We start from the raw sequence: 72,089 nt of genomic DNA, 5'->3' as shown, positions 1-72,089 counted from the left end.
ACCGTTTAAAGTTCTTCAGAGGATTGGGAACCAAGCTTACAAGCTCGAACTAGCTGAAGAACCGAATAGAATTCATAACACTTTTCATGTGTGTTATTTGAGGAAGTTCACGGGGGAAGTTCCCGACATGATTCCACTTTCGGAGTTGAGAATCGATGAGAACAAAAGGTTGATTGAAGAACCAGAGGCAATTGTTGACCGAAAGACTAAGAAATTGCGACGCAAGATGGTTGGGTTAGTGCTTGTCCGATGGAAACACACGAATGGGCCGAATCTCACCTGGGAGACGGAGAGTGACATGATGGGTCGCTATCCGCATTTGTTTGTTGATGTGTGATTCTGGGGACAGAATCATTCTAAGGTGGAGAGAATTGTAATGCCTGTTGTCACACCCCCAAACCAGAATGGCGGAAACATTCGGGGGTGGATGACTTCACGTAGTAGCACAACCATTGAATATTGTAAAGAAAGTAACACAACCATCACATATATAATGAAAACGTATATTGTTATGTTATACATATTAGCAAAAGAATATTACAATGAGATGATAAATGTTTCAATAATAAAACATCCTTAGTGTTCCTTTCTCCAAAAGCTGGTGGTTACCTGTATTACTGATTCCCTGAGAAATACAAGTGGTTTCGAAAAAAGTGTCAACAATTAAGTTGGTGAGTTCATAAGTGTTTTGTATTGAAAAGTATGTCCTTTTTGATAGTAATTCGATGAACGAGGTTTTCAGAAAATCCAATATTTTCTATAAATGATTTGAAAAGCGTTTCCCGTGTTGGAGTGCATTAGAGTTTTCCATGCTCGAATAATAGTGATAAAACTTGTGTTAACAATAAAATGGAAAACTGAAATGCATATATGAATCTCGTAAATGTAACTTGTTTTTATACTTTTATGTGAGTTTTATAACCATGCTATTGACATTGATGGCCTGTAAGAATGTTCTTCAGGCGTTGGAACTGTTATGACATTTGTCACCCCAGGCCTGCCGGCCTAGCAGTAGCTAACGGCTTAGGTGTGGGATTGTCAATCCCGTATAGATCTATACACAAGTATCACGCTCCCCCTACAAGGGATTATGGTATATAATACAAGACTTAATAATGCATACTCGAACGTACGTGAAGCTGTCTCACATTACTTGGTATAAACAGATTTACGATGCTAAAAACTTTACTTCATTTGAAAGTTTTTCATTTGTCAAGATGTATATGTAAAATGTATGAATAACTTGTTAGCTATGCTCGTTATAGCTTCTCAAAAGTATGTTTTCATTTAGGCAGAATAACTTGGTGATATAATAGCCTTCTAAGCATAAAGATGTTTATAAAAATGATATTTCGACTTATAATGTACTTCGACCACGGATGGTTGCGTCGTCGGGCTCTTCGAGGGTCTCTGCAACGTAAATCTTTCATCGAGGCTCGAGTGCGGAAACTAAGGTAAGAAAAGGGTCTCTGGAGCTGGGAGAATGGCTGAGAAATGGTGAAGGTGTGCCTAAACTCGAAGCTTATGCCTTCTATTTATAGGGCTGGAAAACCCCGTATGCGGCGCGTACTTCCGGAGTACGCGGGGTGTAAAATGGCATCATGGATTACGACTCGGGTCTAGCTAGCGTAGCTTGGGCGGGTCGATGGGACTCCTGGGTCTAGCCGAGTGTAGCTTGGGCGGGCCGATGAGACTCGACTCTGGGTCTAGTACGCGGGGCGTACTCCCAGAGTACGCGGGGCGTAATCCCTACTTCCGACTTCTAAATTCCGTAACTTTCGCGTACGAGCTCCGTGTTTCGCGTTCTTTATATCCACGCGTAGGTGAGATTATGCTCTACAACTTTCATTTAGACTCCGTCGGCTAGTTTTGACTTTATTTTTAATGATATATTTTAATAGGCCGGGCCTCCTAAAGTTCGTTAAAAATTCATAGGTTCTTTATTCGACGTCGGTTTTCGTTTGTCTTTTTATTGTTTTATTCCCACTGAGCAGATCTTCAACTTCCGTTTAGGTGGCGATAGCTAAATAACACTCGTTCTTCAATCCGAGTTTTTAGTCCTCTACTACAGTTACGAAACTTTGAAAATTCGTAACTTCTTCATACGAGGTCCAATTTGGGCGATCTTTTTATGTACACTCACCTTTCAACGAGATCTACGACTTTGGTTTAGATACTTAAGCCTAAAATGCATTTTATTGAGATTCTACTTTTTACGTCAAATAATGTTTTAACGTCGTGTCGTAAATATCCGAGTGGTTATAATTTCTTCAATATAATCCGGTTCTGAGCGTTCTTTATGTTTTTGGAAACCTTGGCATGATATCTAATATTTGATGCATCCCAACCTAGATACTTGAACACTTTATTTTCGAGGTTATTTTCGTTGTTTTTAGCTTTCGAGTGTTTACAATGCTTTTGGGAAAATATAGGGTTGTCACATCATCCCCCTGTTAAGGGAATTTCGTCCCGAAATTTAATCTAAGATAGTGTTTACAGTTTTAGGAAAAGATGCCGGTACTTTTGTTTCATCTGATCTTCGCGTTCCCAGGTGTATTCAGGTCCTCGCTTGGCGTTCCAGCGGACCATTACAATGGGTATGCGGCTTTGTTTAGTCCTTTTGATTTCCCGATCCATGATCTCTACTGGTTCCTCCACAAATTGGAGGTTTTCATTTATTGCAATTTCGTCTAGAGGGACGACAAGGGTCTCGTCGGATAAGCACTTCTTCAGAGGTAGTCCAAGTTTGTAAGCCATTGGACCGATCCTGGCAAGGATCTCGAATGGTCCAATGTATCTAGGGTTCAGTTTCCCACGTTTTCCGAAGCGTATTAAACCTTTCCAAGGTGAGACTTTGAGTAGGACATGGTCTCCAACTTGGAATTCCAAGGGTTTGCGTCTCTTATCTGCGTAACTCTTTTGTCTATCCCTTGATGCTTTTAGACGTTCTCGGATTTGAACAATCTTCTCCGTAGTCTCCCTTATGATTTCTGGTCCAGTGAGCGTGTTGTCAGTTGCTTTTCCTTTTGCTAGTTGCATGTCCCCCACTTCGGCCCAACACAATGGTGACCTGCATTTGCGGCCATAGAGGGCTTCGAACAGGGCAGCCTTGATACTGGTGTGGTAGCTATTGTTGTACGAGAACTCGACCAATGGTAGATGTGTGTCCCATGCTTTGCCAAAATCGATTACGCAAGCTCTCAGCATGTCTTCTAGGGTTTGTATAGTTCTCTCGCTCTAACCGTTGGTTTGTGGGTGATAAGTGGTACTCATGTCTAGTCTTGTTCCCAAAGCTTTTTGTAGCGACTGCCAGAACCTTGAGGTGAATCTACTATCTCGGTCCGAGATAATGGATATGGGCACCCCATGTAGTCGTACAATTTCTCGGAGGTATGTCCTTGTTAACTTCTCCAATTTATCCGTCTCTTTGATCGGTAGGAAATGCGCTGATTTTGTTAACCTGTCGACAACTACCTAAATGGTGTCGAGTCTGCTTGCTATTTTGGGTAATTTTTTTATGAAATCCATGGTTATCCGCTCCCACTTCCATTCGGGTATTTCTGGTTGTTGTAATAAACCCGAGGGCTTCTGGTATTCCACCATGACTTTGGCACATGTTAGGCATTTGCTCACGTATGTAGCAATTTCGGCTTTCATGTTTTGCCACTAGTACAACTTCTTGAGATCGAGATACATCTTATCGGAGCCGGGATGTATGGAGTATCGTGTTTTATGGGCTTCGTCCATAACGATTTCTCTGAATCCACCACACTTTGGTATCCAAATTCGATCCATGAAATAACGAATCCAGTTGCTCTTGGTCTGAAGGTTTTTATCCATTCCCCTTAGGGCTTCTCCTGTCACATTTTCGGATTTCAAGGCTTCTATTTGGGCTTCCTTGATTTGCATGAACAGGTGTGACTGGATCGTCATAGTTAGGGATTCTACTCGGTGACCTGAGTACTTCTTCCGACTGAGTGCATCAGCCACTATATTAGCTTTTCCAGGGTGATATCGAATTTCGCACTCGTAATCACTTAGTAGTTCTACCCATCGTCTCTGTCTCTTGTTGAGTTCCTTCTGATTAAGGATATGTTGGAGGCTTTTATGATCAGTGAAGATGGTACATTTTGTGCCGTAGAGATAGTGTCCCCATATCTTCAGAGCGAAGACGACTGCTCCTAGCTCAAGATCATGCGTTGTGTAGTTCACTTCGTGCGTCTTCAGTTGCCTTGAGGCGTAGGCGATGACCTTCCCTCTTTGCATTAAGACACACCCAAGTCCTTGGTTTGATGCATCACAATAGACACGAAGTCCCCCGTTCCCTCTGGCAGGGTTAAGATGGGCGCACTACATAAGGCTCGCTTTAGTGTCTGAAATGCATTGTCTTGTTTTTCTCCCCAGTCGAAGGTCACATTCTTCTGGGTTAGGGTGGTAAGTGGCTTGGCAATCTTTGAAAAGTTCGGTATGAATCTTCGGTAATACCCGGCGAGTCCCAAAAATTGCCGGATTTCGGTAGGGGTTCTTGGAGTAGTCTAACTATCTATTGCCTTTATCTTGGAGGGGTCCACATGTATTCCTTCTTTGCTTACAACATGTCCTAGGAAATCCACTTCCCGAATCCAAAATTCGCATTTGGAAAATTTTGCGTAAAGTTTCTCTGCCCTTAATGTTTCCAGTACTTGGCGGAGATGTTTGCTGTGTTCTTCCTGGCTTCTTGAATAGATGAGTATATCATCTATGAATACGATCACGAATTTATCCAGGAAGGGACGACATACTTGGTTCATCAAGTCCATGAACACTGCTGGAGCATTCGTCAATCCGAAAGGCATTACTACAAATTCGTAGTGACCATAACGTGTTCGGAAAGCCGTTTTGGGGATGTCTCCCTCCAGTACTCGCAGTTGGTGATAACCAGATCTTAGATCGATCTTTGAGAAGTAGCTTGCTCCCTGAAGTTGGTCGAATAGATCGTCTATGCGCGGTAAGGGATATCGGTTCTTGATCGTGAGTTTGTTTAGTTTCCGATAATCGATGCACATGCGAAAGGATCCATCCTTTTTCTTCACAAATAGGACTGGCGCTCCCCATGGTGAGAAGCTCGGTCTGATGAATCCCTTGCTCAGCAGCTCGTTTAATTGACTGGATAGTTCCTGCATCTCGGATGGGGCTAAACGGTAAGGTGACTTTGCTACAGGGGTAGCCCCGGGGATTAAGTCGATTCTAAACTCGACTTGACGTTCCGGTGGAATTCCTGGAAGATCTTCTAGGAAAATATCCGGGAAGTTGCAGACTTCTGCAATGTCTTTAATGTTTTTCGATTCTCGTTTCTTGTCTACTACGTGGGCTAGAAAGGCATGATATTCCTTACGAAGATACGTTTGTGCTTTAATACAGGAAATGATTTGTAAACTTGAACTAGGTTTGTCGCCATAAATGACAAGAGTTTCGCCGTTTGGCAGATTTAGGCGAACAACCCTTTCGTGGCAAAGGATGTCGGCATGGTGAAGGCTCAACCAGTCCATACCGATGATGACATCGAAACTTCTTATGGAAATGGGCATAAGATCGACTCGAAACAAGCGCTCGTTTAAATTTAGTGTGCACCCTACGTACAAATCGTTTGCGTGTTCTGTTTTACCGTTTGCCATTTCTACAGTGAATATTTTATTGAGTGGTTGGGGTTTTTGATTAAGTAGGTGTTTGAATTTATGACTCACAAAACTTCTCTCCGCACCGCAGTCAAAAAGTATGCATGCATAAGTGTTGTTGAGTAGAAACGTACCCGTAACCACCGTGGGGTCCGCTATTGCTTCTCTCTGTCCTACTGCCAGCACTCTCCCCACACTGCCAATATTCCTTTCCTTGGGACAATCCCTCCTGAAGTGTCCAGTCTCTCCGCACCCATAACACGCCCGGCTTACTCCAGTGCCAGAAATTTGAGTGATTGGTCGTGCCGATGCTTTACAGAAACGGGCTGTGTGCCCTTTCCTGTCACAGTTCTTGCAGTACATCTCGCGAAAAATACCATGGTGATGGTAGTTGCACTTGCTGCACTTGGGCAGAATCCCCGCATATGGTTTTGTTGGCGCGGAGGTAGCAGGAGTTGTGGTGGGGGTAGTAGCAGCATGAACCGCAACCATTTGCTTCTTTGAAGGTTCTTGCGAAGTTTGTCCCTTCCTTTTGTTCCAAAGTTTCTTCTTGTTGTTGTTGTTGGCATTGATTTCATTGTTGCTGTTCCCTTTTGTTGGTTCAGCCACAATAGCCGTGACTCCTTGACAGACACCATGATCAACAAGAGATTGCGCTAGTTCTTTGGCGCTGGCGAAATTCAAGGGTCTGGAAGCTAGCACACTTCCTCGAAGTTGGGGTGATAGTCCCCAGATGTATCTTTCGACCTTCTGGCTCTCCAGGGTTAACATTCCTGGGCAAAGTGTTATTAAATCACTGAACCTGTTGGTGTAACCTGCTATATCCGAACCTACCATCGAGAGGTTCCACAGTTCTTGTTCAAGCTTCTGAATCTCGCCTCTTGGGCAGTATTCTCGAAGGAGCATTCTTTTCAGGTTTTCCCAACCCATGGAGTTCGCCACCACCAGGGTCAGTGTCTGGACGTGGCCGTTCCACCACGTCAGGGCGCGTTCAGTGAAAGTAAAAGTGGCAAACTTTACTTTGCTTTCTTCAGGACATGCACAGATTACGAATACAGCTTCTGTTTTCTCTATCCATTGAGATAGAGCCAATACTCCCCCAGTCCCGTAAAAGGGAATAGGTTTTCCGTTGGTGAAGTCTTTATAAGTGCATACCCCTGAACGGCTTTGTCCCTGGCTATTTGTAAAACTGTTTGTTCCTCCCCCCGATCCGTTGTTGCTCATTTGTGCCATTGCTGCAGTTACAGCAGCGGTTATAGCAGTCTGGAACATAACGGTGTCCATAATTGGAGGAGGTGGTGGAGGTGGTGTTGAAGTTGAGTTTTTGCGTGTTGATCTACGAGGAGGCATGTTCTGGTGGAGAAAAATAAGAATGAATACTATAAGTTTCTAATGTTTTGACAATCGAGTGTTAGTTGTATCTTGTAATTTGTTTTGGCTTTAGTTTATGGTTTCAAGGTAGGCATAGAAATTTTTAAACTTGTAATTTTTTAGAGGTATAAGAAATACTTCATATTCATACATATAGGTCACACCTGAGGTGTGTTACGTTACATGTTTTTGGTTTGGAAAATTTTATCCTCCTAGAGATCTACGATTACGGATACAACAGGGAAAACAAGGGAAATAAGGGAAAACTTTTATCCGAAATCCTAATCTATAACAAAATTGTTGGGGTTTGAATAAGTTCTACTTGCGGCGTTTGGAGCTAGATTCGGCATCCGACCATTTGACTCCCATCAGTCGCCTCTCAAGATCTGCTTGTTGTTCCTTCATCTCTCTTATTTTTGCCAGAGCCGTTATCATTTGATTCTGAAGTGTCCCCGTGTAGATTTGGGTATTCTCATGTAGTCCTTCCAAACGGCGGATGTCAGCGGCGTTACCTTGGGTAGCAGCATTGACCTCGCGAACTCTGGCTGCTTGCCTGTCCGTTTCGTAGTTCTGGGTAGCTATAGCGTTCACAATAACAGGAAGTGCTCGATCAGCTGAGCTTCCCCCACTGACATTGTAAAAATCTCGACACATGCCGAAAGGAAGGTGTACACCTTGCTGGCGGCTCCAGTAGTAGAGGTGACTTCCCCACATGGGAATGGGTCCCGGTTGATATGGTCTGATTTCGGGAGGATGAGGGATGGGAGGGTCGTACACTTCTGGCTCGGAGTCTGTCCCGCTAGAAATCTCCTCGATCTCTTTGTCTACTTCGAATTCCTCTCCGACTTCGACTTCGAATTCTCCCTCGATAACCCCTTCGGGTTCTTCCTCGGCCTCTTCTTTGATTTCATCTGGGTCTTCCTCTATCCAACCGCCGTTGTCTTGGTTTGGGTAGTAGGGATCTCCTGCTAAATGGAATCCGGTCATTTGTCTGTACTAGGATGGATGTATGAGAACTTTTATAGGAAAAGAAAATTCGATTTAACGACCTACTATTTTTAACTATAATTTGTACAACTATTAATAATACTCCTATAATATTTCAATATGGCGAAACTAAAGTAATTCGTATTTGGTAAGTTTTTGGCTTGTTGTCCACTACGACCATTCCTCGACGTACGTTGGTCAAATCCAGGATAAATATAGTTGATCAGGCTATATTTATTCTCGACCTGATTACATACCCCGGGGCTCAATCGTAGTGTCGTAACTTGCCTTAATACTTATTAGTAAAACTTGTTATGGTACGAGATTAATGCATGCTTGTAAAAAGGTATATCTTTAAAAGTAGGTATTTTGTTCATGAAAATGTTTCGTCAGAGGGTTTTTGGTCCTCCTTTGCATTTATAGTTTGTATATCGTATGTGGTTCGATATACTTAGTTCACTATAAACAATGCTCTTAAAACCAATCTGTCACACCCCCAAACCAAAATGGCGGAAACATTCGGGGGTGGATGACTTCATGTAGTACCACAACCATTGAATATTGTAAAGAAAGTAACACAACCATCACATATATAATGAAAACGTATATTGTTATGTTATACATATTAGCAAAAGAATATTACAATGAGATGATAAATGTTTCAATAATAAAACATCCTTAGTGTTCCTTTCTCCAAAAGCTGGTGGTTACCTGTATTACTGATTCCCTGAGAAATACAAGTGGTTTTGAAAAAGTGTCAACAATTAAGTTGGTGAGTTCATAAGTGTTTTGCATTGAAAAGTATGTCCTTTTTGATAGTAATTCGATGAACGAGGTTTTCAGAAAATCCAATATTTTCTATAAATGATTTGAAAAGGGTTTCCCGTGTTGGAGTGCATTAGAGTTTTCCATGCTTGAATAATAGTGATAAAACTTGTGTTAACAATAAAATGGAAAACTGAAATGCATATATGAATCTCGTAAATCTAACTTGTTTTTATACTTTTATGTGAGTTTTACAACCATGCTATTGACATTGATGGCCTGTAACAACGTTCTTCAGGCGTTGGAACTATTATGACATTTGTCACCCCAGGCCTGTCGGCCTAGCTGTAGCTAACAGCTTAGGTGTGGGATTGTCAATCCCGTATAGATCTATACACAAGTATCACGCTCCCCCTACAAGGGACTATGGTATATAATACAGGACTTAATAATGCATACTCGAACGTACGTGAAGCTGTCTCACATTACTTGGTATAAACAGATTTACGATGATAAAGACTTTACTTCATTTGAAAGTATTTCATTTGTCAAGATGTATATGTAAAATGTATGAATAACTTGTTAGCTATCCTCGTTATAGCTTCTCAAAAGTATGTTTTCATTTAGTAAGAATAACTTGGTGATATAATAGCCTTCTAAGCATAAAGATGTTTATAAAAATGATATTTCGACTTATAATGTACTTGTATTCCCCCCCTAAAAACATGAAAATAATTGAAAAGTAGGGGTATGAACTCACTCGTTAAGTTTAAAGAGAGAGGCTAGGTTTGAGCAGAACTTCGACCACGGATGGTTGCATCGTCGGGCTCTTCGAGGGTCTCTGCAGCGTAAATCTTTCGTCAGGGCTCGAGTGCGGAAACTAAGGTAAGAAAAGGGTCTCTGGAGCTGGGAGAATGGCTGAGAAATGGTGAAGGTGTGCCTAAACTCGAAGCTTATGCCTTCTATTTATAGGGCTGGAAAACCCCGTACGCGGCACGTACTTCCAGAGTACGCGGGGCATAAAATGGCGTCATGGCTTACAACTCGGGTCTAGCTAGCGTAGCTTGGGCGGGTTGATGGGACTCCTGGGTCTAGCCGAGTGTAGCTTGGGCGGGCCGATGAGACTCGACTCTGGGTCTAGTACGCGGGGCGTACTCCCAGAGTACGCGGGGCGTAATCCCTACTTCCGACTTCTAAATTCCGTAACTTTCGCGTACGAGCTCCGTGTTTCGCGTTCTTTATATCCACGCGTAGGTGAGATTATGCTCTACAACTTTCATTTAGACTCCGTCGGCTAGTTTTGACTTTATTTTTAATGATATATTTTAATAGGCCGGGCCTCCTAAAGTTCGTTAAAAATTCATAGGTTCTTTATTCGACGTCGATTTTCGTTTGTCTTTTTATTGTTTTATTACCACTGAGGAGATCTTCAACTTCCGTTTAGGTGGCGATAGCTAAATAACACTCGTTCTTCAATCCGAGTTTTTAGTCCTCTACTACAGTTACGAAACTTTGAAAATCCGTAACTTCTTCATACGAGGTCCAATTTGGGAGATCTTTTTATGTACACTCACCTTTCAACGAGATCTACGACTTTGGTTTAGATACTTAAGGCTAAAATGCATTTTATTGAGATTCTACTTTTTACGTCAAATAATGTTTTAACATCGTGTCGTAAATATCCGAGTGGTTATAATTTCTTCAATATAATCCGGTTCTGAGCGTTCTTTATGTTTTTGGAAACCTTGGCATGATATCTAATATTTAATGCATCCCAACCTAGATACTTGAACACTTTATTTTCGAGGTTATTTTCGTTGTTTTTAGCTTTCGAGTGTTTACAATGCTTTTGGGAAAATATAGGGTTGTCACACCTTTGTTTCCGGGCTTGCCATTTTTAGCAATGTAATAGTCTAGGTTAACCTTTGTAACCCGTTTTGAAATAATAAGAGTGTATTATTTGAGTATTATGTGTTTTGTGCTTAATTGCTTAATTATGTGGTTTGATTAATTAAGAGTAAATTATAAGCGTCAAAATTTAAGTGTAAAATAAACTTAATATCTTTGGCTAATGTCGTAGTAGTTGAAACAAGGTTTCCGAATATATATAGAACGCCCAAATCTGACTTCGTATGAGGAAGTTATGAATTATCGAAGTTTCGACTTAGCGGTATGCAGCCTGAAATACTCGATTTGAGATCGAGCAGTTTTTAGCCAAAGCAATCTTAACGAGGATCGAAGGTCTCGTTGTTGGTATCGAAGCGATAAAAAGTTAGGCGAGAACGGATGTCAAACGAAGAAGTTATGAATTTATAAGGAAGTTTTTCTGTCGCGGCCTATTAAAAATAAATAATAAAAATAAAGTTAAAATTAGCCGATGGAGTCTAAACAAAAGTTGTAGAGCATAGTCTCACCTACGCGTGGATATAAAGAACATCGAAAACGGAGTTCGTATGGAGAAGATATGAATATCCAAAGTTTATTAAATATTTTGTATTTAAATTAAATCTTTAAATCCGATATTATCCGAAGAGGAGTCAGCGATCCGATCCGAAGTACGCCCCGCGTACACCGAAGATGTCGACACTCGCAGCAAGTGGCTTCGGATAATGCATGCCATGACGTTTCGGACCTGCACGCCCCGCGTACTCCCAGGCTCCAGCCTCCTATAAATAGGATGCGAGGGCAGCCGGCTCTTTTGCTAATTTTCTCTCTTCTCTCTCCCGTTTTGCATCGTTTTGCGTGCCTGAAATACCCCGAAGCCCCGGTATTATTCTCGAGCCCCGAAGCAAGTCCCGAGATCCCGAAGATCCCGAGAAGTGCGGTTCCCAAGCCGAAGCTCTGCCCGCGAGAAGATCGATCTTTGTAGAGATCTTCCAGATCTGCTGAGGATTACTACTTCTGCAAGTCATAGTGCTGTCCGATCATCTTTTGATCAAGTGAGTGTATACTACCTTTCATAAACACGATAATAATACAAGTACAGTTTGAGTGTATTAACTAAATTGTGGGTTATATGTGTGAGGGTGTAGTTATTTTCTTCTAACGCGTAACTATGAAGTATTTTATACGATATACTTGTTATGTGTATATTTTGTGGTTATATGCGTGAATGGATATTCACTTTATTCTATCTCATAGATCTGAATTGTTTTCTATGAAATACGTGTTATGTTGTATGCCTCATCTGTTATGTGGAATATATTGAATGAAAATGATATACAGGTTTTAAACTATGTATGAAAATATATATTCTTATCTACTAATATGTTGGGTAGAACATGGGTAGATAGTTGGTGTGTAATAAACAGATGAGAGGCCTCGATGTTGTTGTTGTTGTTGATCCAGTTATTCAGCGGAGTATGGATAACGACCACGGACTCTTTCTAGACAGTCCAGTGGAACGCTAGCAAGTTCATAACCTATAGGTGTTGTGAACGATGTTTTCACCGGTGTACTCTATCCCCCTCATGGTTTCCTTTACGATATCTATTGTTGAGGAAACCCCTTAGCAATAATGTCCGTCCCGACGAAAATCCTAGATTAGGTCCCTTGAGATAGATGTTGTTTTAGGGACGTAAAGTGAGGATAACGGGAATGGGTAATCGGGATAGTGATTGGTTGGTGAAATTAAATATAACTTATTTATTGTGGGTTGAAAACCATATATGCTCACCAGACTCCCAAGCCTGACCCACTCAGTTTTAATTGTATTACACGTAGTGGCGCGAGGGCATAAGATGGTTGAATCATCAAGTTGTTTTGTTTACAAGTCTGTATATGTATATATTTGTTGAATGACTTGTAATGTTATCGTTTATGCTTTATGGTCTGTATCGGAACATGACATCCCGAGTTTTGATTATCTAATGAAAATGCATCTCTTGATGAAATGCTTTGATAAATATTATTTTATCATGTTTTGTTTTGGGAACAAATTCCGCAACTCTTTCAAATCAAAAGGATTTAATCTGAAATTATTTAAAAGCGTAAATGAAAATTGGTCTTCTCTGGCTGTGATTTTGGGGATGTCACATCTGCTGACGACGGGTATCATTCGGACGAACTCTAAGTTCAGCTAGCTGATGCTCTACCTCAAGTAGGTGTCTGTCGTACACCCTCTGGCGTACTCAGAGTTCTATGACTTCAGCTCTTGTTTTGGCTAGTGCTTGCAACAGGGTTTCATTGTCTCTCCTATGAGCAAGTTCAAGATTGTGAATTCTGTCCGTAATGGAATTTGTGTCAGCTTCCTTCTCCACTTTTTGTTGAATGGCTTCCACATTTAGATCGACATTTCGAGCTATTTAGTGAACCAAAATGGGATGAACTCTGTCAGCAGGTCCTCCTTCACTTACATTGTTGAAGCTTTGATCTCTGCTGTAGGGTAAGGGTTGGCCTTGTACATGGCTCCACCTACCCAAGTACTCAGCCTATATAGGCATCGGGCATTGAATCGTCAGACGAAGTTCACGATTTGGGATTTGAGCTTCCTGAGGTAGATACTCATCTTATGGCTCGGGATCAAGATTCTATGGAAAGTCTTCTGGCATATCATCATCTAAGGGGAGTTCAGGTTCTGCTTCTGGTGCTGCATTTAGCCCTCCTCCATTCTCTTGGCTGGGAAAGTAAGGGTCGTCGGGGAGGTGGAATCTAGCCATTTATCTACACGAGAAATAAGGGTAAGGAATTTATTTAACAATTCGAAAATAAAGTGATAAAAAAATAAGAAGTTTCCATAAAAGAAACTTACCGCTAATCCTAATAAGTTTGTTCTTGAATGAATAGTTCCTAAGACACTCCTATAGTATTTTACTTTACGTTTTGTTCTCATGTTCTTCTGTATATGAATATGTCTGTGGGTAATTTGGTAAATTTTAGGTTTATTACAATACCCCAATAGCTCCTGAACACACGTTCACCATATCTCAAATAAATATAGTTAATCAGGCTATATTCATCCCAGATACGATTACATAACTACCCAGGTTTGATAGTTGTTCCTAACAATTAAATACTTTTGTTATGTTCTAGTATGACACTGTTCCATACTAAGTATGTAGGTAAGTAATTAGGTATACTTTTAGTTAAGTATTTTATTACTTAAAAGTATAAACTGTTGGTCAGAGTATTTTAATCACTATGTGTTTATAGTTTGTATATCTTTTATGGGTTGATATACCTGAGTCACTATAAACAATGCACTGATACCAATCTATCACACCCCAAAACCGGAACAGCGGAAACGTACTGGGGGGGAGGACATCATGTACAGTATCATAACAATGCAAAGTAGTAAACAAGCAACAACATCATCCATTGCATTAATAGTATAATTTCATACACGTGTGTTCTTTGAATGTAATAAGACACCAAAACATGAATCAAAATAAAATACGAGTTTTGAACGTGCTCCGTCTTCTCAAAACCTGGTCGACTGTACCTGTCTACTAATGTGTCACACCCCGAAACCGAAGGCGGAAACGTTCTGGGGCGGATGTGACGTCATGTTGAATATCATAACCAATGTACATAGTAAGCAAAGTAAACAACCATTACATTACATATGAAATTTACAATTGTTTGAAAACCAAGTATTTCAAGTGTTATACATATGTATATATGAACAAAAGCAAGATGGGACTTCAGCTCGATTCGTCTTCTCCAAAAGACCATGGGGTACCTGTCTAATGTGGACCTGAGAATACAAGCAATTTGAAAATCAGCATAAAGCTGGTGAGTTCATTAGTAGTTTAGTTTTTTGAAAATGAACAAGTTTCCTTTGGTTTTTGTACAAGTTATGAATCCAAGAAAATCCCATATTTTCTTTTAAGAAAATTTGAGTTATCCATTCAATACAAAAATGTTGTTATGGAAAGTTCCGTTATCCCAGGGAAAACCCTTATTTTCCTGAAAGTTTGTTTACCGCAAAAGTTATGTTCTGGAAACAAAGTTATCCTTGTAAAGTGTATTAGTTTTAACACGTATATAAAACTAATAAGTAAGTATTAAAGTTTTTATAAATCGAGATTGCGAGCTCCATAACCATACTAAAGACTAGATAAGGCTCGTAACTAGGCCAATATCACAATATGACTTTTGTCACCCTTGAACCTTTCGGTTCGGCTGTAGCTAGCAGCCAGGTGCGGGAAAGTCAGTTCCGTATAGATCTAGAAACTCAAGTCACGTTATCCCTGCGGGAGATTCTGGTTACAGGGGTAGTCCTACACTCTCGTCACGTGTGGGAGTGTTACCAAGGACATGTCTCCAATCATGAGATTAATGAATTTAAAAGTAGTCCTTCACTCTCGTATCTCATTGGAGTGTTACTAAGGATGGGTCCTTCACTCTCGTATCTCGGGGGAGTGTTACCAAGGATGTGTCCTACACTCGTAAGCATCGGGGGAGTGTTACCAAGGATGTGTTCAAGTTCCAAGTTTCAAGTTCGAAGCTCTAGGGTTAATGCTTTTAACTGTTATAATGTGGAAAATCCATTTGTGAAATATAAAACATAGTATTTTATCAAGTATTTCATAAATAATATGATAATAAGTTCTGCAAGTTCAAACGGTTGTTGGTTAAGATTTCCATTGTTAAAAGAATATGTGTCATGAGAACATTTCATAAGAAATAGCAAGTTTTGAGTACAAGTTCCCTTATACTCTTGCTTGTATCCCCCCTGAAAACAATGAAAACACGGAAAAAGGAGTAGGGGTAAGAACTCACTGCTTATCGTAGGGTTCGAGTGTCAACGGATGTCCTGAACGCCAATGGTCCTTATTAATCATGTGATGACACAAAATTGAGTTCGAACTAAAGTGTTTCATGCTTAAACATGATGGGAAAACATCCTTAGGGCTCGAAATAACTAAGTACAAGTGTCTCATGATCCATACTTAATGATCTATGCAAGTTTAGGGCCAAATGTGGGCATTTGAGTGAGTGTGCGGCTGGGGTGAGCGGCCAGATGGGTGTGTGAGGCTACACACAAGTGTGTGCGGTCGTACAGAGTGTGTGTGCGGCACACAGGAGTGTGTGGCCGTACACACCTCTTGTGAGTCCAAATGAAGTGTTTGCTCTTCACACTATGGAGATTTGAATGTGTGCTCTTCACACATGGGTGTGCGGCCGCACACATGGGTGTATGGTCATACACACAAGAGTGTGGCCGCACACACCTCTTTTGGTGTGTTTGATCCGATTTCGCGATGTAAAACACTTTCCAACTCCTCCTAAGACCCATATCTAGATTATATTATGTCCAAAACACGCATAGGGAACCACAAGATTTACAAAGGATGATTAATTCAAGATTTAAATCCGATACGCGGACCAATTACATAGGATGAAAATTTCGGGTTGTCACATTATCCCCCCGTTAGTGGGAATTTCGTCCCGAAATTCAGAATTAAGATACAAATCAAGTATTTGGAAAGAGATGCGGGTACTTCTGCTTCATCAAGTCTTCGTGCTCCCAAGTGAGTTCTGGTCCCTGCTTGGCGTTCCAGCGAACCTTCACTATTAGGATGCAACTTTTTTTTGTACGCTTGATCTCTCGATCCATGATTTCGATATGTTCTTCCATGAAATTCATGTTCTCGTTGATCTCGATTTGATCAAGAGGGATTACGAGAGTTTCATCGGATAAGCACTTCTTAAGATTAGAGTCGTGGAAAATAGGATGGATGTTACTAAGCTCACGGGGTAATCGGAGTTTATAGGCTACAGGACCGATCCTGGCGAGGATCTCAAAAGGTCCTATATATCTCGGACTAAGTTTCCCGTGCTTTGTGTTGGGTAGCAGATTTGTTTGTATTGCGTCATTGGGCTCGGTTAATAGTCCAGGTTTTTCACCCCGGTTTGGGCCTGTCCAACCGTGAGCCTGTAGGGTTTAGTATATAATAATATGCTTGCATGCATATTAGGAAAACGATTTTAGAAGACGATAGCATTACGATAGCATTACAGATTTCTTTCTTTATCGTTCTTGTAAACCCTTTAATCCTCTACAGTTGATGTTCTTTATCGAGCTCTTCTGAGGATTGTTTTATAATCATTCGACACATTTGATTCATTCGAGTGTTCTTGTTGTTTACGTATTTATTTCTTTACCTGTTTTATAGATCTAATCGATCTTCAAGTTTAGATTTAAACTTATCAATTGGTATCAGAGTAGGAGGCTGTGTAATCGATACACTTCTTTTCTGTGAAAAAGGTTTCGATTAGGGTTATTCCGCAATTACTGATATTTATTGAGCCGTCATCTCATTATTGACGTATCTCAATATTTATTGTTTTGCCCTAGTTTGATTTATTACAAGTCTGATCTTTGAACAGGTTATTTGATCATTATGGACGAGTCGCAATCGAATCCCATCAATATTTCGAACAGCATTGGATCAATAACGAAGATTCCCATCCTATACACCCATGATTATGAAGTCTGGGCACATCACTTTGAAGATTACGTTATAGGATCTGAGGATAATGGATACCTCATCTGGGAAGCAATTATTTATGGACCGTTTTCTCATTCTGCAACATCAAGGATTATTAAAACTCAAAAGGAGTATAATGATCTTCTGAAAGATGTTAAAGATATTGCACAAGATGAAAAAGATAAATTTCAGTGCAATATCAAGGCGTTAAGATTGATCAGATTCGCCCTTCAGTCCGACACTTTCAGGCTGGTGAGTTCATGCACGACGACAAAAGAAATATGGGACAGGTTACGTGAATTGTACTCTACAGACGAAGATCTAGAACACTCCATTCAAACCTTACTCTTGTCAGAGTTTGGTGAATTCAAGCAAGGAGCCGAAGAAACTGTGACCAAAACGTTCGATCGCTTCAATAATCTTCTTAGCAAGATGATCAAACATGACATCGAAAGGAAGCTTATTGAGCAGAAGGTTACATTCTTGAACGGTCTCAGATCTGAGTGGAGAGCAGTTGTGTCCACAGTTAAAGCGCACGAGCAATTTAAATCGTACTCCTTGGCGAAACTTGTGGGCATCTTGAAATCTCAGGAGAAGATCGTGTTGCAGGAGAAGAATGTGGTTTCTAGCCTAGGTTCGTTAGCCCTCCTGTCCAAAAGTAAAGCTGTGATAGAGGACGAAGACCTCAACTTGGAGGATTATGACCTCACGTCTGAGGATTATGCTATGATGGTGTCTAACCCCAAGAGGTTCATCAAAAAGAGATTCCCCACCAACAAAAACCGAAACTGGCAGGGGAGTTATAGCTCAGAGAAAGTTAAAGATGAACCTAAGGCTAAAGAATCAAAGAAGGAACCGAAGGCTGAGGGTGATTCTGGAGTAAGCTGCTACTATTGTGGTGGAAAGAACCACTATGCAAAGGATTGTGTCCTCAAAAAGATGGCTGAAAAGGATGAGGAAAAGGATGAAGAAGCTTTGCTGCAGAAAAAGCTTGATGAGATCAGGAAGAAGAAATCTACCGCTAACCCTTCTATGAATGCTCTAATTGTGTAGGGTTCGGTTGCTGATGATGAGTTCGGTGGCGTGGAGGTTTGGTCAACCGACTCTGAAGACGATGAAGTGAGGAAGCCTTCTCATGGAAAGGCTTATGTGGCTAAAGAAGAAAGCAGTGGAGGAAGGTGCTTGATGGTGTCTGATGTATCTCAGATGAGGGGATACAACACTGATGGTGGGGATAATGAACCGAAGGAGCAACAGGATATGTGCTTTACAGCTAAACCGCTCAGCGTGCAGTTCAACGAGCTCGATGAACTGATTAAGAAGGTACAATCGGTTTTTGTCTCATTTAAAGTCCCACAATGCTCATATGAAAAATAACTAAAAAATGTTAATTCAAGAATCTCTCATCTAGATAGTAGTTTAACTCAAACTCGAGTCACCAATTCTAACCTAACTGACCAATTAAGCAGGGTGTCTTCGAAGAGTGAGGAACGACGGATGTGGATCGAACTGAAGGAATCGGAGTTAATCAAAACAAAAGATGCAAACATTTATTTGCAAAGAGACAATTTAAAGCTTTTAAAACAGCAAAATGTTTTTTGTTTGATTGCTAAACGTCTTTACACTAATATTACTCAGCTTCATTTGGATTGTGAAATAGGACAAAAGATTCATCGCATGATTTTGCCCTTCCTTGAGTTTAAGGAGGATGAAATTGATGCTGAAGCGTATAATTGTGAGAGTGTGATATCATCTGAGGACGTTAATCCGACCTATATCTATGGTCTGGACAAAATAGAATCTTTCATTAAATCCAAGGACCATAAGGACATGCTTAAAAACCTTTTGGATGAAAATGATAAACTGAAACTGAGAACCGAAACCATACAAAAATTTGACTCTTTAAACACCAACTTGAGCTCAGAAAACAAAATTGATGTTGAAAATGCATCTGAGCTTAGTGAGGACGACAATATGAGTAAAATTTCTGTAGAAGACACGGTGGACTGTTTAGAATTTGTAAAAAGCGAACCTGAAAACCACAAGAATCTAATTTCAGAAAATTCAGTGGAGTTCGCTCGTATGTCCCAACAAAAGTCCCCGATTCTTGCAGAGAAGGCCGTAGTATATCAAAAGGTTAGAACCACACCAAATCAGGTATACAAGGTCACAGGCGTAATCGAACATCAGACTGCTGAACTCACAGCTATTTTAAACGAAGACAATGCTGATGGCTGCGATGACTTCTTCTGGTCAGCTCCAATCGATAATGCTGATGAAATGGTAGGCTTATCTGAAAGGACCTCATGGAAAAGCAAAGGTAGATACGTGCCAGAACCCTTGAACAAGCCTGATAACTTTGATATGCCAAGTACTAGTGGTACGAAAGACATTCCTCAAGAAAAAGGAAGTCCGGCAAAAGAAGATACTCCCTCTAGTGAAACTTCATTGGTTCAAAGTGAACCAGCTGTAGAAAAACCGAAACCGAAAGCTAACATCCATCATCAACCAAAAAAGATGAGAAATCAAAAACGGCAAAGAAATCAGAGATACAGGAAGAATCTCTCTGAAAGAAAACAGTTCTGGCAATCCCAGAATGCTTATTTCTCACATCAAGACAAGAACCTAAAATCTGAGAAAAATCCTGTTGAATCGCAAGAGATCTACAACAACCGAAAGCAGAGGTTTGGTTCGGAGAAAAACATCAACCGAAAGCAAAGGTTCGGTTCAGAAAATAATTCCAACCGAAAGCAAAGGTTCCGTTCTGAGAATGACTCCAACCGAAAGCAGAAGTTCGGTTTAGAGAACGAAACCAACCGAAAGCAAAGGTTTGGTTCTGAAATCAAAAGAGATCAAAACTCTAAGGTTGGTCCCACCAATGATCAAAAGCAAAAGGGTCACCTAGAGTCTCCAGCCAAGAAGTCATCTCAATCTAAGCCCTCTCATTCTCACTCATCTAATTCTTCCAATTCTTCCAATTCCTCTCCACCTCGTTCCAAATTCCATTATGTTCCTTCTCAAAAATCTCAATCTTCAGCTGAATAAAAAGGGAAACAGAAGGTTTCAGCGTCGAAACCCGAGTCTAAACCAAAAGAATAGAATCCTAATAAAATTAAAGTTTTTACCATCAAAAAGAAAGATGAAACAACACTAATAAAACGAACATATCTTGTTGACATCTCTCTTACTATTCCTGTTCCTGTGAAAGGCTCACGTGGACCCAAGAAACTTTGGGTTCCTAAATCTGCTTAATTTTTGCAGGTTATCAGTGACGAGCAGTTTGACGAAGAATAGTATATTGATAGTGGCTGCTCGCGTCACATGACATGGAGGAAAGAAGAACTGAGGGAATACAGGTCTCTTTCAAATGGTGGAAACGTCAAGTTTGGAAACAACTCCTTCGGCACCATAAAAGGCTATGGAATGATTACTAATGGTGATTTCACGATAAGGAAGGTGGCATATGTGGAAGGACTACAACACAACCTCATCAAGGTACCTCAGCTTGTTGGAGGTACCGGTCTCAAAGTCTCATTCGACGATGAAGGTTCTGAAATTATTGAGAAGAAGACGAAAAGAGTTATTCTCAAATCTGAACGTAAAGGAGAAATGTTTCCTCTAAACCTCCAACCCATCAAAGGAAACCCAACTATCTACTTTTTATCAAAAGCACAATCTGACGAAAGCTGGTTGTGGCACCGAAGGTTCTCTCATCTTAACTTTAAGGACATCAACAAACTTGTCACTGGAGGTCATGTTCGAGGCCTTCCACTGCTCAAGTTCAACAGAGATCATTTGTGTGCTGCATGCGAAATGGGGAAGCAAAGTTGTCAAAGTCATCCATCTATAATAAACACTAAAGTTGTTGAACCACTTTAATTACTTCGTATTGATTTATGTGATCCTTCATCTATCGAAAGCATCGGTGGTAGCAAGTATATTCTTGTTATTGGTTATGACTTTTTGCGTTTTACATGGGTGTTCTTTCTGAAGCTTAAATCTGAAGCAACTCACAAGCTAAAAGTGTTCATCAAGCAGATTGAAGTACAGCTGAAGAAGGTCGTTCGCAACATCAGGAGCGACAATGGCCTGGAATTCAAAAATAGAGAATTCGAAGAATTCCTGGCAGAAAAGGGAATTAGTCACAACTTCTCAGCTCCCTACACACGTCAACAAAACGGGATCGTCGAAAGACGAAACCGATCTTTGTGTGAAGCAGCCCGAACTATGCTAAGTTTTGCTTCCTTACCTCTTTATTTTTGGGCTGATGCTATTTCTGCTGCTTGTTTTACACAGAATAGGTCATATCTAAACAAGTGATTCACTCTCACCCCTTATGAGATTCTCAACAACAGAAAGCCCAATGTGAAATTTTTCCATGTGTTCGGTTCACGGTGTTTCATCTTCAATTCCAAAGAACACCGCAATAAGTTCGATGTAAAAGCCGACGAAGGAATATTTCTGGGATATTCTCTCACTTCCAAAGCGTACAGAGTATTAAACAAGCATTCGAGGAAAATCGAAGAGACTTATTACGTGACTTTCGATGATAGCTATGTCAAAAAGCTACAGGCCAAAGAAGACACAGCTGGGGAAATCCTTCCTCAAACTGGCCAAGTCACCGTCTCGATCGCTAATCTATTCGAGAAGTTCATGGAGCTTTTTGATGAACCTGAGAAAGCCACTTTCTCAGAAATAGGTGCAGCAGACAATAAGGTAGATCGCATGAAACAAATTGTTGAAGATGCTGCAAGGAGAATGAATGAAGGAGGATCAAGTTCTGACGAACCTCCATCAAACAATGCTTCAGTCGAGGGGGAGGATCAACCATCGTCATCTCAGCCAACCTCACATGTTGAGGGGGAGCCAAGGTCTCCAACTGCTCCCGAAAGCACTTCACCAACCTAAAGTGCTTCACCATCCGAAGGTGCATCAACGCCCGAAAGCTCGCACCACAAGAAACCCCTGAAGCTCAAGATTCACAAGCCCTTCCTGAAAGCTCATCTATCAAGGGGGAGCAAGCTGATATGTGATATGACTATGAAAGCCAGTCCGAACCAGAAGAAATGATAAATGCTGAACTGGATCGAACCTTTCATCCAAACTATCCTCCTCTCACCAAATGGACCAAAGATCATCCTATCTCTCAAGTTGTTGGTGATGTATCTGAAAAAGTTCTGACTCGATCGCTACTCAAGGCAAAACAGACTTCCTTGTTTTCAAAAGTCAAATTCTGCATGTTTAACTCGTTCGTATCAAAAGTTGAACCAAAGACAGTTAATACTGCTCTTGATCACTCCGACTGGGTTCAAGCCATGCAAGATGAACTAAACGAATTCGAGAGGAACAAAGTCTGGCGTCTTATTCCAACTCCTCCAGATGCCTCGGTTGTTGGTCTTAAATGGGTCTTTAGGAACAAAATGGACAAGGAAGGGAACGTAATTTGAAACAAAGGTCGTCTGGTCGTGAAGGGATATTTTCAGGAGGAAGGCATTGACTATGAAGAGACTTTCGCTCCTGTAGCTAGACTGGAATCTGTAAGAATATTTCTAGCTTATGCTGCCCACAAAAGCTTTGAGGTTTACCAAATGGACGTCAAGTGTGCATTCCTCAATGGTGAACTCGAAGAAACTGTGTATGTGGAGCAACCTCCTGGCTTCGTAAATGAAAAGTATTCAAATCATTGCTACGTTCTGGATAAAGCCGTGTATGGACTGAAACAAGCTCCGAGAGCCTGGTATGAAACGCTGACTAAATTTTTAAAGATGTCCAAATTCAAGCAAGGTTCGGTTGACCCAACCTTCTTTCGCAAGAAGGAAGGTAACCACCTTATGATCGTTCAAATTCATATTGATGACATCATATTTGGCTCAACGAATCCTAGCTTAACAGCTGAATTCAGAAAGCTGATGGAGACTAAATTTGAAATGAGCTCAATGGGTCCTATTAACTTTTTCCTTGGTTTAAATATGTCACACCCAAAAACCTGAACGGCGGAAACGTTCGGGGGCGGATGACTGCATGTGGTAGCGTAACAAATGAATACATAGTAAAGAAAGCAATACAACCATCATATATATAATTGAAAGTTTACATTTGTCAAAAGTTACATGTTCAAAACTTTATTACAATATGATGTCAAAATACGAGATTAAACTGGCGCCGCAGCATCCCTTCAACAAAAGCGAAATGAATACCACAAATTACTGATTTCCTGGGACATACAAGAAATTTTGAAAGAGTAGATCAGCATTTAAGCTGGTGAATTTCATAAGTATTTAAGTGACAATGTTTGAATGAAATGAAATGTTTTATCTTTGTTTGTTTGTGTTTAGAAAATCCTATATTTTCTACTAGTATAAAAGTAGCCTTCACTCAAGACCAATGTTTGTTTCCAAGATGTATGTAAATGTAAAATAACCAATGAGTTTGAAAACCTTGTAAATCAATGCATTTTTAATACCCCTTGTGAGTTTTATAACCATACTATTGACTCTGAATGCCTATACACAACGTTCTTCAGGCGTTGGAATGTTATGACGTTTGTCACCCCAAACGGTGGACTGCAGCTAACAGTCAGGGCGCGGGTTGTCAAGCCCGTATAGATCCATACATAAACACCATGCTCCCCCTCCAAGGGATTCTAGTATATAATACAGGACTTGAAATGTGTACTCAAACGTACATGAAGTAAGTGTCTCACAAATCCGTGGTATAAAAACAGATCTACTTGTTAAAATGTTACGTTTGTTCTTGTATACGAAAGTAAACTTCTTGAAATATGTGTTTCTAGTACATAAGAGTTAGAAATCTGTTCGTAAAACTATACCTATTATAGTTTCCAAAAAGCGTGTCTTGTTTGTTTAGAATTATTGAGAAAAGGAATCACTTGTTTATGAAAGTATAGATTTTTGGTGTAGAGTCTAGGATAGACAAGAAAATCTAAGAACAGTTTAGTTTATACATGCATTACAACAACATTATATTTTAAAAGGTAAAATGCTATTGTGACATATGTTATATATATATATAAAAGTTCCTTTAAATGTTTATAAATCGCATGTGATTTGAATATATAACAATATATAAAAGAGTTTCTTTATGTAACACACGATAATACTCGTGTGTTTTACTTGTAATCCCCCCCCCCCTTGAAAGCATATAAAAGTATTTAGAATAATTAAAACGGTTGATTAAGGGGGTATGAAACTCACTTGAAAGTTTTGGAGATAGCGAGATGGAAAACCGGGCAGAGTTTCGTCTCGGGAAACGGATTTTCCTCGGGATTCTCGGGAATCTCGGGAGTAAAATCGACCTTCGGGACTTGAGCCAAAAAGACCAGAGCTTCGGGTTTGAACGGACACGGAAAACGAGGAAATGTTGAGAGAGAGAGAGAAGAGAATTGAACCCTTTTTTTGGAAACCCTCGCATCCTATTTATAGAAAGGCTGGTCTGCCTCGGTACGCGGGGCGTACGCCCGTACGCAGCGCGTACGCGTACGTCATGCATGACCGAAGCCTCGACTGCCTCGGTTCGGATGGGACGGGTTGCTGGGTACGCGGGTCGGATGGGACGCCGGGTCGGATGGGACATCGGGTCGGATGGGTCGGTTTCTTCGGATAGTGCGACGTGGACGATTAGAGGCCAATCCCCTCGGTTACGCGGGGCGTACAGGGGTACGCAGCGCGTACCTCGGAGGAGGATGCTGACTCCCCTTCGGATAATATCCGAATTTTGAATTAAATAAATAATTAATTTATTTAATAAACTTCAAAATTTCATATCTTCTTCATACGAACTCCGTTTTCGATGTTCTTTATATCCTCGCGAAGGTGAGACTACGCTCTACAACTTTCGTTTAGACTCCGTCGGCAAATTCCAAAATTATTTTATTATTATTTATTAAAAACCCATCGTGTTTAAGGAATTTCTTTGAAAATTCATAACTTCTTTATCTGATGTCGGTTTTTGCCAGACTCTTTACCGCTGGAATACCATTGTCGAGACCTTCGATTCTCGTTTAGGTCATTCCGGCCAAAAGTCGCTCGATCTCCGATTCGAGTTTTTAGCTGTCTGTTGCTAAGCCGAACTTGGAAAAATCATAACTTCGCTATATGAAGTCGGATTTGGGCGTTCTTTTCACGTACGATCATGGTTCAAAGACATTTAATCATAGAAGGAAATTAAATAGAACTTATTTGTACATTTTATTATGAAAGTAAATTTTTATTATTCAGAAGTGGTTACAATACTTGACCCATTTTGGTCGTTACAAAGAGTTGAAATATCGGGTTGTCACATCATCCCCCCGTTAGAGAGAATTTCGTCCCGAAATTTAAAGTAGTAAAGATACTAGTGAACAAGAAAGAGATGAGGGTACTTTTGTTTCATCTGATCCTCGCGTTCCCATGTGAATTCGGGTCCCCGCTTGGCGTTCCAGCGAACCTTTACGATGGGTATGCGACTTTGTTTTGTTTGTTTGACCTCTCGGTCCATGATTTCTACTGGTTCTTCCACAAAGTTGAGGCTCGCGTTGATCTCGATCTCGTCGAGTGGAATAACAAGAGTCTCGTCGGACAGGCAATTTTTCAAGTTTGAGACGTGGAAGGTTGGATGGATGTTACTAAGTTCGCGCGGTAGGTTAAGCTTGTAAGCCACAGGGCCGATTCTGGCAAGAATCTCGAAAGGCCCTATGTATCTTGGATTTAGTTTCCCCCGCTTTCCAAAACGTATTAAACCCTTCCACGGTGAGACCTTTAATAAGACGTGGTCTCCTACCTGGAATTCCAAAGGTTTCCTCCTTTGGTCAGCGTAGCTTTTCTGTCGGTCTCTTGAGGCTTTCAATCGTTCACGAATCTGAACGATCTTCTCTATTGTTTCACGTATGATCTCCGGACCGGTGAGAGTGCTTTCAGGAACTCTTCCTCTAGCTAACTGGGTATCGCCAACTTCAGTCCAGCACAGAGGGGATCTGCACTTTCGACCATAGAGGGCTTCAAACGGAGCAGCCTTTATGCTTGTATGATAACTATTGTTGTATGAAAATTCGACAAGGGGTAAATGAACATCCCATGCCTTTCCAAAGTCTATCACGTAGGCTCTCAGCATGTCTTCTAAAGTTTGTATTGTTCTCTCACTTTGTCCGTCTGTCTGTGGGTGGTAGGCTGTACTCATGTCTAGCCTAGTTCCCATGGAACTTTGTAGTGACTGCCAGAATCTTGAAGTGAATCTACTATCTCGATTGGAGATAATGGATATCGGAACACCATGCAGTCGCACTACTTCCCTTAAGTAAGTCTTTGTAAGTTTCTCCATTTTGTTAGCCTCCTTGATGGGTAGGAAATGTGCGGATTTGGTCAATCTGTCGACAATGACCCATATGGTATCGAGTCCACTTGTCGTCTTGGGTAACTTGGTTATGAAGTCCATAGTAATCCGCTCCCATTTCCATTCCGGTATCTCTGGTTGTTGTAGTAGTCCTGACGGTTTCTGATACTCGACCTTAACCTTAGCGCAAGTAAGACATTTACTCACGAAGGTAGCAATTTCTGCTTTCATGTTAGGCCACCAGTACAGTTTCTTAAGATCCAGATACATTTTATCTGAACCCGGGTGAACGGAATATCTTGAGTTGTGAGCCTCGGTCATGACTACGTTTCTGAAACCACCATGATTTGGGGTCCAGATTCGGTCCATGAGATAGTGGGCTCCGCCACCCTTGACTTCTAAATTCTTCTCCATTCCTCGCAGGGATTCACCTGCCACATTTTCAGGTTGCAAAGCTTCCATTTGTGCTTCTTTAATTTGTGTGGATAAGTGGGAATGGATAGTCATGGTCAGAGATTTGACCCTCCGACCAGTGTATTCCTTTCGACTGAGGGCGTCGGGTACTACGTTGGCCTTGCCAGGATGATAACGAATTTCGCATTCGTAGTCATTCAGTAACTCGACCCATCGTCGTTGTCGCATGTTGAGTTTCTTCTGATCGAAAATGTGTTGAAAGCTCTTGTGATCGGTGAATATAGTACTCTTTGTTCCGTATAAGTAGTGCCTCCAGATCTTCAGAGCAAATACCACTGCTCCTAATTCGAGATCGTGTGTCGTATAGTTCACTTCGTGTGTCTTAAGCTGTCGGGAGGCATAAGCGATAACCTTCCCTCTCTGCATAAGAACACAACCAAGTCCTTGATTTGAAGCATCGCAATACACTACGAAGTCTTCTATCCCTTCGGGGAGGGATAGTATCGGTACGGTGCACAAGGCCTGCTTTAGTGTCTGGAATGCCTTCTCTTGTTTCGCTTCCCAGTCAAAGGCCACACCTTTCTGGGTTAATGAAGTAAGAGGTTTCGCAATGCTCGAAAAGTTCTTTATGAATCTGCGATAGTAGCCAGCTAGACCTAGAAATTGACGAATTTGTGTAGGTGTCTTTGGTGCCGACCATTTCTCAATAGCCTTAATTTTGGAGGGGTCCACGTGTATACCTTCCTTGCTAACATCGTGACCTAAAAATTCGACTCTTCGAATCCAAAATTCGCATTTAGAGAACTTCGCATAGAGTTTCTCCGTTCGCAGTGTTTCTAGGACTTTTCGTAGGTGTTGACTATGCTCTTCCTCACTTCGAGAGTAGATAAGTATATCATCGATAAAGACGATGACGAACTGATCCAAGTAAGGGCGGCATACCCTATTCATTAGGTCCATAAATACTGCTGGTGCATTGGTTAATCCGAACGGCATCACCACGAATTCATAGTGTCCATAACGAGTTCGGAAGGCTGTCTTTGGAATGTCCCCCTCTAGAACTCGTAACTGGTGATATCCGGATCGCAGGTCTATTTTGGAGAAGTAGTTCGCCCCTTGAAGTTGATCGAATAGGTCGTCGATACGGGGTAGAGGATAGCGGTTCTTGACAGTAAGTTTGTTCAGCTCTCTGTAGTCGATGCACATACGGAATGATCCGTGTTTCTTCTTTACAAACAAGACCGGTGCTCCCCAAGGTGAGAAACTTGGTCTTATGAATCCTTTGTGAAGGAGTTCATTAAGCTGACTGGAAAGTTCCTGCATCTCTGCTGGTGCAAGACGATAAGGCGACTTCGCTACTGGGGTAGCTCCTGGAATTAAGTCGATTCTGAACTCGACTTGGCGTTGCGTACTACCGGGATGATCTTGATGTCCATCAGTTCTTGACTTGTATCGACGATGTGCGCTAGGAATGCCTGACAATCCTTCCGCAAGCACTTTCGAGCTTGGATGCACAAAATGATACGAAGGTTTGCACTAGATTTGTCGCCGTAGATAACTAATGTTTCGTTGTTTGGGAGGTTAAGACAGACTGCTTTCTCAAAGCACATGATGTCGGCGCGAAGAAGACTCAACCAATCCATGCCGACTATGACGTCGAAACTTTTAATTTGAACCGGCATGAGATTGATTGGGAAAGAATGGCCGTCTAATGTTAACGTACAGCCCATGTATATGCAATTTGTGTTTTCGGTTTTTCCATTGGCCATCTCTACAGTGAATGAATTTTTTAACTTGCTAGGTTTAGGTTTAAGTAAATGAATAAAGTTTTGACTCACGAAGCTTCTCTCCGCTCCACTATCGAATAATATGCATGCGTATGAATTATCGAGAAGGAACGTACCAGCAACTATAGTTGGGTCAGCTACAGCTTCGTCGTGGCCTATTGCCAAAACTCGTCCCACACCTCCGGTGCCTGCTGCCTTAGGACAGTTTCTCTGGTAGTGGCCCACCTTGCCACAACCGTAGCAAGCCTGCCCTACACCCGCACCGGGAACTTGAGTGATCGGCTTTGCGGGTTCCTTGCAGAAACGGGCTGTGTGTCCTTTCCTGCTGCAGTTGGCGCACTGCATATCTCGACAAGGTCCATGGTGGTGGTAATTGCATTTAGTGCATTTTGGAAGGTTGCCTATATAGGGCTTTGTTGGGTAGGTATTTGTAGGGGCTGTAGCAGGTACAATGGTAGCATTTACTGACACTAGTTGTTTCTTTGCGGATTCTTGGGAAGACCCACCCTTCCCTTTAATCCACGCTCTCTTCCTGCCATTGTTGTTGTTGTTGTTGTTGTAGTTGTTGTTGTTGTTGTTGTTGTAGTTGTTGTTGTTGTTGTTTGCTTTCTGTGGTGCTGGTGCAGAAGTGGTTGAGTTCTGATGACCTCCGTAGTCGATCAGAGATTGTGCCAGTTCCTTAGCACTTTCAAAGGTGTCAGGTTTAGAAGCTAACACGCTTGATCGCATTTGGGGCGTCAGTCCCCAGATGTACCTTTCTATCTTCTTGCTTTCGGGAGCAATCATATCTGGACAAAGGATTGCCAGTTCGCAGAATCTGTTGGTATAAGTAGCGATGTCGGTACCCACCATTCCGAGAGTCCATAGCTCGTGTTCAAGCTTTTGAATTTCTCCCCGTGGGCAGTATTCTCTCATCATCATGGCCTTCAAGCTCTCCCAGCTTATGGAGTTCGCCACGATTAGGGTAAGTACTTTAACGTGGCCATTCCACCAAGTTAAAGCTTTATCGAGAAGGGTGAAAGTTGCAAATTTGACCTTGCTGTGCTCGGGGCAGGAGCAGATTTCAAAGACTGCCTCCGTCCTTTCAATGCACTGCCTCAGGGCCATCACACCACCAGTACCATAAAACATCCGGGGCTTGGCATTAGTGAAGTTGTTGGGCTGAAGTTCTGTTTTGTATTGCGTCTTTTGGGCTCGTTGATTAGCCTAGTATTCTCCGGTTTGGGCCTGTCCAACCGAGAGCCTTTTATGTATTGTATATAAGTTATCGCTTGCATGCATATTAGGTCAAGATTTAAGATTCAAGATTCAAGATTTCAGTTTTAGCGTTCCAGAGTTAACGATTTTGTTCTCTTGTAATCTTCCAATCCTTTACAGTTGATGTTCTTAATCGAGCTCTTCTAAGGATTTTGTTTAATCATTCAACCTGTTTGATTCAAGCTGTTTGTTCTTTTTATTGCGTTCTACCTTGTTATTTATATTGTGTTCTTGCAGTTTCATATTCATATACCTGTTCACGATCTAATCGATCTTTATAGATTAAAAGTTATTGTTTTATTAATCTCATCAATTGGTATCAGAGTAGGAGGCTGTGTAATCTATACACTTCTTTTCTGTGAAAAAGATTATCATTAGGGTTTTCCGCAATCATCGATATTTATTGAGCCGTCATCTTAATTGACGTATCTTAGTATTTATTGTTTTGCCCTAATCTGCTTTATTACAAGTCTGATCTTTGAACAGGTTATTTCGATCATTATGGACGCAACGCAATCAAACCCTATTAACATTTCCAACAGCATTGGTTCGACGACAAAGATTCCAATCTTATACACCCATGACTATGAAGTGTGGGCACATCATTTTGAAGATTACGTGATTGGATCGGAGGACAATGGTTTTCTCATATGGGAAGCCATTATCAATGGACCGTTTTCTCATTCCGCGACATCCAGAGTTATTAAGACGCAAAAAGATTACAACGATTTGCTCAAGGACGTGACGAATATTGCGCAGGATGAGAAAGATAAATTCCAGTGCAATATTAAGGCACTAAGGTTGATCCGATTCGCCCTTCAGTCCGACACATTCAGACTAGTCAGCTCATGCACTACGGCGAAGGAAGTGTGGGATAGACTTCGCGAACTGTATTCAACAGACGAAGATCTTGAACACTCCATCCAAACCTTGCTTCTATCTGAGTTTGGAGAATTCCGGCAAGGGGCCGAAGAAACCGTGACCCAGACGTTTGATCGCTTCAATCATCTTCTCAGCAAGATGATCAAACACGACATTGAAAGGAAGCTCATCGAACAAAAGGTTACTTTCTTGAACGGACTGAGATCGGAATGGAGAGCAGTAGTGTCTACAGTCAAAGCCCATGAACAGTTTAAATCATACTCTTTGGCGAAACTGGTGGGTATTCTAAAGTCCCAAGAGAAGATTGTTGTTCAAGAGAAGAACGTGGTGTCCAGTCTTGGTTCGTTGGCCCTCCTATCTAAAAGTAAAGCCGTGATGGAGGATGAAGAGCTCAACTTGGAAGAATATGACCTCACAACTGAGGATTATGCCATGATGGTGTCCAATCCTAAGAGGTTCATAAAGAAGAGATTCCCCAGCAACAAAAACCGAAACTGGCAGGGGAATTATAGCTCTGAAAAGGTAAACAGTGAACCGAAGGCTGATGAGTCCAAGAAGGAACCGAAGGCAGATGGCGATTCCGGAGTAAGCTGCTTCTACTGTGGTGGCAAGAACCACTATGCTAAGGACTGTGTTCTTAAGAAGATGGCTGAAAAGGACGATGGAAAGGATGAGGAAGCTGTGCTGCAGAAGAGATTGGATGAGTGGAGGAAGAAAAAGTCTACCGCTAACCCTTCTATTAATGCTCTTATTGTGCAGGGTTCGGTTAATAACGATGAGTTCGGTAGCACCGAAGTTTGGTCTACTGACTCAGAAGACGAAGAAGTGAGGAAGCCTACTCATGGAAAGGCTTATGTGGCTAAGGAGGAAAGCAGTGGTGGAAAATGCTTCATGGTGTCAAGCGCATCTCAAATGAGGGGATACAATACCGATGGAGGAAGCAATGGACCGAAAGCGCAAGAAGATATGTGCTTCACAGCCAAACCACTCAGCCAACAGTTCAATGAGCTTGATGAACTGATAAAGAAGGTACAATCTGTTTTTATTTCATCTAAAGTACCTTCATCCTCATATGAGAAAGAACTAAAAAACGTTAACATAAGAATTTCTCATTTAGATAGTAGCTTAACTCAAACTAGAGTCATCAATTCTAACCTGACTGATCAATTAAGCAGGGTGGCGTCGAAGAGTGAGGAGCGGCGTATGTGGATTGAGTTAAAAGAGTCGGAATTAATTAAAGTCAAAGACGAAAACATTTATTTGCAGAGAGACAATTTGAAATTGTTAAAACAACGAAATGTTTTTTGTTTAATAGCTAAACGTTTATATTCCAATATTACTCAACTGCATTTGGACTGTGAGATAGGCAAAAAGATTCACCGTATGATTTTACCATTCCTAGAATTTAAGGAGGATGAAATCGATGCCGAAGCTTACAATTGTGAGAGTGTGATTTCGTCTGATGATGTCAACCCAACTTATCAAATCGGACTGGACAAAATTGAGTCCTTCATTAAATCCAAAGACCATAAGGACATGCTCAAAAATCTGTTGGACGAAAATGATAGACTTAAACTGAGAACCGAAACCATACAAAAGTTTGACTCTCTAAATGCCAAAGTAAGCTCAGAAAATAAAATTGATGTTGAAAATGCATCTGAGCTTAACGAGGACGAAAACATGAGTGAAATTTCTGTAGAGGATACGGTTGACTGCTCAGAATTTGTGAAAAGCGAAACTGAAAACCACAAAAATCTTGTTTCTGAAAATTCTGTGGAATTCGCTAGATTGTCCCAACAAAAGTCCCCGAAATTAGTTGAAAAGGCTGTTGTCTATCAAAAGGTCAGAACCACTCCGAATCAGGTATACAAAGTGACAGGAGTAACCGAACATCAGACAGCTGAACTCACGGCTATTGTTAACGAAGACAATGCTGATGGCTGTGATGAGTTCTTCTGGGAAGCTCCTATTGACAATGGAAACGAAACCGTTGGCCTATCTGAAAGAACCTCTTGGATGAAGAAAGGGAGATACATACCTGAACCCTTGAACAAGCCTGATAATTTCAGTGAACCAAGCACCAGTGGTACAAAAGACACTCCTCAAGAGGTTGATCATTCAGTAAAAGAAGACATTCCTTCAACGCCAACAGCTCGAAGTGAAACTTCATCAGATACTCCTTCCACTTCCTCAGGACAAACTGAATCTTCTTCAGATATTCCCTCTGCTCCCTCGCTTCAAAGCAAAACTCCTAAAGTTCAAAAGGAATCAGCAAAGGATACATCAAAAGCAAAAGCGAACGTTCATCATCAACCTAAACAGATGAGGGATAAAAAAATAGAAAGGAACCTAAGATACAGGAAAAACCTTTCTGAAAGGAAACAATTCTGGCACTCCCAGAATGCATACTATTCACATAAAGGACAAGAATCTGAAGTATGAAAATAATCTCGCAAGAAAGCAAGATAATTCCAACAACCGAAAGCCAAGGTTCGGTTCGCAAGAAGATACCAACCGAAAGCCAAGGTTCGGTTCGCAAGAAAATTCTAACCGAAAGCAAAGGTTCGGTTCTGAAAAGAATTTCAACCGAAACCAAAGGTTCGATTCCAAGAACAACTTCAACCGAACTCAGAGGTTCGGTTCTGAAGTCAGAAGAGAACAAGACTCAAAAGTTGAACCCACCAACGATCAAAAGCAAAAGGGTCACCTAGAGTCATCAGCAAGGAAGACACCTCCATCCAAATCCAAATCCTCTCTTCCTAATTCTTCTTGTTCATCTCCTTCTTGCTCTAACTCTAATTCCATGGGTTCTCAAAAACCACGTCCATATGCTGAAAAGAAGGACAAGCAGAAAGTCGGTGAATTCAAACCTGAGTCTAAAGCGAACACAACCAATCCCAACAAAATAAAAGTTTTCACCATTAAAAAGAAAGATGAAACAACTTTAATTAAAAGAACATATCTTGTTGATATCTCTCTAACTATTCCTGTTCCCATGAAAACCTCACATGGACCCAAGAAACTTTGGGTTCCTAAATCTGCTTCATTTTTGCAGGTTATAAGTGACGAGCAGTTTGACGAAGAATGGTACATCGACAGTGGCTGCTCGCGTCACATGACAGGGAGGAAGGAGGAACTCAGGGAATACAGATCTCTTGCAAATGGTGGCAACGTTAAGTTTGGAAATAACTCTTTCGGCACCATAAAGGGATATGGGATGATAACGAATGGTGATTTTACCATAAGAAAGGTGGCTTATGTGGAAGGACTTCAACACAATCTCATCAGTGTATCTCAGCTTGTTGGAGGTACAGGTCTCAAAGTTTCATTCGATGATGAAGGTTCTGAAATCATAGAGAAAACAACAAAGAAAGTGATTCTGAAGTCAAAGCGAAAGGGTGAAATGTTTCCGTTGAACATGAAACCCATCAAAGGAAACCCAGCTATTTGTCTGCTATCTAAGGCTCAATCCGACGAAAGCTGGTTGTGGCACAGAAGACTCTCTCATCTCAATTTCAAAGATATCAACCGACTTGTCACTGGAGGTCATGTTAGGGGTCTTCCATTGCTCAAGTTTGACAGAGAGCATTTATGTGCTGCATGTGAAATGGGAAAGCAGAGTCGTCAAAGTCACCCATCCATTGTTAACACAAAAGTTGTTGAACCACTCGAATTGCTTCATATCGATTTATGTGGTCCTTCATCTATTGAAAGCATCGGTGGTAGCAAGTACATTCTTGTTGTCGTTGATGACTTCTCTAGATTTACATGGGTGTTCTTTCTAAAGCTCAAATCTGAAGCGACTCAAAAGCTGAAAGTATTTATCAAGCAAATAGAAGTCCAGCTCAAGAAGGTCGTTCGCAACATCAGGAGCGACAATGGTCTCGAATTCAAGAACAAAGAGTTTGAAGCGTTTCTTGCAGAAAAGGGAATTAGCCATAATTTCTCAGCTCCCTACACACCACAGCAGAATGGAATAGTCGAAAGACGAAACCGATCTCTGTGTGAAGCTGCCCGAACTATGTTAAGTTTCGCTTCCTTACCTCTATATTTTTGGGCTGATGCTATTTCTGCTGCTTGTTATACTCAAAACAGGTCCTATCTCAACAAGCGATTCGCGCTCACACCATATGAGATACTAAACAACAGGAAGCCCAATGTGAAATTTTTCCACGTTTTTGGCTCAAGGTGTTTCATCTTTAACTCTAAAGAACACCGCAACAAGTTTGATGTCAAAGCCGACGAGGGAATCTTTCTGGGATACTCACTTACTTCAAAGGCGTACAGGGTCCTAAACAAACGATCAAGAAGGATTGAAGAAACATACTATGTGACCTTCGACGATAACTATGTCAAGAAGCTACAGGCCATAGATGACACTGCCAGGGAAATCTTCCCTAAAACTGGTCAAGTCACAATCTCAATCGCCAATATGTACGAGAATTTTCTGGATCTCTTTGATGAACCGGAAAAAGCTTCTCTCTCAGAAGCAGGGGCAGCCGACAACAAAATAGATCATATGAAGAAGATTGTCGAAGATGCTGCAAGAAGAATGCATGAAGGAGAATCGCCTACTGATAAATCTCCAACCAACAATGCTTCAGTCGAGGGGGAGCCATGTTCTCTTGTCGAGGGGGAGCCTAGCTCACAAGTCCAGGGGGAGCCAAGCTCTACTACTTCAACCGAAGGTCCTTCATCAAGTGAAGGTAACTCTCCAACTGAAGATGCCCCTCCAATCGAAGGTGCTTCAATGGCTGAAAATCCAGCACCACAAGAAACCCCTGAACCTCATGTTTGTCAAGATTCATCAATTGAGGGGGAGCATGATGATATGACGCTTGATTTTGATAGCCAATCTGAACCTGAAGAGATGATCAACGCTGAACTAGATCCATCATTTGATCCGAATTACCCTCCTCTTACAAAATGGACCAGAGATCATCCTATCTCTCAAGTAGTTGGTGATGTATCGGAAAAGGTTCTGACCGAAGACAGTGAACACTGCCCTCGATCACTCTGATTGGGTTCAAGCTATGCAAGACGAACTGAATGAGTTTGAAAGGAACAAAGTCTGGCGCCTCATTCCAACTCCTCCAGATGCTTCGGTTGTTGGTCTTAAATGGGTCTTCAGAAACAAAATGGACAAGGAAGGTAATGTCATAAGGAACAAGGCTCGTCTGGTTGTCAAGGGATACTGTCAGGAGGAAGGGATAGATTACGAAGAGACGTTCGCTCCAGTAGCTAGGCTAGAATCGGTTAGAATATTTCTGGCCTATGCTGCTCACAAAAACTTTGAGGTCTTCCAAATGGACGTCAAGTGCGCATTTCTCAATGGAGAACTTGAAGAAACGGTGTATGTGGAGCAACCTCCTGGGTTCGTGAATGAAAAATATCCAAATCATTGCTACATTCTGGATAAAGCTGTGTACGGCCTCAAACAAGCTCCGAGAGCCTGGTATGAAACGCTTACAAAATTTTTAAAGATGTCCAAATTCAAACAAGGTTCGGTTGACCCAACCTTCTTTCGCAAAAAGGAAGGTAACCACCTTATGATAGTTCAAATTTATGTCGATGACATCATCTTTGGCTCTACGAATCCCAGCTTAACAGCTGAATTCAGAAAGTTGATGGAGACTAAGTTTGAAATGAGCTGAATGGGTCCTATTAATTTTTTCCTTGGTTTAAATATAAGACAGGGACCCGAAGGCATCTTTATCAATCAGGAAGCTTACACGAAGACTCTCCTAGAAAAGTTTGGCATGATGGGAGACTCAAAAGTCAAAGTCCCTATGGCATTCGGCACCAAACTTACCCCTTCACTGGATAAACCGGCTGTCGACATCACGCTCTATCGTCAAATGATAGGCTCACTGATGTATCTAACTGCTAGCAGGCCTGATATCATGTTTTCAGTATGTTATTGTGCTCGATTTCAGGCTAACCCACGCGAACCTCACATGCTGGCAGTGAAGAACATCCTACGCTATCTCAAGTGAACCGCCTCCTTGGGTCTATGGTATCCATCCAACTCTGGCTTCTTCGTTCAAGCCTATTCTGATGCAGACCTTGGAGGATGTGGACTCGACCGCAAAAGCACAACTGGTGGCTGTCAATTTCTTGATGGGAAGTTGGTCAGCTGGCAATCCAAGAAACAAACATGTGTGTCGCTGTCTACTGCTGAAGCGGAATACATTGCCGCTGCATCCTGCACATCACAAGTGATTTGGATCCAAAGTCAACTTCGAGACTATGGACTCAATATGAAGAAGATCCCTCTATATTGCGACTCTGAAAGTGCAATTAGGATCTGTCATAATCCGGTGCAACACTCTAAAACCAAACACATAGCACTGAGGTATCACTTCATCAAAGATCATGTGGAAGATGGAAATGTCGAAGTTCACTTCGTGAGAACCACAGATCAACTGGCTGACGTCTTCACCAAAGCTCTTCCAGAAGCCTCATTCAATAAAATTTTGCAAGGCCTAGGTATGATGGAATCAGAGTCAGTACCTCACACTACCTCTCAATCTCAAACGTAAGAAGCGAAACCAACCGAACGTTCGGGTTCGGTTCAACCATTTCACTCGCTCATTACTTCAAAGGTAGTTTTTCTAGGTTGTATATTTCTTGTGCAAAATCTGTTTTTCTTTATGTAAAAAGTTTTTTTTTATTGCATATCTAAACTCCTTGGTTTATCAAAATTTTCCTGAACCGAAACCAACCGAAGGTTCGGGTTCGGTTTTTCAAAATTTTCCTGAACCGAAACCAACCGAAGGTTCGGGTTCGGTTTATCAAAATTTTCCTGAACCGAAACCAACCGAAGGTTCGGGTTCGGTTTTTCAAAATTTACCTGAACCAAAACCAACCGAAGGTTCGGGTTCGGTTTTTCAAAAATTTCCTGAACCGAAACCAACCGAAGGTTCGGGTTCGGTTTTTCATCTTTTTCCAACCGAAATCAACCGAACGTTCGGGTTCGGTTTTCCATTTTTTTTATCAAAAGTTTTTTTTTTTTTTTTGTCTTATTTTTTTTTATCTTTTCTATTTTTTTTATTTTTTATTTTTTTTAATTTTATTTTCATTTTTTTTATATAAATTTCAAACACTCCAAAAATATGTTTTTAATTTTTTTTTTTTGTATGTTCGTATACTTATGGGGATATATTTGTTGAATTACTTAAGTGTCCCTAGAAGCATGCTGCTGTATGTGTCCCAAGCCTCATAAGATTTTGAATAATTGCCTTCATGACTTGGTATACACAAACCTTGTCTTCCCAATAAGGCTAACTTATTTATTCTAATCGTGAGCTACCTCACACTCTTCTCACATGAGTTAAGAGTCTCCTGCTTGGTCCTTTCTTTCACAGCAGAGGTACTATGTCTTCTTTCACCATCCCCATTACACTTCTCCATAACATTCAGTTCATCACTGTAACCCTGGAGACTCTCAGACACTACCACTGAGGTTTATGGTTACGCAACATCTGTGTTTATGATCTTAGTTTCGTGCCACTACGAGCTGAGTGAAACCCAAAATTCAACACCAAAGAATTGACGGTGACAAATTTATTTGATCAAGTTTTTACCAATGAATTGACGAATGTACCTTCATGAAATCTCAGTTTCTTTTCTTTTTGCGTGGTTCCAATGAAATTGTTACACACCATAACATTTCTTCCCAAGGGATCCAATTTTAATTTTTTATCTGAGATTTTATACTTATCCAAGTCACTTAAAAATCAACTCCAACCTACTTGTTCAACAGACTACACTGGTCTCACAAGTACTTTGTTCACATTCGTTCTTATATCAAGAATTGAATTGACGAATCAAAGCGAAAACACCCTTATTTTTATCTTATTAAAAGAAGCCTTTCAACATTTATTAATAAATGTTTGATCGTAATTCAACGGGATTCCACACTAAAACTTTAAGGTCTCTCTTGATCTTGAAGGAAGAGATTTGTGCCCGGGATCATCAGTTTCGTGTCATAATTGACATCACAGATTATTCCAAAAAGAGTTGCTTTATTTCCTTATCTTTTACACTCTTTGCACGAAAATCCTAGATTTTCAAAAATTCCGTTACTAATTATTTTACAGGCTGGATAATTAATGGATGGTTCAAAATGAAGTTGTGGTTACCAATAATCCACGTGTGCGTTTTATTCAAAAGACAGCAGGATAAAAAGAGGAAGAGACAAAAGATGCTGACGCGACGGAAGTTCAAAGGATAGAAATTCAAACGACGGTAAAAAAGGCGGGCGCGTGAATTTGAAGAGGCCGCGCTTTTTCTGACACTATTGTACGCGTGTACAATACTGAAGCGTCATACATCAGGCATTAATGGCGTGTGTGGAAATGGAAACGGTTCATCTCTCAAAACCGGCGCTTATTGGGCGGCGTGATCCTAGGAATCTGACACTCTCTCTCCTACGTGATCATCGCACGTCCCAACTGTCACCAATCAGTCACTCAAATATCCTTCCATATTCCCATAAGAGATTTGAAACGATTTTTCTCTCTCCTATCACCTACTATAAAAACCCATATTCACCACCTCAACCGAAACACCACCTGTAACCGAAACCCCTCCAGTAACCGAACCTCCACAAACTGAAACCCATACACAACCACCACCCGAAACTAACCCCCCACCTACTCAACCTGAACCAACCAAACCTATAACACCCCCATCTTCACCACCACCTCAATCTCCAGAAGACGCCTCCGATGGCGATGATCAATACCTAGGTGGTGATCACCTGAACTTTGATTCGGTCTACTATAGTCCGTTTCAAGTTCAAAGTGATGAGGAGGATGATGCTCCTGTAACCAAGAAGCATCTCCGCGAGCTGAACGAGAAGGTTGATCAACTTCTCGCCTCCTCTTCCAATCAGCAGTCATCCTTATCTGAAGCTGCCCTTCAGAGGATAGTTGATGCCTTCTCTAGGGCTCAACATGACTCAGTGGCCTCTGCTACTGCTGCAATAGACGCCTCCACCCGAGCTTGTGAGGCTGCGACCGAAAAAGTCGATAAACTATTCCATGACGCTACAATCCTGCTGCAGTCTATGCAGGAAAGCGCCAACGCCACCAAAACAACACTGGAACCACTTGTTAATCAATTGGCCCAGTTTGTGAAGACGGAGTTATCCTCGTTCGCTACCCTCAGACAAACCCTTAGCGACGACAACTCGGCACTCCGTGCCTCCATTGAAGCCCGCTTGGCAAAGCTACAAGAGGATCTTGCGGCTGAAAATAAACTGATGGACGTCCTGGCGAGTAAGACTACTGCCCTCAAGGTCAAGAGCACCAAACTTTCCAACTCCGAACAACAATTGGAGGCTCTTCGATCCGAAAGGGAAATAATCAAGACGTGTGTTTCGGATGTCCACGCTGCTCTGTCAAACATCCTGGAAGCACACGACCCCATTCTGAATCACTCGGTGAGGCGTACCCTCGCTGAGAAACTCTCTCCGGCCATGGCTCTGTTGAGTAAAATTGAAGGCCTACCCAGTTTCGTGTCCATTCCGAAACAAGGGGGAGATGAGAAGAAAGGATCGAAACCACCTCCTTCCTCGAATGCAACTCACACAACCGAACCAACCCCAACTGGTCATGCCTCGGGTTCGGGTGTGAAGGACAAGGGCAAAAACATTGCAGAGGGAGGAGATGAAGATGAAGATGAAGATGAAGACAAGGAGACTATTGCGGACATGTTAAAGAGGAAAAACAGTCGCAATACTGATGACGATGTCAGTCGTGTGGCACGTGAAGCTGAAGAAGCTGAACGTAAACAAAAAGAAGCCAACGATCTCCTTGAGAGCCGAAAGCTGCTCTTCCCTGCCTGGACCAGGGATCGACTGATAAAGGAGGCCATAGAGACTCCAAGCATACTATGGCTCGAGCCGGTGATATCATTCGACTGCATCAACTCGGTCGATTCGCAATTTGATATGCCGCTGACTCGAAAGGCGTTCATCTTCCACGCCTTCTCCAACATTTTCGAAGTCCCGCATCCGAACGATGAGCTTGACAGGGAGCTCATTGACTTTTATCTGGAGGCCGCTCGCCCTCAATACCTTACATGGAGCGCACAGAAGATTGTCAGTGTTCGGGTGATGAAGCCGTTTGCCGTGGGGAGATTCACCAACGTCAAGTTCAAGCTTATCCGAGGATCTGCAAGAACTGCTCACATGATCTCTCTGGCGGATCTGCCCAATCTGAACCCTCATGATTGGATAGTCTTGTACAACATCTTGCTGACAAACGAAGCTGAATATGGTCCCATCATAGACCATGTCAAAAGGATGCTGGCATGCTATGTCATGGAGGTGGCCCTAATGGATCAGGAGGTTGCCACAGTGTTTAAGAAGAAACCGAAAGTCAAGCCTGTGGGATCGGCCAGTGATCTAAACACGATGAAAATGGGCAAGATAGATTCGAGGCGAAACTCTGTGATGTTCACCAGAGCCGAAGGACAGAAATGTCTGTTCGCGTTAGCTGACAAGCACCTCTACACCACTACCTGCTTGGAACACGTCCTATTTATCGTCAAGCAGTGTAAGGACAATTCGGCTGATGACATCAAATATTTTGAAGATATGATTAACTGGTACATCCGGTTTAGACAGACCATCCATTCCATAACCAAGTGTCTGTTTAGTACCGTGAAGAAGAAGGTACCAGCTTCAGCTGCCGGCCCAAGTACGAAGTAATGGTCTCGCTCCAAATTGACGCAAAGGGGGAGATTGTTGGGCTGAAGTTCTGTTTTGTATTGCATCTTTTGGGCTCGTTGATTAGCCTAGTATTCTCCGGTTTGGGCCTGTCCAACCGAGAGCCTTTTATGTATTGTATATAAGTTATCGCTTGCATGCATATTAGGTCAAGATTTAAGATTCAAGATTCAAGATTTCAGTTTTAGCGTTCCAGAGTTAACGATTTTGTTCTCTTGTAATCTTCCAATCCTTTACAGTTGATGTTCTTAATCGAGCTCTTCTAAGGATTTTGTTTAATCATTCAACCTGTTTGATTCAAGCTGTTTGTTCTTTTTATTGCGTTCTACCTTGTTATTTATATTGTGTTCTTGCAGTTTCATATTCATATACCTGTTCACGATCTAATCGATCTTTATAGATTAAAAGTTATTGTTTTATTAATCTCATCAGAAGTCCTTATAGGTGCATTCTCGAGGTGGTCCATGACTCTCGCCATGGTTGGATGGGTGTGTGCCAGATCCCGAGCCATTTGCACTTGAGTTAGTGATCTGTGACATGGCAGCTGCCACCGCTGCGGTGACTGCTGCTTGAAACATTACAGCATCAAATTAGGGTGGTGGAGGTGGTATAGGTGCTTCCTCACCGTTGTTTCGCCTCGGATTCCTACGCGGAGGCATCCTTCAACTATAGATTGAAAAGCCAAGGATAAGAATTTCATAGAATGGAAATTGTATGTGTCTCATGAACTAAATCACTATAGTTCAACAACAGATGATAGTATGAGTCTTAAAATAGAAGAATGAAAGTTATTTGTAAGACTGAAGGTATGAAACAAGTATTTGGGTTCACAAAGACCATTCAAGGTTCGAACGAAATACTCAACATAGTAGTAATAGTGCCACATATATTAATATAAAAGTTATTACAACGATCACGAAAATTTGACCCCTATAAGGGTCTCCGATTACAAAGTTCGAGAAATTTAAAGACTTTTAGCCGAGGTCCTAAGCTATAACAAAATTTGAGTCCTAGACAAGCACTACTTGCGTCGAAGGTTGCGCTTGGAGCTTGACTCCGTATCTGATTGCTTTGACTCCATTAGACGCCTATCGAAAGCGGCTTGTTATTCCCTTAGTTCGGCGAGGGCTGCAATTATTTGCGCTTGAAACGCTTCAGCTTCGAATTGGGCGTTGTCTTGCATCTTGTCCAGCCTACGGATGTTAGAAGTGTGAACCTGCACTTCTACGTTGATATCCCGGAGTCGACTAGCTTGTACTCCAGACTGATAGGACTGATTGGCTAACTTACCCACCATTACCGGGAGTGCTCGATCAGCCGAACCTCCGCCGCGGACATCACAGAAGTCCCGGCACATGCCGTAGGGAGGGCGTAGGTTTTGCTGTTGGCTCCAATGGTGGAGGTGACTTCCCCAGACGGGAGTCGGTCCTTGAAAGTTCCTTACGAAGACGGGAGGCTGAATGGGTGGTGGATCGATAACTTCTGGCTCTGAGTCGGTACCGGAGTCATCACCCACTTCTATGGGTTCCTCGTCCTCTTCGGGATCATCTTCGATCCATCCTCCGTTGCCTTGGTTGGGAAAGTATGGGTCGCCAGGGTGGTGAAATCCATCCATTTGACTGTGATGTGATTAGGACAACTTTTAATCTATGAAGATCGATTAGATCTTGAACAAGTAAACAAATACGAAACAGTAAAAACGCAATAATAAGAACAAACAGCTTGAATCAAACGTGTCGAATGATTAAATAAAATCCTTAGAAGAGCTCGATTAAGAACATCAACTGTAAAGTATTAGAAGATTACAAGCACGATTACAGAAAAATGTTATACTCTTGATCAATCGCTGTATCGATAATCTCTCTAGAATCTTAACCTAATATGCGTGCAAGCATTAAACTTATATACAATACGTAAAAGGCTCTAGGTTGGACAGGCCCAAACCGGAGAATACAAGGCTAAGCTAACGAGCCCAAAAGACGCAACATCAAAACTATCTTCAGCCCAACAATCTCCCCCTTTGCGTCAATTTGGAGCGAGACCTTCACTTCTTGCTTGGGCCGGCGGCTGAAGCTGGTACCTTCTTCTTTACGGTGTGAAACAGACATTTGGTTATGGAAAGGATGGTCTGTCTAAACTGAACGTACCAATTGATCATATCATTGAAGTACTTGATATCATCAGCCGAATTATCTTTACACTGCTTGATGATGAATAGGATGTGCTCCAAGCAAGTTGTAGTGTAAAGATGTTTGTCAGCTAAAACGAAGAGACATTTCTGTCCTTCGACTCTAGTGAACATCACAGAGTTTCGCCTCGGATCTATCTTGCCCATTTGCATTTGATTTAGATCACTAGCCGATCCCACAGGTTTGACTTTCGGTTTCTTCTTAAAAACTGTGGCAACCTCCTGATCCATTAGGGCCACCTCCATGATATAGCATGCCAGCATCCTTTTGACATGGTCTATGATGGGACCAAATTCTGATTCATTTGTCAGCAGGATATTGTACAAGACTATCCAATCATGAGGGTTCAGATTGGGCAGATCCGCCAGGGAGATGATGTGGGCAGTTCTTGCAGATCCTCGGATGAGCTTGAACTTAACGTTTGTGAATCTTCCCACGGCATAAGGCTTCAGCACCCGAACACTGACGATCTTCTGGGCGCTCCATGTAAGGTATTGAGGGCGAGCGGCCTCCAGGTAGAAGTCAATGAGCTCCCTGTCAAGCTCATCGTTCGGATGCAGGACTTCGAAAATGTTAGAGAAGGCGTGGAAGATGAACGCCTTTCGAGTCAGCGGCATATCAAACTGCGAATCGACCGAGTTGTTGCAGTCGAATGATATCACCGGCTCGAGCCACAGAATGCTTGGGGTCTCTATGGCCTCTTTTATCATGCGATCCCTGGTCCAGGCAGGGAAGAGCAGCTTTCGGCTCTCAAGGAGATCGTGGGCTTCTTTTTGTTTTCGTTCGGCTTCTTCAGCCTCACGTGCCACACGACTGACATCGTCATCAACATTGCGACTGTTCTTTCTTTTTAACATGTCCGCAATTGTCTCCTTGTCTTCATCTTCATCTTCATCTTCATCTCCTCCCTCTACAATGTTTTTGCCCTTGTTCTTCACACCCGAACCCGAGGCATGATCAGTTGGGGTTGGTTCGGTTGCATGAGTTGCTTTTGAGGAAGGAGGTGGTTTCGATCCTTTCTTCTCTTCTCCCCCTTGTTTCGGAATGGGCACGAAAGTGGGTAGGCCTTCAATTTTACTCAAGAGGTCCATGGCCGGAGAGAGTTTCTCAACGAGGGTACGCCTCACTGAGTGGTTAAGGATGGGGTCGTTTGCCTCCAAGATGTTTGAGAGAGTTGCGTGAACATCCGAAACACACGTCTTTATGACCTCCCTCTCGGATCGAAGAGCTTCCAATTGTTGCTGTGAGTTGGAAAGCTGTGTGCTCTTGACCTTAAGGGCAGTAGTCTTACTCGCCAAGACGTCCATCAGTGAGTTTTCAGCCGCAAGATCCTCTTGTAGCTTTGCCAAGCGGGCATCGATGGAGGCACGAAGTGCCGAGTTGTCGTCGCTAAGTGTCTGTCTGAGGGTAGCGAACGAGGATAACTCCGTCTTTACAAACTGGGCCAATTGATGAACAACTGGTTCCAGAGTGGTTTCCGTGGCTTGGGCGCTTTCCTGCATAGACTGCAGCAGGACAGAAGCGTCATTGAATAGTTTATCGACTTTTTCGGTCGCAGCCTCACATGCTCGGGTGGAGGCGTCTATAGCAGCAGTTGCGGATGCGACAGAATCGTTTTGAGCCCTGGAGAAGGCGTCAACGATTTTCTGAAGGGCAGCTTCAGACAAGGATGACTGCTGGTTTGAAGAGGATGCGAGAAGTTGATCAACCTTCTCGTTAAGTTCACGAAGATGCTTTCGTGTCACAGGAGCATCATCCTCCTCAGCACTTTGAACTTGAAATGGACTATAGTAGACCGAATCAAAGTTCATGTGATCGCCACCAAGGTATTGATCCCCGCCATCGGAGGCGTCTTCTGGAGATGGAGGTGGTGGTGAAGCTGGGGGTGTTATGGGTTTTGTTGGTTCTGGTTGAGTGGGTGGGGGTTTGTTTCGGGTGGTGGTTGTGTTTGGGTTTGAGGAGGTTCGGTTACTGTAGGGGTTTCGGTAACAGGTGGTGTTTCGGTTGAGGTGGTGAATATGGGTGGTGGTATAGGGATAGAGGTTGGGGGAATGGTGGGGTTTATGGTGGGAATGGAAATAGGTATTGTGGGTGGAGGGGAAGGAACTGGGGATTGATGAAGTTCCATTTCCGGGGTTGGGGGCCGAGGGGGTGTGTTGCCTCGCTGAGGAGATTCGTCTCCTTTTGATCCCTCAGAGTCCGAACTCCCACCTTCGGATTCGCTTGAAGAGGAGGGAATGACGAGCTTTCGCTTTTGTTCGGTCTTCCTCCTTTTCGGTTGTGGGGATGAAGCAGCCTTCGGTTGTTTGTGCTTCTTGGGAGAAGGTCCTTTTGGGGATTTTGAAGGCTTCTTCTCTTTCTCTGCCTTTTTACCCCTGGCCACCGGTATATCGGCATCATGAATTGATCGCAGCATGTCCTGTGTCAGTTCCCTCGGACCAGATGGCCCAGACTCCTTGATCGTCCTGATCAGTTGGCTGTCAGATGGCACATTCCCATACATCGACTCCGGGATAGAGCCAATGAAAGCAAACTTTGATGCATCGGATACGATGATCTTCTTGGTATGAAACGTACCAATAGAAGAAATCGATGCACCATCTTCTGTTGGAACGTCGAACTTGTCCATGGCCCATCTTGTGATCAAGATCCAGAACCGGGCCAGCGACACCTCGGAGTGTCGGGAAGAAGAAGAGAGGCTTTGAAGCAGCTGTTGCCAGAGGACAAACCCATAATCTAGGTTGATCCCATTGTACACGCCGTACATAATAGAAAGGAAAAGACGACTTGCACCGTCAGATCCTGAGCTCCTCTCTGACAGTCCCTTGAAGAGAACTGTAAAGAACCCATTCCACTGGGGCGGTAGACAGGATTTCTTGAACCTGGCGACGGAGGTGAGAACCTCCGTGTAGCCCATGTTGTAAAACATGCTGTAGAACATCCCTACCGGAATCGTCTCCGGGTGAACTCGTGAGGAGTCAGCTGCAAACCCTAACAGCGAGCAGAAACGGGAGCGAGAAATTGTTGTCTTGTGCTCTCCCACTTCAAAGAAAACCCGATCGACGGCTTTGTCGTAATAAGCCGTCGCATAGACCTGAGATAAGGCCACCATCGGCACTATTTCAATTCTCGACAGTGCAGGAGCGAGCTGAGAGTATTTGAGGCATTCGATGACCGGCGACATGTAGGGATCATACGCCAGTGGATTCAGATCGATGACTACGCATTGTTGAGGTCTGATGGGAAAAATCTGAGACGTTGCATGAACAGATGAAGATTCAGCCATTGTTGCAGGTTTGGAAAAGAAGAAGAACGGGAGAGTGTTTGGAAATATTTTCGCTTTGGGAATTATGGGGGCAGTAAAGAGGTAAAAGGTGGTGTGTGATGGGTTTTTATAGTGGGTGATGAGAGAGAAAAAATCGTTTCAAATCTCTTATGGAAATATGAAACGGGTTTTTGAGTGACTGATTGGTGACAGTTGGGGCGTGCGATGATCACGTAGGAGAGAGAGTGTCAGATTCCTAGGATTACGCCGCCCAATAAGCGTTGGTTCAGAGAAAGAAACCGTTTCCATTTCCACACGCGCCTTTAATTCCAGAGATGTGACGCTTCGATATTGCACACGCGTCCTCAAGTGTCAGAAAAAGCGCGGCCGCTTCAAATTCACGCGCCCTCCTTTTTACCGTCGTTTGAATTTCTATCCATTTAACTCCCGCCTAGTCAGCAACATTTTGTCTTTTCCCCTTTTTAATCAGCTGTATCCAAGTAAGACCCACGTGGCAAATTTTTGGCCACAAATTCATTTGGAACCCTTCGGTAATAATCCAGCCTGTAAAATAATTAGTAACGGAATTTTTGAAAATCTAGGATTTTCGTGCAAAGAGTGTAAAAGAAAAAGAAATAAAGCAACTCTTTTTAGGATAATCTGTGATGTCCATAAGGACACGAAACTGATGATCCCGGGCACGAATCTCTTCCTTCAAGGTCAAGAGAGACCTTAAAGTGTTAGTGTGGAATCCCGTTGAATGACGATGAAACATTTATTAAGAAATGTTGAAAGGCTTCTTTTAATTAGGCTAATTAAGGGTAGTTTCGCTTTGATTCAACAAATTAGTTCTTGATATAAGAACGAATGTGAACAAAGTACTTGTGAGACCGGTGTAGTCTGTTGAACAAGTAGGTTGGAATTGTTTGTATAGTGGCTAGGATTCATATAAAATCTCAAATGAAAATTGTAAAACTGGATTCCTTGGGAAGAAATGTTATGGTGTTTTAACAATTTCATTGGAATCACGCAAAATAAAATTTGAGATGCCATCAAGGTACATTCGTCAATTCGTTGGTGAGAACTTGATCAAATTGATTTGTCATCATCAATTCGTTGGTGTTGAATTTTGGGTTTCACTTAGCTCGTAGTGGCACGAAACTAAGATCATAAACACAGATGTTGTGTAATCATAAACCTCAGTGGTAGTTACTGAGAGTCTCAAGGGTTACAATGATGAAACGAATGTAATGGAGAAGTTCAATGGGGAAGGTGTAAGAAAACATAGTACCTCTGTTGCGAAAATAAGGACCAAGCAGGAGACTCTTAACTCATGTGAGAAGAGTGTGAGGTAGCTCACGATTAGAATAAATGAGTTAGCCTTATTGGGAAGACAAGGTTTGTATATACCAGGTCATGAAGGCTATTATTCAAAATCTTATGAGACTTGGGACACATGCAGCAGCATGCTTCTAGGGACACTTAAGTAATTTATCAAATATATTCCCATGAACGAACAAGCACACAAAAAAAATATATATATATATTTTTGGAGTTTTGAAATTTATAAAAAAAAATAGATTAAAAAAAAATAAGAGTGAAAAAAAAATAAAATAAAGACTAAAAAAAACTCCGAGAAAGAAAAAAATGAAAAACCGAACCCGAACGTTCGGTTAGTTTCGGTTCTTGAAATTTCGGAAAACCGAACGAACCCGAACCTTCGGTTGGTTTCGGTTTCGCAAAATTTTGAAAAACCGAACCCGAACCTTCGGTTGGTTTCGGTTCCACAAAATTTTGAAAAACCGAACCCGAACCTTCGCTTGGTTTCGGTTCCACAAAATTTTGAAAAACCGAACCCGAACCATCGGTAGGTTTCGGTTTTGGAAAATTTTGAGAAACTAAGGAAGTAAAATATACAAGAAATAAATACTTTTAATGTAAAGAAAAACAAAAATGTACATGTAATATACAACTCAGAAAGACTACCTTTGAAGCAATGAGCGAGTTAGATGGTTGAACCGAACCTGAACGTTCGGTTGGATTCGCTTCTTACGTTTGAGGTTGTGAGGTAGTGTGATGTACTGATTCTGATTCCATCATTCCTAGCCCTTGCAATATTTTGTTGAATGAAGCTTCTGGGAGAGCTTTGGTAAAGACGTCAGCCAGTTGATCAGTGGTTCTTACGAAGTGAACTTCAACATTTCCATCTTCCACATGATCTTTGATGAAGTGATACCTCAGTGCTATGTGTTTGGTTTTAGAGTGTTGCACTGGGTTATGACAGATCCTAATTGCACTTTCAGAGTCACAATATAGTGGGATCTTCTTCATATTGAGTCACAATATGGTGTGAGCCTGAATCGCTTATTGAGATAGGACCTGTGCTGTGTATAACAAGCAGCAGAAATAGCGTCAGCCCAAAAATAAAGAGGTAAGGAAGCGAAACTTAACATAGTTCGGGCAGCTTCACACAAGGATCGGTTTCGTCTTTCGACTATTCCGTTCTGTTGTGGTGTGTAGGGAGCTGAGAAATTATGACTTATTCCCTTTTCTGCAAGAAAATCTTCAAACTCCTTGTTCTTGAATTCGAGACCATTGTCGCTCCTGATGTTTCGAACAACCTTCTTAAGCTGGACTTCAATCTGCTTGATAAACACTTTCAGCTTTTGAGTCGCTTCAGATTTGAGCTTTAGAAAGAACACCCATGTAAATCGTGAGAAGTCATCTACGATAACAAGAATATACTTGCTACCACCAATGCTTTCGATAGATGAAAGACCGCACAAATCGATATGAAGCAATTCGAGTGGTTCAACAACTTTTGTGTTAATTACGGATGGGTGACTTTGACGACTCTGCTTTCCCATTTCGCATGCAGCACACAAATGCTCTCGGTCAAACTTGAGCAATGGAAGACCCCTAACATGACCTCCAGTGACAAGTCGGTTGATATCTTTGAAATTGAGATGAGAGAGTCTTCTGTGCCACAACCAGCTTTCGTCGGATTGAGCTTTTGATAGCAGACTTATGGCTGGGTTTCCTTTGATAGGTTTCATGTTCAGAGGAAACATTTCACCCTTTCGCTCTGACTTCAGAATCACCTTGTTTTTCTTTTTCTCTATGATTTCAGAACCTTCATCATCGAATGAAACTTTGAGACCTGTACCTCCAACAAGCTGAGATACACTGATGAGGTTGTGTTGAAGTCCTTCCACATAGGCCACCTTCCTTATTGTAAAGTCACCCTTCGTTATCATCCCGTATCCCTTTATGGTGCCGAAAGAGTTATTTCCAAACTTGACGTTGCCACTATTTGCAAGAGATCTGTATTCCCTGAGCTCCTCTTTCCTCCCTGTCATGTGACGCGAGCAGCCACTGTCAATGTACCATTCTTCGTCAAACTGCTCGTCACTCATAACCTGCAAAAATTAAGCAGATTTAGGAACCCAAAGTTTCTTGGGTCCATGTGAACTTTTCATGGGAACGGGAATAGTAAGAGAGATGTCAACTAGATATGTTCTTTTAATTAGAGTTGTTTCATCTTTCTTTTTAATGGTAAAGACTTTTATTTTGTTAGGATTGGGTTTGTTCGCTTTGGACTCAGGTTTGGATTCATCGACCTTATGCTTTCCTTTCTGTTCAGCTGATGGATGAGGTTTTTGACAACATGTGGGATTAGCTTTAGCGCAAGATGGAGATGATTGAGTGGAAGTAGAAGAACGAGAAGAATTAGAATGAGAGGATTTGGATGGAGATGTTTTCCTGGCTGATGACTCTAGGTGACCCTTTTGCTTTTGATCGTTGGCGGGGCTGACCTTCGAGTCTTGTTCTCTTTTGGCTTTAGAGCCGAACCTCTGTGTTCGGTTGGAGTTGTTCTTGGAACCGAACCTTTGGTTTCGGTCGAATTCCTTTTCAGAACCGAGCCCTTGCTTTCGGTTGGTGTTTTCTTGCGAACCGAACCTTGGCTTTCGGTTGTTGGAACTGTCAGCCTTTCTTACAGGATTGTTTTCATACTTCAGATTCTTGTCCTTATGTGAATAGTATGCATTCTGGGAGAGCCAGAATTGTTTCCTTTCAGAAAGGTTTTTCCTGTATCTTTGGTTCCTTTCTATCTTCCTATCGCTCATCTGCTTGGGTTGATGATGAACGTTCGCTTTCGTTTTTGTTGTCACCTTGGCTGGTTCCTTTTGAACTTCAGGAGTTTTTCTTTGAGCCGAGGGAGCAGATGGAATATCTGAAGAAGATTCAGTTTGCCCTGAAGAAGTGGAGGGAGTATCTGATGAAGTTTCACTACGTGCTATCGGAGTAGAGGGTATGTCTTCTTTTGCTGAACAATCATCCTCTTGAGGAATATCTTTCGTACCACTGGTGCTTGGTTCACTGAAATTATCAGGCTTATTCAATGGTTCAGGGATGTATCTTCCTTTGCTCATCCAGGAGGTTCTTTCAGATAGGCCAACGGTTTCGTTTGCATTATCAATAGGAGCTTCCCAGAAATACTCATCACAGCCATCAGCATTGTCTTCATCAACAATAGCTGTGAGTTCAGCTGTTTGATGTTCGGTTACTCCAGTCACCTTGTATACCTGATTCAGAGTGGTCCTGACCTTTTGATACACGACGGCTTTTTCTACTAGTTTCGGGGACTTTTGTTGGGACATTCTAGCGAATTCCACAGAATTTTCAGAGATGAGATTTTTGTGGTTTTTAGTTTCGCTTTTAACGAATTCTAAGCAGTCAACCGTATCCTCTACAGAAATTTCACTCATTTTTTCGTCCTCGTTAAGCTCAGATGAATTTTCAACATCTATTTTATTTTCTGAGCTTACGTTGACGTTTAGGGAGTCAAATTTTTGCATGGTTTCGGTTCTCAGTTTAAGTCGGTCATTTTCGTCCAAAAGGTTTTTGAGCATGTCCTTGTGGTCTTTGGATTTAATGAAGGACTCAATTTTGTCCAGTCCATACATGTAAGTCGGATTGACATCATCAGATGATATCACACTCTCACATTTGTAGGCTTCGGCATCGATTTCATCCTCCTTAAATTCTAGGAAGGGCAAAATCATTCGATGGATCTTTTGGCCTATCTCACAATCCAAGTGAAGTTGAGTAATATTGGAATATAAACGTTTAGCTATTAAACAAAGCACATTTCGTTGTTTTAACAATTTCAAATTGTCTCTCTACAAATAAATGTTTTCGTCTTTAACTTTAACTAATTCCGACTCTTTTAACTCAATCCACATTCGCCGCTCCTCACTCTTCGACGCCACCCTGCTTAATTGATCAGTCAGGTTAGAATTGGTGACTCGAGTTTGAGTTAAGCTACTATCTAAATGAGAAATTCTTGTATTAACATTTTTTAATTCTTTCTCATATGAGGATGATGGTACTTTAGATGAAATAAAAACAGATTGTACCTTCTTTATCAGTTCATCGAGCTCATTGAACTGCTGGCTGAGTGGTTTGGCCGTAAAGCACATATCCTCCTGTACCTTCGATCCATTGCTTCCTCCATCGGTATTGTATCCCCTCATTTGAGATACGTCAGTCACCATGAAGCACTTTCCACCACTGCTTTCCTCCTTAGCCACATAAGCCCTTCCATGAGCAGGCTTCCTCACTTCTTCGTCTTCTGAATCAGTAGACCAAACTTCTGTGCTACCGAACTCATCGTCATTAACCGAACCCTGCACAATAAGAGCATTAACAGAAGGGTTAGCGGTAGATTTCTTCTTTCTCAACTCATCCAATCTCTTCTGCAGCACGGCTTCCTCATCCTTTCCATCGTCCTTTTCAGCCATCTTCTTAAGAACACAGTCCTTAGCATAGTGGTTCTTACCACCACAATAGAAACAGCTTACTCCGGAATCGCCATCTGCTTTCGGTTCCTTCTTGGGCTCCTCAGCCTTCGGTTCATTGTTTGCTTTTTCAGAGCTGTAACTCCCCTGCCAGTTTCGGTTTTTGTTGCTGGGGAATCTCTTCTTTATGAACCTCTTAGGATTGGATACCATCATGGCATAATCCTCAGTTGTGAGGTCATATTCTTCCAAGTTGAGCTCTTCATCCTCCATCACAGCTTTACTTTTAGATAGGAGGGCCAATGAACCAAGACTAGAGACAACATTCTTCTCTTGAACCACAATTTTCTCTTGCGACTTTAGAATACCCACCAGTTTCGCCAAAGAGTAAGATTTAAACTGTTCATGGGCTTTGACTGCGGAAACAACTGCTCTCCATTCAGATCTCAGTCTGTTCAAGAAGGTAACCTTTTGTTCGATAAGCTTCCTTTCAATGTCGTGTTTGATCATCTTGCTGAGAAGATGATTGAAGCGATCAAACGTCTGGGTCATTGATTCTTCGGCCCCTTGCCTGAATTCACCAAACTCAGATAGAAGCAAGGTTTGGATGGAATGTTCAAGATCTTCGTCTGTGGAATACAGTTCGCGAAGTCTATCCCATACTTCCTTCGCCGTAGTGCATGAGCTGACTCGTCTGAATGTGTCGGACTGAAGGGCGAATCTGATCAACCTCAGCGCCTTAATATTGCATTGAAATTTGTCTTTTTCATCTTGCGCAATATCCGTCACGTCCTTAAGCAGATCGTTGTACTCTTTTTGCGTCTTAATGATTCTGGATGTTGCAGAATGTGAAAACGGTCCATTGATGATGGCTTCCCAGATGAGATAACCATTGTCCTCCGATCCAATCACGTAATCTTCAAAATGATGCGCCCATACTTCATAGTCATGGGTGTATAAAATTGGAATCTTTGTCGTCGAACCGATGCTGTTGGAAATATTAATGGGGTTTGATTGCGTAGCGTCCATTATGATCGTAAAAACCTGTTCAAAGATCAGACTTGTAATAAAGCAGATTAGGGCAAAACAATAAATATTAAGATACGTCAATTAAGATGACGGCTCAATAAATATCAATGATTGCGGAAAAACCCTAATGGAAATCTTTTTCACAGAAAAGATGTGTATCGATTACACAGCCTCCTGCTCTGATACCAATTGATGTGATTAAGACAACTTTTAATCTATGAAGATCGATTAGATCTTGAACAAGTAAACAAATACGAAACAGTAAAAACGCAATAATAAGAACAAACAGCTTGAATCAAACGTGTCGAATGATTAAATAAAATCCTTAGAAGAGCTCGATTAAGAACATCAACTGTAAAGGATTAGAAGATTACAAGCACGATTACAGAAAAATGTTATACTCTTGATCAATCGCTGTATCGATAATCTCTCTAGAATCTTAACCTAATATGCATGCAAGCATTAAACTTATATACAATACATAAAAGGCTCTCGGTTGGACAGGCCCAAACCGGAGAATACAAGGCTAAGCTAACAAGCCCAAAAGACGCAACATCAAAACTATCTTCAGCCCAACAGACTGTACGAGAAAAAGGGTTATAAGAATTGAGTAAAGTCGGAACATGTAAAACATGTAAGTTTATCTAGTTTAGATAGCAAATACTCCTATAGTATTTAAGTTCTTGTGTTTGATTCTTGTAATGGTTTGGTAAGTTTTGACTTGTTGCTTACTACGATCATTCCTCGATATACGTTGGTCCAATCTTGGGCAAATATAGTTGATCATGCTATATTTGTCCAAAATCTGATTACATATATCGAGTCTCAATCGTAGTGTCAACTTGTCTAAATACTTGTATAGTTGTATAACATGAAAATAGTTTGTGGTATGCATGTAATTGTACTTAAATGAACTATCAATTTAAGTTGAACAAAATGCTGTTTAAGTGTAAAAAGAAAATTTGTTTTGTCAGAGAGTATTAGTCCCTTTAGCATTTATAGTTTGTATATCTTATGTGATTCGATATACTTAGTTCACTATAAACATTGCTCTGATACCAATCTGTCACACCCCCAAACCTGAACGGCGGAAACGTTCGGGGGCTGACGACTTCATGTGGTAGCGTAACAAATGAATACATAGTAAAGAAAGCAATACAACCATCATATATATAATTGAAAGTTTACATTTGTCAAAAGTTACATGTTCAAAACATTATTACAATATGATGTCAAAATACGAGATTAAACTGGCGCCGCAGCATCCCTTCAACAAAAGCGAAATGAATACCTGAAATTACTGATTTCCTGGGACATACAAGAAATTTTGAAAGAATAGATCAGCATTTAAGCTGGTGAATTTCATAAGTATTTAAGTGACAATGTTTGAATGAAATGAAATGTTTTATCTTTGTTTGTTTGTGTTTAGAAAATCCTATATTTTCTACTAGTATAAAAGTAGCCTTCACTCAAGACCAATGTTTGTTTCCAAGATGTATGTAAATGTAAAATAACCAATGAGTTTGAAAACCTTGTAAATCAATGCATTTTTAATACCCCTTGTGAGTTTTATAACCATACTATTGACTCTGAATGCCTATACACAACGTTCTTCAGGCGTTGAAATGTTATGACATTTGTCACCCCAAACGGTGGACTGCAGCTAACAGTCAGGGCGTGGGTTGTCAAGCCCGTATAGATCTATACACAAACATCATGCTCCCCCTCCAAGGGATTCTGGTATATAATACAGGACTTGAAATGTGTACTCGAACGTACATGAAGTTAGTGTCTCACAAATCCGTGGTATAAAAACAGATCTACTTGTTAAAATGTTACGTTTGTTCTTGTATACGAAAGTAAACTTCTTGAAATATGTGTTTCTAGTACATAAGAGTTAGAAATCTGTTCGTAAAACTATACCTATTATAGTTTCCAAAAAGCGTGTCTTGTTTGTTTAGAAATATTGAGAAAAGGAATCACTTGTTTATGAAAGTATAGATTTTTGGTGTAGAGTCTAGGATAGACAAGAAAATCTAAGAATAGTTTAGTTTATACATGCATTACAACAACATTATATTTTAAAAGGTAAAATGCTATTGTGACATATGTTATATATATATATATATATATATATATATATATATATATATATATATAAGTTCCTTTAAATGTTTATAAATCGCATGTGATTTGAATATATAACAGTATATAAAAGAGTTTCTTTATGTAACACACGATAATACTCGTGTGTTTTACTTGTAATCCCCCCCCCCCCCCCCTTGAAAGCATATAAAAGTATTTAGAATAATTAAAACGGTTGATTAAGGGGGTATGAAACTCACTTGAAAGTTTTGGAGATAGCAAGATGGAAAACTGGGCAGAGTTTCGTCTCGGGAAACGGATTTTCCTCGGGATTCTCGGGAATCTCGGGAGTAAAATCGACCTTCAGGACTTGAGCCAAAAAGACCAGAGCTTCGGGTTTGAACGGACACGGAAAACGAGGAAATGTTGAGAGAGAGAGAAGAGAATTGAACCCTTTTTTTGGAAACCCTCGCATCCTATTTATAGAAAGGCTGGTCTGCCTCGGTACGCGGGGCGTACGCCCGTACGCAGCGTGTACGCGTATGTCATGCATGACCGAAGCCTCGACTGCCTCGGTTCGGATGGGACGGGTTGCTGGGTACGCGGGTCGGATGGGACGCCGGGTCGGATGGGACGTCGGGTCGGATGGGTCGGGGCTTCGGACGGGTCGGATGGGTCGGTTTCTTCGGATAGTGCGACGTGGACGATCAGAGGCCAATCCCCTCGGTTACGCAGGGCGTACAGGGGTACGTAGCGCGTACCTCGGAGGAGGATGCTGACTCCCCTTCGGATAATATCCGAATTTTGAATTAAATAAATAATTAATTTATTTAATAAACTTCAAAATTTCATATCTTCTTCATACGAACTCCGTTTTCGATGGTCTTTATATCCTCGCGAAGGTGAGACTACGCTCTACAATTTTCGTTTAGACTCCGTCGGCAAATTCCAAAATTATTTTATTATTATTTATTAAAAACCCATCGTGTGTAAGGAATTTCTTTGAAAATTCATAACTTCTTTATCTGATGTCGGTTTTTGCCAGACTCTTTACCGCTGGAATACCATTGTGGAGACCTTCGATTCTCGTTTAGGTCATTCCGGCCAAAAGCCGCTCGATCTCCGATTCGAGTTTTTAGCTGTCTGTTGCTAAGCCGAACTTGGAAAAATCATAACTTCGCTATATGAAGTCGGATTTGGGCGTTCTTTTCACGTACGATCATGGTTCAAAGACATTTAATCATAGAAGGAAATTAAATAGAACTTATTTGTACATTTTATGATGAAAGTAAATTTTTATTATTCAGAAGTGGTTACAATACTTGACCCATTTTGGTCGTTACAAAGAGTTGAAATATCGGGTTGTCACAAAATACAAGACAGGGACCCGAAGGCATCTTTATTAATCAGGAAGCTTACACGAAGACTCTCCTAGCAAAGTTTGGCATGATGGGAGATTCCAAAGTCAAAGTTCCAATGGCGTTCGGCACCAAGCTCACCTCATCCTTGGACAAACCGACTGTTGATATTACACTTTATCGACAGATGATAGGCTCACTTATGTATCTCACTGCTAGCAGGCCTGACATAATGTTTTCTGTTTGTTACTGTGCTCGATTTTAGGCAAATCCACGCGAACCTCACATGCTTGCAGTGAAGAACATTCTATGCTATCTCAAGCGAACCACCTCTCTAGGTCTATGGTATCCTTCCAACTCAGGCTTCTTCGTTCAAGCCTACTCAGATGCAGACCTTGGAGGTTGTGGACTCGACAGGAAAAGCACCACTGGCGGCTGCCAATTCCTTGACGGGAAGTTGGTTTGCTAGCAATCAAAGAAACAAACGTGCGTGTCTTTGTCCACTGCAGAAGCTGAATACATTGCCGCTGCATCCTGCACCTCTCAAGTGATTTGGATCCAGAGTCAACTTCGAGACTATGGACTCAATATGAAAATGATCCCACTATATTGTGAGTCTGAAAGTGCAATTAGGATCTGTCATAACCCAGTGCAACACTCCAAGACCAAGCACATAGCACTGAGGTATCACTTCATTAAAGATCATGTGGACGATGGAAACGTTCAAGTACACTTTGTTAGAACCACTGATCAACAGGCTGATGTCTTTACCAAAGCTCTTCATGAAGCCTCATTCAACAAAATTCTACAAGGGCTAGGTATGATGGAATCAGAATAAGTACCACAAACTACCTCTCGATCTCAATCGTAAGAAGCGAACTAAACCGAACGTTCAGGTTCAGTTGAATCATCTGCACTCGCTCATCATTTCAAAGGTAGTTTTCTTGGTTGTAAATTTCATGTACAAAGTTGTTTATCTATTCGTCTAAAGTATTTCCTATTTGAAAGTCTAAATTCCTTGGTTTCTAAAAATTTTCCAAAACCGAAACCTACCGAAGGTTCGGGTTCGATTTTCCAAAATTTTTCAAAACCGAAACCAACCGAACGCTCGGGTTCGGTTTTCCAAAATTTTTCAAAACCGAAACCAACCGAACGCTCGGGTTCGGTTTTCCAAAATTTTTCAAAACCGAAACCAACCGAACGCTCGGGTTCGGTTTTCCAAAATTTTTCACAACCGAAACCAACCGAACGCTCGGGTTCGGTTTTTCAGAATTTTCTCAACCGAAACCAACCGAACGTTCGGGTTCGGTTACAAAATTTTTCCAAAAGTTTTTTTTTAATGTTTTTCTTTTGTTTTCCAAAGTTTTTTTTACTCCTTTTAATTTTCTTCTAAGTCTTCTTTTTTTTACTTTCTTATTTTTTTATATATCAAAAACTCCAAAAATATTTTTTCTTATCTTTCATTTTATTCGTGTGTTCGTTCGTTTATGTGGATATAATTGTTGGATTAGCTAAGTGTCCTTAGAAGCATGTTGCTATATGTGTCCCAAGCCTCATAAGATTCTGAATAATAGCCTTAATGACTTGGTATAAACAAACCTTGTTTTCCCAATTAGGCTACCACATTTATTCTAATCGTGAGCTACCTAACTCTCTTCTCACATGAGATAAGAGTTTTCTGCTTGGTCCTTATTTTCACAGCAGAGGTACTTTAATTTCTTACACCATCTCCATTACAATCCTCCATTATATTCGTTTCATCAATGTAACCCTTGAGACTCTCAGAAATTACCACTGAGGTTTATGGTTACTCAAACACTGTGTTTATGATCTTAGTTTCGTGCCACTACGAGCTGAGTGAAATCCAAAATTCAACACCAAATCTGAATTGACGGTGAACAATTAATTTGCTCAAGTTTTCACCAAAGAATTGACGGATGTATCTTGATGAAAACTCAAATTTTTATTTTGTGTGATTCCAGTTTTTTGTTCACTTTCTATCTTATTTCAAGATTAGAACTGTTGAATCAAAGATAAAGCCACCCTAAGGAGCCTAATTAAAAGAAGCCTTTCAACACTTATTAATAAGTGTTTTATCATTATTCAACGGGAAACCACACTAACACTTTAAGGTATCTCTTGACTTTGAAGGAAGAGATTTGTGCCCGGGATCATTTGTTTCGTGTCTTAATTGACATCACAATTATTCCTAAAAAGATTTGCTTTATTTCTTTTCTTTTTACAGGCTGTTTTACTGAATTGGTGGTTACTTAAAAGATGTGGTCAAAAATCTTTGATTTTCCAAAATTCTGGTATTAATAATTACAGGCTGTTTTACTGAATTGGTGGTTACTTAAAAGATGTGGTCAAAAATCATCCACGTGGGAGTATTATTCAAAAGATGCCGTTACAGGGATAAGATGAAGGGTTGCTGACTCAGCCGGGAGGCTAATTAATTCGATTTCAAACGGCGGTAAAAAAGGGACGCATGCAAATTTGAAACGTCCATTCTGTAACTGACGTCGTGGACGCGTGTGCGAATTTGAAACGGTTCCTCTCTGGCACAAACAGACGCGTGTGGATTTGAAACGGTTTCTTCAGAAACGGCGCTTGATGGGAGGCGTGTTCCAAGGAATCTGACACTCTCTCTCATGTGTGGTCATCGCATACCTTAACTGTCACGCCTCAGTCGTTCATGAAAACCCTTGGTATTTCGATAGAAGATTTGTGCAGATTTTTCTCTCTCCTAAAACCCACTATAAAAAGAGACGTCTTCTCCCATTTACCTCTTTACTGCATCAAAATTCCCAAGAGAGCAAAAATTCCTTGCAACCTCACTGTTCATCATCTTCTTCCCAACTTCAACAACGGCAGAATCATCTTCCGTTCATGCTACCTCCCACATCCTTCCCATTCACCCTCAGCAGTGTTTGGTGATCGATTTAACCCCTCAGGCATACGACTCCTACATGTTCCCAATCATCGAGTGCCTGAAGTATTCGCCAATAGCACCTGTAATTTCTAGGGTGGAATCAATGCCCATGGAGCTTTTATCACAGATCTATGCGACTGCACATTATGATAAAGCAGTCAACAGAATTTTCTTCGAGGTTTCTGATCATAAACCCTCGATTTCCAGGCAACGATTTGCCTCATTGCTAGGGTTTGCTGCTGACCCTTCTAGGGTTAATCCGGAGACGATTCCGATAGGGCACCTCTACAATATGTTCTACAATATGGGGTACACGGAGGCACTCACCTCCGTCACGAAGTTTAAAAAGTCATGTTTGCCGCCATAGTGGAACGGCATGTTCACTGTCCTTTTCAAGGGTCTTTCAGAACGGAGCTCCGGTTCAGACGGCTCCAGTTGACTCTTCCTCTCCATCATGTACGGTGTTTACAACGGCGTCAACGTCGATTATGGGTTGGTTCTCTAGCAACAACTCATCCAGAGTTTATCATCCTCTTCACGACATTCTGAGGTGTCGTATGCCAGGTTCTGGACCATCGTTGCTAAGTGGGCGATGGATAAGCACGCTATCCCCACTGCTGCAGGTGCATCGATGTCTTCGATCGGTACATTCCATACCACGAAGATTATTGTCTCAGATGCATTGAAGTTCACTTTCATTGGTTCCATCCCAGAGACCATGTATGCTGATGTCCCAGCAGACAGCAGAATCATCCGAACTATCAAGGAGTTCAAGCAGTCTGGTCTGAGGGATCTCACGCAGGAGATGCTCAAGTCCATTCACAATGCTGATAAGCCTGTTCATAGAGGCAAAAAGGCAGACAAAGGGAAGCAAGTGACCAAAGGGGCTAAAGGTCCTTCTCCTAAAAAGAGGAAGGCTATTAAAGCTACTCAGTCCCCGCAGCAGAAGAGGCGCAAGACTCAACCGAAGCGAAAGCTAATAATCGCATCCTCTTCCAGTGAGTCGGAGGGTGAGAGCTTGGATTCGGACGGCTCTCAAAGAGGCGAAACCCCTCCAAGAGGAAATACCCCACCCAGATCACCTACCCCAAACATGGAAATCCATAACTCACCAATACCCTCTCCTACTCAAACAATTCCCACTTCCATTCCCACCATAAACCCCACTACCAACATTCATAAAACTTCTTTTACTATACCACCACCCACTTTCACCGATGCAACAACAGCCACCGCAAAGGTTACAACCAACGTATCTGATACGGGGGTTCATACCAATGCAACCGAACCACCACCAGTAACTGAACCCATACCTACAACCGAAACCCAACCACCACCCGAACCTACCCACACTCAACAACCACCCGAACCTACCCACACCACTTCACCTCCAGCTTCACCACCACCCCCATCTCCCAGTCATGCCTCTGACGGAGATAATCCTTTCCTTGGTGGGGAGAACATGTAGTTTGATTCGGTCTATTTTAGTCCGTTTCAGGTGCAAAGCGACGATGATGAGGATGCTCCAGTAACAAAGAAGCACCTTAAGGAGCTACATGAGAAGGTGGACTTGCTCATTGCTTCCTCCTCCAATTCTCAATCGTCTCTCTCTGAAGCAGCACTTCAGAAGATTGTTGATGCCTTCTCCAGGGCTCAGCATGATTCGGTCGCTTCTGCCACTGCCGCCATAGACGCCTCGACAAAAGAATGTGAGGCAGCGACCGAAAAAGTCGATAAACTATTCTCTGACGCCTCCACCCTGTTAAAGTCCTTACAGGAGAGTGTCGATGCCACAAAGACAACGTTGGAACCAATCGTTCATCAGTTGGCCACGTTCGTCTCCACGGAGTTGAAGTCGTTTGCCTCCCTTCGCCAATCAATCAGTGACGACAACTCGGCCCTTCGTGCCTCTATCGACTAGCGCCTCTCTAAACTCCAAGAGGATCTGGCCGCAGAAAACTCGTTGATGGACGTTCTTGAAAGCAAAACCACCGTGCTCAAGGTCAAGAGTGCTCAACTTTCAAGTTCTCAACAACAACTTGACGCTCTTCGATCCGAACGGGAGGTAATAAGGACGTGTGTTTCGGATGTACACTCAGCAATATCCAACATCCTGGAAGCGCACGATCCCATTCTGAACCATTCTGTGAGGCGAACCCTTGCAGAAAAACTTGCTCCTGCCCTGGATCTACTCAAAAAAATTGAAGGGCTACCTAGTTTCGTGTCCATTCTGAAACAAGGGGGAGAAGTGAAGTCCGGATCAAAACCACCTCCTTCCTAAAAAGCTGCTCACACAACCGAACCTCCTCCTACAGGTCAAACTTCGGGTTCGGGTGTGAAGGATAAAGGAAAGAAGATAGCTGAGGAAGAAGATGAAGATGATCAAGAAACCATTGCTGACTTGCTGAAACGCAAAAACAGTCGCAATGTTGATAATGACAACATTCGTGTGGCGCGAGAAGCTGAAGAAGCTGAACGCAAAAAGAAAGAAGCCCACGATCTCCTCAAGAGCAGGAAACCTCATTTCCCTGCTTGGACTCGAGAGAGAATGATAAAGGAGGCTATCGATACTCCGAGCATCCTATGGCTCGAACCGGTGATCTCCTTGGACTGCTACAACTCTGTCAACTCGCAGTTCGACATGCCCTTAACCCGAAAGGCGTTTATCTTCCACGCCTTCGCCAACGTTGCCGAAGTCCCTCATCCTCATCCGGAGGTTGATCGGGAATTGATCGAGTTCTATCTGAAGGCCGCTCAACCCCAGTACCAAAGATGGAGCGCTCAGAAGATCGTCAACGTTCGGGTTCTAAAGCCTTACATTGAAGGGAGATTTATCAACGTTCGGTTCAGGGTGATCCGAGGGTCTGCAAAAACCGAACATCTCATCTCTTTAGCAGATCTACCGAACCTCAACCCCCATGACTGGATCGTTCTGCACAACATCCTCTTGACGAATGAAGCTGAATATGGTCCAATAATAGACCATCTCAAAAGGATGTTGGTGTGCTATATCATGGAGGTAGCCCTGATGGATCAGGAGATTGCCAATGTCTTCAAGAAGAAACCGAAGATCTCTCCTGTTGGCTCGGCCAGTGATCTGAACCAGATGAAGATGGGAAAGATTGACCCAAGGCGAAATTCGGTCATGTTCACTAGGGCTGAAGGACAGAAATGTCTCTTTGCCTTAGCGGATAAACATCTTTATACCACTGCTTGTCTTGAGCATGTGTTGGGGATCATCCATCGGTGTAAAGAAAATGCAGCGGATGATATCAAATACTTTAACGACATGATGCAGTGGTACATCCGATTCAGACAGACGATACTTGCCCTTATTTCGCGTCTGTTTCAGACTGTAAAGAAGAAGGTTCCTGCTGCTGCTGGCCCAAGCAAGAAGTAATGATCTCACTCCAATTGACGCAAAGGGGGAGATTGTTGGGTAGCAGATTTGTTTGTATTGCGTCATTGGGCTCGGTTAATAGTCCAAGTTTTGCACTCCGGTTTGGGCCTGTCCAACTGTGAGCCTATAGGGTTTAGTATATAATAATATGCCTGCATGCATATTAGGAAAACGATTTTAGAAGACGATAGCATTACGATAGCATTACAAATTTCTTTCTTTATCGTTCTTGTAAACCCTTTAATCCTCTACAGTTGATGTTCTTTATTGAGCTCTTCTGAGGATTGTTTTATAATCATTCGACACGTTTGATTCATTCGAGTGTTCTTGTTGTTTACGTATTTATTTCTTTACCTGTTTTATAGATCTAATTGATCTTCAAGTTTAGATTTAAACTTATCACTTTCCAAAGAGTACCGTGCCTTTCCAGGGCGAGTGATAAGTTAAAAACGAACTTGAAGATCGATTAGATCTTATAACAGGTAAAATAAAGAATACAAAAACAGTAAACAACTCAAGTATGGATCGAAGAATGTCGAATGATTAATCAACAATCCTCAGCAGAGCTCGATAAAGAACTTCTACTGTAGAGGATTAAGGGTTTACAAGAACGATGAAGAAAATAATATGTGATATATCGTAATCGCTATCAATCGTTAACCTAATATGCATGCAAGCACATTAATTTATACTAAAACCCTATCAGCTCACGGTTGGACAGGCCCAAACCGGAGTAACAAAACATGGACTATAAACCGAGCCCAATAGACGCAATACATCAAAAATCCACGCTATGCTACCCAACAATCTCCCCCTTTGCGTCAAATTGGAGCGAGATCACTACTTCTTGCTTGGGCTAGCAGCGGGAACCTTCTTCTTTATAGTTTCAAACAGACGTGAGATAAGGGCGAGGATTGTCTGTCTGAATCGGATGTACCACTGAATCATGTCGTCGAAATACTTGATATCATCCGCTGTATTTTCCTTGCATCTGTGGATGATCCCCAGCACGTGCTCTAGACAAGCAGTGGTATAAAGATGTTTATCCACTAAGGCAAAGAGACATTTCTGTCCTTCACTCCTAGTGAACATGACCGAGTTTCGCCTCGGGTCAATTTTTCCCATCTTCATCTGGTTTAGATCACTGGCCGAGCCAACAAGAGAGATCTTCGGTTTCTTCTTGAAGACATTTGCAATCTCCTGATCCATCAAAGCGACCTCCATGATGTAGCACACCAACATCCTCTTGAGATGGTCAATGATCGGACCATATTCAGCTTCATTAGTCAGAAGGATGTTGTGCAGAACTGTAGGGTTTCAAAGCACTCCATGGATGATGGCAATGGGCCCCTTTGATGAATTCTAGGTTAAAATCCCAAGACTTGTTTTTTCCCTATAAATAGTCATGTATTATTCACAATTAGGGTTAAGAGAGTGAGGCAAAATGTAGCAGCCACGTTGTGAGGTTTCTTGTAAAGTTAGATTCTTATTTCTTAAGTGTAATTTACTCCTCATATTTCAATAAATCGAGTGATCATTTGACATAATCTTCATATTTGTGTTTGTTCTTATTTTCCACATCTTGTTCATCAAATCTCAATTAGGGTTTTAATCCCAACAATTGGTATCAGAGCGGGTCTTTGAAAATCTATTGATTTTTAAAGTATCGGTTCTTGATTTGATGATTTTCTGCACAAGATTTTGAAGATTTTTGATGTTTTGGCGACTTGGAATCAAGCTTTCTGTTCAACCAACTGTTCATGAAAAGTTATGTGTTCTGTTACTGTTAATCCGGTATTTTCCTTGATCCAATCTGTGTTTCTGTTCGTATTCATGATTGGATACGTTTCTTAATTCCGTGTAAAATCAACAATCGTCATATTGTTTTAGTCTGGCCCAAATAATTGATCCCATACTATTCATATTGTTCTTGATCCCAACATGTTTCGTTCACTGTTCACTGTTGAACCCACAAATATCGTTCATTGTTCATTGTTCCTTTATTGCCGATTGAAATCTCAAAATCTCACAGACCAAAAGTTTTTTTTTTGGGTTTAATTTTATGGCAATTGAATACTCTTTTGTTCTGCTGTTATCGATTTCTATTTGCGTTTTGGTCTTCAAATCGATTATGTTTGTCTTAATCGACTTTGCTCTCGAGTTTTGTTTTGGTCTTCAAATCAATTAGATAAAATGTTCTTGGAATCATCTTGGTTTTTGTATGATCGATTGTGACACTAGGTCTAGATTTGCCATTCGATGTTGATTAGGGATTATTATTTTGAGACTTGATGATGAAAAGCTGAAGACAAATCGATAAGTGGATGTTTTGGAACAATGGGGTAATGAACAATTTGGTAGTCGGAATGATGTCACTCGATTGGAACTTAAATCTAAACTGAAATTGCAAAATCAATCTGAATCGTGTTGCTCAGAATGAAAGAATCGGGGTGTTCAGGAATAGAAGCGATTGGAAGAAGATGTTTTTGGTGGTCAATGATAAAAGTCAAAATTGGAACAAATGGTCTCACCTGCAAATGAATGACTGTGAAGTTCGGAACAGAAACCTTATTCGCATTTGATGATTGATTTTGGGAATTGAAGTGTAGGTCTCGGAATCAGAATTGGTAGTGTGATGTTGGATCGATTGATTCGGAGCGAACGAATGAAATCGGTATGATATGAACAAATGTTCCTGTGAGTCAATCTAAAAAGACAAAATTGATGCACTGTGAACACCTAACCAGCGAACGATCAAAGATTATTTTTTCTGGTCTCGTAATTCTGTTTCCACGAAAGCTCAAAGTCTTGGGTTCGTTTGTTAGCACTTGGAATGAAAGAATGGAGATTTTCCTTGGGTTAATGCTGATGAATTAGGACCGAACATGGTGTTGGTTCAATGAACCTGGACCGAACCTAGGTTCGGTTGCTTGTGCTTGAAACAAAAGTGACTCAGATTCGTGTCTTTATGCTTGGAAATGATGGAATTGAATGGAAGCTATTTGTGGTTTCGCTTGAAATCATGTTCTAGTCGCTGTGTTCATTCATTAAAATATAAATGGGGAAGATGACTTAATGTTTCATGCTTGGTCCCTGCCACTTCAAGAATTTGACGATCTGGTCCCTATAGTTTTCATGCCTTGGCAGTTTTGGACCACTTCCAGATTTTGTTACATATATAAAGGGGTATGTTGATGCTGAATTACAATTCCAGCCCCTGAGTTTCTGGAAAATGACAGTTTCTGCCCTATATTCAGAAAAGTTTACAAATTTGAGGGCTGGTGAACAGTTTTGAATTCTTTAACGCACATATTTTTTGTGAACAGAAAATTATGGATTCCATCAAGTCTTGGCGGTTCGGAAAGTCGTTTTTCGTGATAACGTCAAATTTTCACGACTTTTTCGTATTTTATACTTGATCGTTAATATCATTTTGTCACGGGGGAGCTTAGTAAATTTTTATCCATTCAAGATCATTCTCATGACCATTTGAAGGCTTTATAATCATGTTTTTGATTATAAATCGGGGGAGAATTTGGTATGGCCATTCGAAATTAGATTTGTGACTTTTCAAAGTTGAAGATTTTTGATAAAGCTTGTGGTAGAATTATGAAGGTAGCTTTTACAGCAGAAGTTCTTCATCGAGCTCTACTAAAGCTTTTACAGAGAAGTATCCTTTACAGTGGAAGTTTTTCATCGAGCTCTGCTAAGGACTTGTTATATCTCCGACTTCTTGTATTTTCTCAATCAAGTGGCGTTACGAATCTTAAAGTTTCGGTTGTTACATGATATTTTTTGATGGCTTATATCATTAGCTTATTTGAAGATCGTTGTGACTTGGAGGGGGAGCTCTTCAAAGACAAGAAGTGATTCAGTTTCTTTGTTCTGAAATGGGTTTTTATGGCGGGTTTGGTTTTCATGAGGATTCTTTGGGATTACATTCGAAAATGAAGTTTAAAGACATTACTTCAGTGCTTGATTTATATATCCTAGAGCCCGTGTTTTAAGACTATTGAAGAATCAAGATTCGTGGATTGCTTCATATATTCCTCGTTGCAGATCTTTTTATTCGCTAGATGCTTGTTTTGGAAGTTAAAGCATTGTCATCCATTCCATACTTTGAGGGGGAGATTGTAGGGTTTCAAAGCACTCCATGGATGATGGCAATGGGCCCCTTTGATGAATTCTAGGTTAAAAGCCCAAGACTTGTCTTTTCCCTATAAATAGTCATGTATTATTCACAATTAGGGTTAAGAGAGTGAGGCAAAATGTAGCCGCCACGTTGTGAGGTTTCTTGTAGAGTTAGATTCTTATTTATTAAGTGTAATTTACTCCTCATATTTCAATAAATCGAGTGATCATTCGACATAATCTTCATATTTGTGTTTGTTCTTATTTTCCACATCTTGTTCATCCAATCTCAATTAGGGTTTTAATCCCAACAAGAACGATCTAATCATGAGGATTGAGGTTCGGTAGATCTGCTAAAGAGATGGCAATGTTTGGTTTTTGCAGATCCCCTGACCACCTTGAATCGAACATTGATAAACTTCCCAACAGTGTACGGTTTAAGGACCCGAACGTTGATGATCTTCTGAGCGCTCCAGGTCAGATATTAGGGTTGAGCAGCCTTCAGATAGAACTCAATCAATTCCCAATCAACCTCCGGATGAGGATGAGGGAACTCAGCAACGTTGGCGAAGGCGTGAAAGATGAACGCCTTTCGGGTTAATGGCATGTTGAACTGAGAGTCGACAGAGTTGAAACGGTCAAATGAGATAACTGGTTCAAGCCATAAGATGCTCGGGGTGTCAATTGCCTCCTTAATCATCCTCTCGAGAGTCCAGGCAGGAAACAGAGTTTTCCTACTCTCGAGAAGGTCGTGGGCTTCCTTCTGTTTGCCTTCAGCTTCTTCAGCTTCTCGTGCCACACGAACATTATCATCTTCAACATTGCGTCGACTCTTGCGTTTCAGCAAGTCGGCAATGGTTTCTTGATCATCTTCCTCTTCTTCCTCAGCAATTTTGCTTGCCTTTATCCTTGACACCCGAACCAGAGGCTTGGCCTCCATGAGGAGGTTCGGTTGTGTGACTTGCCTTTTAGGAATGAGGTGGTTGCGATCCAGACTCCTTTTCTCCCCTTTGTTTCGGATTGGACACGAAATCGGGTAGCCCTTCAATTTTATTTAACAGATCCAGGGCAGGAGCAAGTTTTTCTGTAAGGGTACGCCTCACAGAATGATTAAGGATCGGATCGTGCGCTTCGAGGATGTTAGAGATGGCTGAGTGGACATCCGAAACACACGTCTTGATAACCTCCCGTTCGGACTGAAGAGCGTCAATTTGTTGTTGAGAATTGGAAAGTTGAGCACTCTTGACCTTTAGGGCAGTGGTCTTCCTTGCCAGAACATCCATCAACGAGTTCTCAGCAGCCAGATCCTCTTGGAGTTTAGAGAGGCGCTCGTCAATAGAGGCACGGAGGGCAGAGTTGTCGTCTGTCAAAGATTGACGAAGTGTGGCAAAGGACTTCAACTCCGTAGAGACAAACGTGGCCAACTGCTGAACAATTGGTTCCAACGTAGTCTTGGTAGCATCTGCACTCTCCTGTAAAGATTTTAACAGGGTAGAGGCATCAGAGAAGAGTTTATCGAGTTTTTCGGTCACAGCCTCACAGGCTTTCGTGGAGGCATCAATGGCGGCGGTTGCAGAAGCGACCGAATCTTGCTGAGCCCGTGAGAAGGAATCAACAATCTTCTGAAGAGCGGCTTCAGAGAGGGATGATTGAGAATTAGAGGATGAGGCAATGAGCAAGTCAACCTTGTCATGAAGCTCCTTAAGATGTTTCTTTGTTACCGGAGCATCCTCGTCATCGTCACTCTGCACTTGAAACAGACTGTAATAGACCGAATCAAATGTCATGTTTTCCCCGCCAAGGAAAGGGTTATCTCCGTCAGAGGCATGACCGGGAGATGGTGGTGGTGGTGAAGCTGGGGGTGTAGTGGTATGGGTAGGTGTAGGTTCGGTTTGTTTTTGAGTAGGGGTGGGTTTGGGTGCTTTTTGGGTTTCGGTTGTGTGTATGGGTTCGGTTGCTGGTGGTGGTTCGGTTGCATCGGTATGAACCCCCGTATCAGATACGTTGGTTGTAACCTTTGCAGTGGATGTTGCTGTAGCATCGGTGAAGATAGGTAGTGGCATTGGGAATGAAGTTTTTGGAATATGGGTAGAGGGGTTTATGGTGGGAATGGAAGTAGGAACTGTTTGAGTAGGAGAGGGAATTGGAGAAGTATGGATTTGCATGTCAGGGGTAGGTCATCTGGGTGGTGTGTTGCCCCTTGGAGGTGTGTTGCCTCTTGGAGAGTCGTCAGAATCCAAACTCTCACCGTCCGACTCACTTGAAGAGGAAGCGATAATAAGCTTTCACTTTGGTTGTGTCTTTCGCCTCTTCTACTGCGGTGACTGAGAAGCTTTGGTGGGTTTCCTCTTCCTAGGAGAAGGGCCTTTAGCCCCTTTGGCCACCTGTTTCCCTTTGTATGCCTTCTTGCCTATAGGAACAGGCTTATCGGCATTGTGAATTGATTTCAGCATCTCCGGCGTGAGATCCCTAGGACCAGACCTCTTGAACTCCTTGTAAGTCCGGATGATCCTGCTGTCAGCTGGAACATCAGCGTACATGGTTTCTGGAATGGAACCATTGAATGGGAATTTTGAAGCACTTGAGACGATGATCTTCGTGGTATGAAAGGTACCAATCGAAGACATCGGTGCGCCGGCAACAGTGGGGACATTGTTCTTTTCCATGACCCACTTCGTTATTAGGGTCCAAAACTTGGCACACGACACCTCAGAATGCCGTGAAGAAGAAGATAAACTTTGGATGAGTTGTTGCCAGAGAACAAACCCATAGTTGACATTAATGTCGTTGTATACGCCGTACAAGATGGATAGGAATAGTCGACTAGAGCCATCTGAACCAGAGCTTCTTTCTGAGAGACCCTTGAATAGCACAGTGAACATCCCGTTCCACTGTGGCGGTAAACAGGACTTCTTCAACTTTGCGACGGAGGTAAGCGCCTCCGTGTACCCCATATTGTAGAACATGTTGAAGAGGTGCCCCATCGGAATTGTCTCTGGATTAACTCTTGTAGGATCAGCTTCAAACCCTAGCAGAGAGCAAAAGCGTTGCTTGGAGATGAACGCTTTATGATGAGAAACTTCGAAGAAGATCCTATCGACCACTTTATCGTAATGAGCATTCGCATAGATCTGCGACAAGAACTACATTGGCACCGATTCTGCCCTTGAAAGTGCAGGTGCTATTGGCGAATACTTCAAGCACTGGATGATTGGGAACATGTAGGGGTCATATGCGTGAGGGGTTAAGTCGATGATGATACATTGTTGAGGGCGAATGGGAAGAACGTGGGATGTGGCATGCACAGAGGATGAATCGGCCATTGTTGAAGAGAGGGAAGAAAATGATGAACAATTAGGGTTTAGAGAATTCTTGCGCTCTGGGAAATTTGATTGCAGTAAAGAGGTAAATGGTAGATGATGTCGCCTATTTATACTTGGGTTTTAGGAGAGAGAAATATCTTCCCAAATCTTCTATCGAAATACCAAGAGTTTTCCGGAGTGTGACTGATGCATGGCAGTTGGGGAACCGATGATCACGCATGAGAGAGAGTGTCAGATTCCGAAGAACACGCCTCCCATCAAGCGTCGTTTGTGATAAACCGTTTCAAATTCACACGCGCCTTTTCTGTATCAGAGAAGAACCGTTTCAAATTCGCACACGCGTCTACGACGTCAGTTAGAGATTAGACGTTTCAAATTCGCACGCGTTCCCTTTTTCGCCGGTTGAAATCAAATCAATTAAACTCCTGCCTGAGTCAGCAACTCTTCATCTTATCCCTTGAAAGTATAACGGCATCATTTGAATAATACGCCCACGTGGATTAAAATTGACCTCAACTTTTAATCAACCACCAATCCATAGAAAAAGCCTGCAATTATTAGAACCAGAATTTTGGAAAATCAAAGATTTTCGTGCTAAGGGTGTAAAAGATAAGAAATAAAGCAATTCTTTTTAGGAAAAATTGTGATGTCAATAAAGACACGAAACAAATGATCCCGGGCACGAATCTCTTCCTTCAAGGTCAAGAGAGACCTTAAAGTGTTAGTTTGGTTTCCCGTTGAATAAAGATCAAACACTTATTAAGAAGTGATGAAAGGCTTCTTTTAATTAGGCTTCGTAGGGTGGCTTTGCTTTGATTCAACAGTCCTAATCTTGAAATAAGATAGAAAGTGAACAAAGTACTTGTGAGATCGGTGTAGTCTGTTGAACAAGTAGGTTTGAAATAAATTTAAAGTGGCTGGTAAATATAAAATCTCAACAAAAAATAAACACTGGATCC

Source organism: Lactuca sativa, chromosome 4, assembly GCF_002870075.4.
Source record: "Lactuca sativa cultivar Salinas chromosome 4, Lsat_Salinas_v11, whole genome shotgun sequence".
Lineage (NCBI taxonomy): Eukaryota > Viridiplantae > Streptophyta > Magnoliopsida > Asterales > Asteraceae > Lactuca > Lactuca sativa.
This window is presented reverse-complemented; position numbering follows the sequence as displayed.